Here is a 70,564-nt window from a genome sequence, read left to right on the forward strand (position 1 = left end):
CTTCCTTTAGAGAAATCCTTGAACAAACAGATAAACAACAAGTCAAAAATTAAAATTAGTCAAAGACCCAGAGGCAGTATTTCTTTCTAGGTTTCCTGCCTTGGGTGTGCAGTGGCTGAATGACTTAATGTGAGCCTGTCCCACCGTAATAGCAATATTAAAATGACCTGTGAATGACTTTCAAAGCATCAACACCTTTGGTGTGTTTTAGGCCAAATGGAACAGATTTCCACGGCCCCCAAAGCATGGCGGTCCCACGTGCCGTGCCTGAGAGGCCTGGCCCAGGGGGTGGAACAAACCCAGCATTTCTGGCATGGACCTTTCTTTAACCTGGGAGATGCAAATACAGTCAGTTCTAGACCCGGACTCTGGGTGCCAGCAAAGCTGTTCTGGGATCGTTACCCTCCTGTGAGAACACAGTCGCCAGGTACCGTGCATTGATCCAATCTGAGATTCTTCATGGTGAGTGACGACTCCCAGATATCTGGCCTTCTGCATGTATTTTGACTTTTTTTTTTTAATATTTATTTTTTGGCTGTGTCGGGTCTCATGGGCTCTCTAGTTGTGGCATGTAGGCTTAGCTGCCCCACAGCACTTGGGATCTTAATTCCCTCACCAGGGATCGAACCCACATCCCCTGCATTGCAAGGCGAATTCTTAACCACTGGATCACCAGGGAAGCCCTAGTTGGGACTTTTTAGCTTGTAAGACTCACAGCGCTTCTTTCAGATTTTTATTTTCTTCACTTAAGGATATATTTCTCAGCTCATTCAATGATTTGCTTGAGGATTAGCAATATGGACGTTTTCCAAAGCACGGAAGGTAGTACTTCTAGAAAAACTTTCTTTTTATCACATTATATGTACCTTTTACGAACATATTCAATGAACCACCAACCAGCTCTATCTTTCAAGAAACTTGTCTATGCTGAAAAGGCCACAACGAGAAACAGGAAAAGGATAAAATAAGAGGGCTCACCAGTAAAGGCAAACATGCAGTAGAAGTAGGACACCATCCATGCACACAAACAAGAGGTCAAAACCGGTAATCACGAGAGGAGGAGAAGACGCACGCGGGATATTCGAAATGCACTGGAAAGAAGAGATCAGCAACTTAAAACACTCATGCACGTATATGTAGACTGCTGTATCAAAATCTCTTGGTCACAACAAACCTAAAGTCTATTATCATAGGTATACACACACAAAAGAGAAAGCAATTCAAGTGCATCACGAAAGTCATCAAATCATAAGGGAACAAAAGAGAAAAGGAAGAAAAAAAGACGTCCCAGCCCACCTCCAAAAAAACAACAAAGAATACATTCAGTGGGGTTGCACAGTTTTGCTTGTAAAGACATCTGGCATATATGGTTTGGGATGTGGTTTGGGAACAGGAAGGGGCAGCACGTGGGGCAGGTGGCAGAGAGGGGAGCCCCAGGGCTGGGGGAGACCAGGGAGGTTGGACAGAGATTCCACCAGCAGCCACCTGTCCGGCCTCCCATCCAGAGGGGCTGCTCTACCCTTTGGGGGTGGTGGAGGAGGCCCCATGCATCATCCCAGGCCACTGATATCCTCATTTTGGTTCCTCAAGTGCTTCCTGGAAGGTCCCTCAAACTGGTTCTTATTCATGTTCTAAAGACAAGAGGGTGTCCATGATCAGCTGAGGACCCCAGACTGGGGCATCTCCCAGGTGACCGCAGCATGGCACTCTTGCCCTGGGAAGGAGCCCAGGCCTGCGGGGGAAGGGGAGGGGTGGAGGAGGGGAGGGTCCTGTTAGGTCAAGTGCTATGGAACGTGAGATTTTTGCACTTTGAGCCCAAGAACCTGCTAAGGAGCCCTCCCTGGCATGTCTATCAGGAAGAGACCAGGAAGTTGCCAAGCTTCCTAGTCCTCAACCTGCTCTTCCCCGCACGTCCCCTCTGCAGAGTCCAGTGTGCACGGTGCACTCAGCTCCCCACCCCAGGCTCAGAGACTCCTTACTTGGGGAAGTGGGGAGGATGGGGGTGATGAGATCCACGTGCAGACACCTTTGCCTACAAGTGCGTCCTGTAGGAACATCCCCCACCCACACATCTTAGGTCTCCTGGAAGGAGCAGGAAGCCCCCATGCCATCCCCTAGGGGGTCCTAAGGACAGTGTGGACTCAGTGGCCTGTCTGCGGTGGGGCATCTGCATTCTGTGCCTGGGACTGCATTTGCTGGCTGGGGTCCTCTGGGGCAGGGGTTCTGGCTCTCTGGGACCTCAAACGCTCCCCACTGTCTCACTAGTCTCAGAGGGTATGAGACCATGGGGCAGAGTGTCTACGCCGGGTCTGAGACGACCCCACCCCTCCCCAGCCCACAGGCCAGGCTCAGCCGCCAATACCTTCTGGAGCTTGAAGTTTAGGGAGCCACATCTTCGGCCCCACACCAGTGTGCAGATCAGCAGGCTGAGGAGGACGACCAGGGCAAGGATGGGGAGGATTACCAGGATCTGCCTCTTTTTTTTTTTTTTTTTTTAGGGCGAGAACCCGCCCGACTCGGGGGCTGTAAAAACTTCAGGAGTCGCGTCTCCACTGCAAACATCACTTTCCTAAAAGATGGTGAAAAAGCCCACCTCTGCCTGCAGGGCTTCTTCAGGATCTGCCTCTTGTGTTCAGGATTAACATCGAAACGGAATGTCCACATATCCAGGGCTGTGGGGAATGGGTGGGACCTCCCTCCTTTGGGGGCACCCTTGAGGGGGACATCGCCTGTGCTTGGGAAACCCATTGTGGGAAAATGGGAGGGGGATGGGTGCATGGGATGGGCAGGGCTCCAGGCACAGAAGGTGAGGGTGTCTGTGGAGGGAAGACCTGAGGGGGCTTTCTGGGGGCTCCCCTCCTGTAGCCCAGGATGAAGATAGAAACACCTACAGCCCTGAAGCAGCCCCTCCGCCCCAAGTATCAGATGAGCCCTGGATACAGGAGTTCATGAAGGCCTCACTGGGTTCCCCGCCCATGGCCCGGCTAGGCTGAGGGGTGCCTACTCAGCCCCTCCCACTGTTCCTGGTCTGGGGCAAAGCTGGAGCCCTGCTTCCTGTCCCCAGCGCTCAGGGTGACTCTGACTGTGTATGAACAGGCGAGGGCGGGGAGGGAGCGACGGTGACTGGGGGACTTTGCAGCACAGCAAGGGGTGGGGGTGGGGGGATAGGCGGTGTTTAGGGAGGGAGGCGCCAGCTCCCTGAGCACACGGGGACAGTGAGCAGGCACACGTGCCAGGGCTACCCTGAGAAGCTCAGAGATGGCACAGCCGTGGCATGGGTGGGGCAGGGTGGAAGTCCTCTTCAGGCCTCATCTCCATGGCTCTGGGCACCTCAGGTGGGCAGGAATCACTCCTCCCTAATTGCTCCGCACTCTTGACAGCAAAAAAGTGAAGCTCTTGGGGATCAATACCCCCCACCCTGCCCTGCTCACCTACGACGGTCAGTGTGGTGATTTCTGTATTTACCTGGCGTCCCTGCAGACTCCACTTGTACAGTCCTGCCTGGGTGTCCTGGGCTTTATCAGTTATTAGGTACGCCTCACCCTCCAAAACCCAGAGATCCCATTCATCCTGGCGAGGTCTCCTGAGGGCTTTACACTGCAGATGAGCTTACAGGGTGCCATGGGGTTCACTTTCAGGGAGATGTTGATGTGGGAGAAGGCATTGGAGATGCTGCAGCTCATCGTGGCTGGCTTGCCCCTCAACATAGAAACCACACCCTTGGTGCAGTTGGGGTTGTCCCAGACTGTGCAGGGGGAAAGTCACACGTGTGGGTCATGGCTGGACCTCAGGACATCCAGTGACTGCCCTTCCTGGGGTCACTGGCACTACCTGGAGCCTGGGCCCCTCCTGGCCTGATCTAGGTCTCTCCTCCCACACCCATCTTGCCCCTGCTGCATTCCCCGCCCCCTCCCCCTCCCCTCCCCTCCCTCCTGCAGGCAGAGTTGGGACCATGCAACTTACTTCCACTCTGAGCACTCCTCAAGGTGGCCAACAACAAGAGGACCCAGAACATCCTGGGAGCGAGGAGAGTGGATGCTGAGGTCAGCATGGCCAGCAGGACATGGATAGGTTTTAAGGGGTTCCTCGTCCTCCTTACTGGCTTTTGGGACACTCCCTGGGGGAAGGAAAGCTGATGAGTCAGAGTTCCCTTAGGCTCCTTGGGAAGCCAGTGAGAGGGGCTGCACCCTGGCCAGGGTGGGTGAGGGTCTCCAAGCTCCTCCCTGACCGAACTGTGTCATGACCCTTCTTGACACCTTTATAATGTCTGCAGTGGGACCACTGTTAGACAGATGAGAAAGACAGATGAGAAAGACAGATGAGACAGGAAACAGGTCCCTGGGAGAAAAGTCCATTTATATTTTGGGGGTTATCTTGAATTTTATATAAAACATGCAAAACTCCCTGAGCTGGGTGTCCAGTAGAGACAGGTTGTGACACACAGAATCTCGTGTGGCCGCTTGAACCTGACACCAGCCTAAGACCACCTTGGATGCTCCCTGCCCGTCTTCCACTCTTGCATTCTGAGGATTGGCATTTGGGGACACTTGGCCCACTCTCCAGATTTGCTTTTATCAACAAAAAGAGTCTTCCTGTGCTACCCGTGAGTTACAGTCCGGAAAGCTGAACTTTCACTTCCTCTGAAACAAATGCTCATCTCGGGCTTTGGCATCCAGTAAAACTGACATTTGCGCTTCCCAGACGGCACACTGGTAAAGAATCTGCCTGCCGATGCAGGAGACACAAAAGATGAGGGTTCAATCCCTGGGTCAAGGAGATCCTCTGGAGTAGGAAATGGCAACCAACTCCAATAGCCTTTCCTGGGGAATTCCATGCACAGACTCAGACATGACTGAGGGACTAACACTTTCACTTTTCATAATGACATGTGGCTACCATTAGGTACTACACAGAGGATGAGATGGTTAGATAGTATCACCAACTCCATGGACATGAGTTTGAACAAACTCAGGATATAGTGGAGGACAGAGGAGCCTGGCAGGTTACAATCCATGGAGTTACAAAGAATGGGATGCGACTTAACGACTGAACAACAACAAAAAGTTGCTTCACTGCCCGAAAAATCCTCTGTGTTCCATCCATTCATCCATCCTTCCCACCAACTCCTGTCAACCATTGATCTTTTGACTGTGTCCAGAGTTTTGCCTTTTCCAGAATGCCATGGAGTTGGTACCCTTTGGTTTTGAATTCAGTGACTCTGATTTCTTTTTTTTCACTTTGCGTGGTACTGGGCAGAAGGGCCAGGAGCAAAGGAAAGTGTGGATGTAATTGCTTCCAGGAGCTGAGGGCCATTGGTGACCAGCCCCAGTCCTGACTCCAGGAGACTCTGCGTCAAACAAGGAGAATGACATGGCGAGGGACAGTCTCAGCCCCCAGACCCCTGTGACTGGTGCTCCTGTCTCTGGCTTCCCTTGATTTTCTAAACTTGCTTCTATTCCTAATTTACGGTCAGAAGGACAGTCTTCTTTTCTCACATAAGTACATTTGTAGTTGAGGAAGAAAGACGTCACCTGAGAGACACGTGTTCTGTGCACACACATGTATGTGATTTTACATACGTGGAATCAGGTTAAACAGCCCACTACTGTCTCTCTCTTCTCGCCCTCTGTACTGTATGTACTAGGCTGAATGCTACTCTTTAGTCACTAAGCCGTGTCTGACTCTTTGCAACCCCATGTACTGGAGCCCACCAGGCTCTGCTGTCCATGGGAATTCCCTTGCAAGAATATTGGAGTGGGTTGCCATTTCCTTCTCTAGGGGATCTTCCCGACTCAGGGATCAAACTCACCTCTCCGTTGTTGGCAGGCACTTTCTTTACCACTGATCCATCAGGGAAGGGTGAAAGGTGGCCCCAAAACACATGTCCACCCAGAATCTGTGAAGGTGATCTTACTTGGAAATAGAGCCTTTGCTGCTGCTGCTGCTAAGTCGCTTCAGTCGTGTCTGACTCTGTGCGACTCCATAGATGGCAGCCCACCGGGCTCCCCCGTCCCTGGGATTCTTCAGGCAAGAACACTGGAGTGGGTTGCCATTTCCTGCTCCAATGTATGAAAGTGAAAAGTGAAAGTGAAGTCACTCAGTCGTGTGGGACTCTTCGCGACCCCATGGATTGCAGCCTACCAGGCTCCTCCGTCCATGGGATTTTCCAGGCAAGAGTAAAGGAGTGGGTTGCCACTGCCTTCTCCCAGAGCCTTTGCAGTCATAAATAAAGAGGAGGTCGTATTAGGGCAGCGTGGACCCAATCTAATGTGACTGGCTTCCTTGTAAGAAGAGAGAAATTTGTAAGAAAGAGACACAGGGAGAGGCCAGGAGCTGACAGAGGCACAGACTGGAGGGACATGGCCACAAGCCAAGGGACGCCAGAGCTGCCAGAAGCTGGAAGAGACAAGGAAGGATGTTTCCCTGCAGCTGTGCTGACAGCTTGATTTTGGACTTCCGGCCTCCAAACTGGAGGAGGGCAAACTTTGCTTCTTTTGATCCCTTGTTTGTGGTGCTTGGTCACGGCTGCCCCAGGACACTCACACTGGCCCCTCCCTCTTTCCCCAGACCCCAGCTTTCCCCTCACTGGAATAATCAGGCACAAACCCCAACACTGGAGGGAGTGTTCTGGGGTCACGTTCTGTCCACTTCTCTGTGTCTGGTTCTCACTTTGTAGTGTGCTGCTGGTGAGGTCTGCCTCCCCAGATCCTGAAAGCTTGACTTCAGTGGCTGCAAGGATTCCCTTTGTCTTAGCTTGTGAGCTGCCCTGTCCCCTGGGCTTCTAGCTCCGCCTCTTCCTGGTGACACCTGGTGCTGTGGAGGGCTGACCAGCTCATCCTGTTTCTGGCCCTTCAGATTTCCACATTGTCACTGCCTTTGCAAACCCTTTGCTCCTCTTCCTGGGAGTTTCTGTCTTCTCCTTACAGGTTTATAAAACTTTCACCCCTTAAAGAAACAAACTGCCTTCCAGGGTAAGTATGTTTCTATCATCATTTCTCCCCAGATCGTCTTTGGAATAAGGACTCCACGTGTTTATGTTGTCCTATCTGTCTTTTCCTTCAAAGCTTCAGGGTTTTGTTTTAAATTAGTTTTTGTTTGTTTGTGTAGAGTATCCTTTTTTTTTTTAATTTAATTTAATTTTTAAACTTTACATAATTGTATTAGTTTTGCCAAATATCAAAATGAATCCGCCACAGGTATACATGTATTTCCCATCCTGAACCCTCCTCCCTCCTCCCTCCCCTACCATCCCTCTGGGTCGTCCCAGTGCACTAGCCCCAAGCATCCAGTATCGTGCATCGAACCTGGACTGGCATCTCGTTTCTTACATGATATTTTACATGTTTCAATGTCATTCTCCCAAATCTTCCCACCCTCTCCCTCTCCCACAGAGTCCATAAGACTGTTCTATACATCAGTGTCTCTTTTGCTGTCTCGTACACTGGGTTATTGTTACCATCTTTCTAAATTCCATATATATGCGTTAGTATACTATATTTATGTTTTTCCTTCTGGCTTACTTCACTCTGTATAATAGGCTCCAGTTTCATCCACCTCATTAGAACTGATTCAAATGTATTCTTTTTAATGGCTGAGTAATACTCCATTGTGTATATGTACCACAGCTTTCTTATCCATTTATCTGCTGATGGACATCTAGGTTGCTTCCATGTCCTGGCTATCCTTTTTAAAAGGCTTCCCAGATGGTGGAATATCCGTCACGGTCAAATTTTGTCTATTTTTATTTTAAAATCTTGAATATTCCTCAAGGTCTGTTTGCAAGTGGCATGTCACAGGTCTAATGTTGCTCCTTTCCAGGAGGACAAGTGGTGCCTGAGGCACTGAAGAGTGAAGCACCCTGTCACCCTGGCCAAGGTGGCCCCACCCTGTGCGGCCATTCAGGCCCTGCCAGCCGCAGGGTACGGGCCACTATGCTGTCCATTATGCGTTTTCACCCCGGGAAGGCAGGTTCTCTCTATGGCTGTTTATCTTTCCTTGGACATTAGTTTCTCACAAGAACATTAACACAGTTTTAATCAATGACTTTTTTTTTTTTTTTAACAAGAATTTGGTGATTGAGTGAAGAGAGACAGCTGCCCTGATCTTGCCCCAAACTGCTCAGCATAATGCAAGAGAGGCTGAGATTTCACAGGTAGACACAACCCAGTAGCTGCCTTTCAGCAATTGCCAGGATGGGGCATAAATAGCTCAACACTATTGCTTGCTGCTGAGCACCTCATGTGATGAAAGGTTCTAGAAAGAGGTGTTGTAACTTCCTGTGCTGGGGCTTCCTGGACCTCAGATAAGATCTGCTCAACTCTTTTCCTGAGTATTTTTTATAAAATAACTTCTCTTAAATTGGAAGGTTCTCATACACAGAATGGTGCCCAGCGACCCATAGGGCCTGAAGGCACCCTTGCTGGTGGTCGACAGTGACTCCTGGCCTCCTAGCCAGAGCCCTTGGGGCTGCCTGGAGGGAGATCCTTGCCCAGGGATGTCCTCCCCTGAGCCTGCCTGAGCAGGCATGAGATTGATCTTGTGTGCTCATCTCTGACCACTGACTCATCCTGGAGGAAGCCTTGGGCAGGACCCCCAGCGTTTCCAGTCTACTGAAGATCTCCCCTCAGATCCCAGCCACTCTGCTGCTTCCACTGACCTCAGAACAGCCTTTGCCCCCCTGTTCCCCATTGAACGTGGGCCTGTGTGTCCTATCGATGGGGAGGCAGGCCAAGTCTCCCCAGGCTGAAAATATGTTCCCAGGGAGGCCTGCCCAGTGGCCCCAAGGCTGGAGCAGGCAGGTGTCCTCAGGGTCACATTGAAGGTTAACTACCCAGGGACCCAAAGGAAGAATGCCACCTAAGCCTGTGCTCTGAGAGCAGTGATCCCCCATGTGTGACAGGGGGAGCCTCCTGCTGGTGACCTGGCATCATCACCGAATGCCCAGTGCGACCAGGAGACTTAGTGGGAAGGGTAGGCTTGTTCTCTCTGGGAGGGAGACAGCCAGGGGTCCACAGTATCCAGAAGGAAACTCACCCCCTCAAAACCTTTCCTCATCACGTTTTCTGACCATTGTCCAGCTTTCATCCGTCCCATAAATTTAGGAGTCGTGTTTCAAGTTCCTAGTACACTTTCTCGGATGCTGAGTGAAAGTGAAAGTGAAAATCACTCAGTCCTGTTTGACTGTTTGTGACCCCATGGACTGTAGTCTGCCAAGGTCCTTTGTCCATGGGATTTTCCAGGCAAGAATACTGGAGTAGGTTGCCCTTCCCTTCTCCAGGGGATTTTCCTGACCCAGAGATTGAACCTGAGTCTCCTGCCTTGGAGGCAGATCCTCTGAGCCACCAAGACATTGATTGAAAGTAAATGAATGAGTGGGTTCATTCACAGTCCTGAACCAAGCACGGTCTCACTCCATGGAGAGCCAGGAGAAGCTAGCCTGGCGAAGCCACCCCGTCTTCAGAAGCTTCCAGAATCTTACTCCCACTCCCTGGGAGAACACTCTGTCGCTGCACACAGCACACAGACACACACACACACACACACATGCACAGTGCTGGGGGGAGGGCCCCTAGGGCCCCCACATGCTCTGCCTACAATAGGTGCTCAGTCTCTGCAGACCTGCTCAGAATTCCCTGCAGGGCCGATGCCACACGAAGGGTGCGGTCAGTCCCCTCCAGTGAGCTCTGGGCAGGGGCCCGGCGGAGCTGAATGAGTCAAAGGTCAACCTTGGTCTGCACCTGGACCAGGTGACATGGAGAGGGGGTGACCTCAGCAAAACGGTGTTTTTGTAACACACGCTGACCTGTCCGACTGGACTCTGGGAGGGAGCGTGTGTGTGACAAGTAAAAGGAAAGCAAAAGGGACGAAGCAGGCTGAAGTCCAGACATCGGGTGGGAGGGCGGATGGTGTCTTCCAGCAGCGAGCGTGTGGCCCCCTGGGAAAGGTGTGTGGTGTCCTTTGAGCCTACGTCAGGCTCACCAAACCACCCTCTGCTCTCAATATCTCATATTTTGTCTACCTGCCAGGGAAACACCGCAGAGAGCCTGTCTCACCAGCCTCCCCACCCTAACCTCTGTGCTTTTCACAACACTACATATCCCTATGTCTTAAAAATTAGTTCTGCCCTGGTAGCTCAGCTGGTAAAGAATTTGCCTGCAATGCAGGAGACCCCGGTTCCATTCCTGGGTTGGAAAGATCCCCTGAAGAAGGAATAGGCTACCCACTCCAGTATTGGTGGGCTCCTCTGGTGGCTCAGATGGTAAGGAATCTGCCTGCAATGTGGGAGACTTGGGTTTGATCCCTGGGTCTGGAAGATCCCCTGGAGGAGGGCATGGCAACCCACTTCAGCATTCTTGCCTAGAGAATCCCATGGATACAAGAGCCTGGTAGGTTACAGTCCATGGAGTCACAAAGAGTCAGACATGACAGAGCAACTAACACTTTCACTTTTCACATACCCCTATGTCCTAAAAATTATTTTACATTGACTCATTTTTTAAACATTAGTATCTGTTTTAGCTTCACCTTAAATACCCATTTGTAGTCACTAGATGTGCTATTTATACATATGTTCTCACAGATAATGAAAGGACCAGAAGACTATGAAAGCAGGAAGTGTCACAGACTTTCTACCACCACTTGGAGTCCTCCTGAGGGAGTATGGCCTGTGCACAGGTGAGCCCTGGCCATCTTCTGTCATGTTGTCCAAGGTTGCTGAAGGTGTGGGCTCCCAGACGGGCACTGGCTGGCACTCCCTGCCGCTCTTCTGCTGCCCCCAAAACTCCAGTCTTCCCTGAGCCTTCCCTGGGCCATGGCGGGGCTCTGCCCTCACACACACGAGCCTCTCAGTCCAACTTCATGCGCTCCCTGAGGTTCTCCTCACCAGGAAAGCCCCTGGAGGGTTCCAGAATCTGGACAAGGAAATGCCAGGGTCCTTTCCCACCAGGCTCTGCCCCCAAACTCCAACCACGGTGGGGCTGGCTCCTCATCGTCAGACGATACAGCCTAGGCGCTGGGAAGAACTCCAGGTTGGGGCAGATCCTCGAAACCATAGACCAGTCTGAAACAAACCAAATCTGTACATCGGAGACACAGACTTTTCCATCTATAGAGGGCAGAAGGGGTGTCTGCAAAGAGCTGGACCGGGGATGGAGGAGCCGGACTGGGATGGAGGAGCCGGACTGGGAAGGAGAAGCTGGACTGAGGATGGAGGAGCTGGACTGGGGTTGGGAGGAGCTCCCCGTGTCCTCAGGCACCTTTGCCGCCCTTATCAGTCTGGGGTTCCACTGCTGTCTTATTTTTAAATATAGGTATATTTTATGCAATATTTGCCACATATTTACATTTCAAAGTGATTCATTATCTGAAATTCAGATGGGTTTTTAAGTTTGGCATTTCCACTCCTCTGCCTGAGTCCCTCCTCTTGTCTCTGATGCTGCAAAGGACAGGAAAATGGGAGAGAGAGAGGCCAGGGCACAACAGGGGAAGAGAGGGGTGAGAAGGCAGAGGGTGGGGGGTGCTACAGGAAGACTGCATGCATGGGGCAAGAGCTGGAGGGGCCCTGAGGTTTCTGGAGTTGGGAAAAGTGAGGCCACAATTCATCGTTCTCTCAGATCACTGTCACAGCTGCTGGTATCTCCAAGTATTAAGCTGGGGCACAGAGCTGGGATTTGTGCTGTCACTGGGGACCTGATCACATTTGGGAGTCAGTGGAACACCTTGGAAAGTGCATGCCGTTGCCAGCACTTTGTCCTGCCACAGGACCTTGGGGAAACTGAGGCAGCAGGTATGTGGCTCGAGGCTTATCAGCTGACCAGGGCCACAGGGGTTCTCGGTCAGCAGGGATCTCCATACCTGCAGCACCTAGGAGAAGCTGGACCAGGTTTTTCACGCAAAGGCTCAGTGGTAACATGTATGTACCTGGATATTGACATGGGATGGTGAGCACCCTGCTGTCCAGGCAAGCCTTTGACCAACAGTGTGGAGGGAGGCGACCAACCTCCTTCAGGAGACACTGAAATGGAGCCCCAACCCTGGCTCAGAGGGAAGGGATGCCCCAGTCCAGGGAGGCTTTGCTGTGTCCTGTCTCTGCGGCTATGGCCAGGAGAGATCCCTACTGGGCAGTAATAAGTTCCTCCAGGCCTGGGGGCTGAGTCTGTAAACCGTTGCTCTCACAGGCCATCAGTACAGGCCAGCCCATCAGCTGGGCTACTTCTCACTCTCTTTCACAAGGCACTTCCTCTGAGAATCCTCCCCCTCCTTGCACCTGCTGGTTGCACCCTCCGGGGGGTGGAGAGGGGAGAGGGGAGGGGTGGCCTGTACCTCCTCACCACCTTCACTATTTAGTCCCGGGGATGAGGGCCTCCCAGGGGCTCTGGCTCCCCAGGCACTGGGAGGGGAAAGTGGCTTTCAAATGGCAGATCACTCACCAGTAGTGGGAGGTGAATTGAATTTAGAGATTGCTGCTGCAGCCTAACCAAAATGAAAGGAGAGCGTAGAAAGAGTCAGTGGAGTGCCCCTCTCCCCCGACCTTAGGGGAAGTCTCAGAGGTTTCGCTCTGTTTTAATGAGTGCTTGTGAGTGAATGAGCTGATTGTGCATGTGTGCCCCTTGTGAGTGCACACAAGTGTGTATGTGCATGAAAGTGAGCGTGTGGGCAAGTATGAGAGCCACAGTGTTGGCTTGGATGTGAAAGTGTTCCGTCCCAGATGTGGTCCGGGACAGCAGGGGCTCTGTGCGGATGTGTGGACGTCTAGGAGCTCGAGATGCCAACTCTCCGTCCTTCCACAGAGGGGCAGAGCCAAGCCTGGGGCTGCGCTGCAGAGACGCAGTTCCCCACCAGGACTGCGAAGTCTTTGTCTTTTTCACTCCCTCAGCGGAGGCGCAGAGCGCAGATCCTGAGAGCTCAGCGCTCCATCTCCATCAACCCAGCCCCTATTTGAGTGCACGGACTGGTCCGACACCAGGAGCCCTGGCCAGTGCCCATCAAGCTCTCACCTGCGCCCCAGTACCCCGGCTCCTCCACGCCCGCGGCTCCTGCTCTCCGCCTTCCAGTCCTCAGCTTCAGCCTGTCTGTGCACTGGTCTGCGTGGCCTGACTGAACCCCAATCATGATTCCAGGGTGGAGCCAGGCAAAGAGGAGGCAGCTGAAAGGAGGATTCAGAATCCATGCACGTGAGGTCTGACACCCAGGTCCAACATTCAGGAAGGAAACCTCAAGTTATGGGAAGTCACTCAAGTTTCAGGAACTGCCCTGAGTTCAGGGGAAAGGATGATTTTATTGACAGTGAATTCCTTATTATATTTTTATTAGACACAGGGCATTAGATGATCATTCTAAAGAAAACGGTAGGTGGCAGTTTTCTAGGAGAGCCAGTTCCTGAGTTCTCCCCTTTCAAGCTCCATCTGAACAGATCCTCCTTTGGGGAGCCGGGTGTGTTCACCCCGCTGCGTGGATCTGGGGACCTGCTAGTCCCCTGCTGTGTACATCACCCCCACACACAGACACTGGGCAGAGCCCTGCCCATTGAGAATCCTCAGAGCCTGATTCCAGCTTTCAGAAATGCAAGTTGGGTCCACCTAGATAGAAGTCATGCTGGGGACACAGGCAGGGATAAGGAGCGAGAGTGAGTAGGAGCAAGTGGTAAAGAGTTTAAACCATAAATTGTCCTTCATTAGCCCTTGAGCAGAAGGAGCCCCTCTTCCCGGCTCCCTCCCCACGGAGGGTCCTAGCAGGCTGGTTGTGGAGACACTCTGTGGCCAAAACAGGTGTCCCTGGGGCATACCTGAGTGCCCTCATTCCCAGAAGGTGGAGTCCAATAGGTGCTGACCTCAGAGAAGTGCTGGAAGCCAGGAGTTTCCTTGCAGGGATGTGTACGTCTCTCATGTAGAAAAGGTTTCGGTGCTTATAAAAATCACTAAGATAGAAGTCTCTCTTTGAGACTCTGAAAGTGGGGAATAAGGGCAATGTGTGAGTGTCACAAGGGCGGGGAAGGACAGAGGTATTTGAATCATTCTTTGTTTGACTCCAGGCTCCGTTTTTTTTCAAATTGCTGGAGGCAATTAGTTGCTGTTGACTTGAATCTGGAGTCCTTGATCCATGTCCAGCCTCGCTAGCTTCCGGGCTCTCGCCAGCAGTGCCCAGATTTCCTGCAGACCCGATGGAAGGCTGCAGTCGTCATCCCGCTGCCTAGCCTGCCTGCGTACACCCTCCCAGCTCCATCTTCCTTGTGTCAGAGGGCCAGGTGCAGCCTCAGCTGTAGGCAACTTGTATCCTGGGAGCTCACACCTGGGGCAGCGGAGTCATGAGTCAAGGGTGATCAGAGACAAAGGGGCACCTGCAGGGCTGGGCCTGGCTCTGCCCCCCTCACCCCCGAGGAGAGAGGCTTGGAGAGAGAAACCCAACAGGGATGCTGTGGCAGGGGTTGGGGGCAGGAGAAAGAGTTTGTTTCTGTTCAGTGTAGGACATCCGTCATCAGACCTGCACTTCCAATAAAGCCCCCTGGAAGGCAGGAGTGGGGTGGGGGCAGTGAATCTGAAGGTCCTTCCATGGGGGTGCAGAAGCCTCGAAGGTGTATGGAGAAGGGAGATCCCACAGTTATGGGTGGTTTGGAGGTGGGGTAAGGAAGCCCAGAGGTCCGCAGTGCCAACTGAGTGCCCTGTGGACTGTCCCCTTCCACTAGAACCTATAGTGACCTGCTGGCAGGGTGGAGAGTGGAATAAGGGGCAAAGAGGTATCTCTGGGCCATCAGGGGAGAGGCTGTGGACTCAGGCTGGGCAAGTACTCGTCAAGTGGGCAGAGAGTTGCTGGTGTGGGTGATGCCCAGATTTCATGTAAAGAAAGGAAAATGCAGAACCAAGTTCTGGGGGATCCCTGAATTTTGTGAGTGGCAGAGGAAGGGACCAGACTGGACAGGAAAGAACATTGCAGCTGCCCCACAGGTGGATCCTCTAGATCTTTAAGGAGATCAAGGGCAAGAAGGGCCATTCTCCAGCTGGACTCAGGGCCTGAACGTTGAGCAACAACTTGGTGTCTGGAGCTGAGTTGAACAGGAGCAAGTCCTGGCTGTGCCAAAGGAGTAACCTTTGCCTGGTGAATAAGTAAGCCTCAGAGTCAGTTGTCCTCACAGGAAGGTGCACGAAAGTCGGTGTGAAATTCATCCTCCCCACAAAGAGGCACGAAGGCCTGGGTCCCTGGCCCCATCTGAACGGCCTCACATATGATCCAGCCTGGGGACCAAATTGCCACATGTCGTGTTTGATGCTTGCCCACCATTCTCCTCTGTGCTGGAGGGAGGGTCTAGTTCCAAGGCCACCTTCCAAATCAGTCCTTGCTTCCCCTCACATCCAGCCTTGCCTAGGGTCTCTCAGTTCATGGGGGCTCCTGGGAACGGGCTGTTGCAGCAGGAGGAGAGGAGAGTCCCACACACTGACGGGCCCTGAACTTCGGCTGAGCACTTAGAGTCTTGTCCCTACAGAATGAGACCTCCTGGGACCTTGATGACAATGGGTATCCTGATAAAGCATTGGAAAATGAAACTAGTTTATGTTGAAAGTAAAGCACTGCAGATGGTGATTGTGGCAATGAAATTAAAAGACACTTACTCCTTGGAAGGAAAGTTATGACCAACTTAGACAGCATATTAAAGAGCAGAGACATTGCCAACAAAGGTCTATCTAGTCAAGGCTATGGTTTTTCCAGTGGTCATGTATGGATGTGAGAGTTGGACTGTGAAGAAAGCTGAGCACAGAATTGATGCTTCTGAACTGTGGTGTTGGAGAAGACTCTTGAGAGTCCCTTGGACTGCAAGGAGATCCAACCAGTCCATCCTTTAAGGAGATCAGTCCTGGGTGTTCAGGACTGATCCGAAGGACGGATGTTGAAGCTGAAACTCCAATACTCTGGCCAGCTGATGCAAAGAGCTGACTCATTTGAAAAGACCGTGATGCAGGAGGAGAAGGGGACGACAGAGGATGAGATGGTTGGATGGCATCACCGACTCGATGGACATGGGTTTGGGTGGACTCAGGGAGTTGGTGATGGACAGGGAGGCCTGGCATGCTGCAGTTCATGGGGTCGCAAAGAGTCGGACACGACTGAGTGACTGAACTGAACTGAACTGAAACCACTCAAATGTCCCAAGAAGATAAGAGCAATGAACTGTGCTGTATCTCACTGGGACTCCTGTTTACTTCCCAAAGGTAACATTTGTGGACACGTCCCCTTAGAGCTTGCTAGACATTTCTTGTGTCTGTACAAACACTCACGCTTGTCTAAGGCATGCATCTTTTACTGTGCAACCTGGGAACCTGTCTTTCAAGGGCACTAGGCTCCCTCAATGTCATCCCTTTACTTCTCTTGAAAGTTTCACCCTCAAATCATAGCATCTGCTGCATCACGGGAAGGGTGGAGTTTCGTTTTGTCTTGGTTCTAGGAATTTGTCGATTTCAGTTCTGATTTCCTATCTGACTACAAACAAATATTCAGCAGCACATTCTTCATATTCCAGTAGTGGTGGCATGTTAATCTTTCTGTTAGCAGCTTGTGACTTCTTTCTAACTTCTGTCCTCATTCTCTGGGCTCCCTCACTGGAACATTTTGCCATTTTGTGTCTCAGTTGCCACACGCACACACACACACAGTTTTTGTAAATGCCTCAGGTCCTTGAGACATCCCTGTATCTTCTGGGGTCCCTCCCATCAAGGTGGTCAGTGGAGTAACGTAGATCTTTTATGTACTTGCCAAATGTTTTCAGCTTGAGCTGATTTGTCAATGGTTGGGAGAGGTGGGTTGGAACTGCTCCGAAGACAGAGGATCATCCATTTCTCCCTGTGGTTCTAGCAGTCTTTTATCATATATGCTATTAGAAGCATATATGGAAGCTATGCTATTAGATGCAAAAATATTTAAAGTGTTATACACTGAGTCCCCTACATATGAACCTTACATGTGTGTTTTGGGAGCACATTCACAGGTCTAATTTGTGAGTCCAACAAAGCTAGCCTTGGTACCCGACTAACACAATGGCTATGTAGTCCTGTTGCTGCTGCTGCTGCTAAGTCGCTTCAGTCGTGTCTGACTCTGTGGACCCCATAGACGGCAGCCCACCAGGTTCCCGTCCCTGGGATTCTCCAGGCAAGAACACTGGAGTGGGGACTGCTATACTGTAATCGGTTTGTAATGCATGCGTGCCAAGTTGCTTCCTATGTGTCCGACTCTGTGCAACACTATAGACTGTAGCCCACCAGGCTCCTCTGTGCATGGGATTCTCCAGGCAAGAATACTGGAGTGGGTTGCCATGTCCTCGGCCAGCGGACCTTCCTGACCTAGGGATTGAACCCGTGCCTCCTGCATCTCCTGCTTTGTCAGGCAGCTTCCCTACCACTGAGCCACCTGGGAAGCCCTTGGTTAGGAGCGGGGAGTGTTTTACTTACTTCCTCACCCTAGTGCCTATATCCCCCTTCCAACCAAAATCTTGCATTTCCTTTTCTTCTTTTTTCTAAACTCCAAGAAATTCACATCCTTCCTCTTCCTTTTCAGTGATCTCCCTAGGGCTCCTTCGGTCCAGATGTCAGCATTCACCTCACAGTCTTTTCAGTCTCAGGTCCAGAATGTTTTCAGCCAAGCTGGCCGTGCCACGTGGCTTGTGGGATCTCAATTCCTCAAGTAGCGATTGGACCCAGGCCACGGCAGTGAAAGTGCAAAATCCATACCATTAGAGTACCAGGGAACGTCCGTGCTTTAGAAATTTTTAAGTTTTAAAATGTAAGACTAAAATTCTTCACCCATTAATATTTCTCTTTCTGATGGAGTCACATGGAAGCATGATGTTTGCTTTCTGAAATGGCTGCATTCCTCAAACATCTGGTTATTTTGTCCCCAGCTGCCCCAGCAATCAGTGCTCTTGGGAATTATTTGTCTTTACACTTCATTTTTTGAAAGAATCGCATTTTCAGTATTCATCCTTCCTCAACCAGCACCAAGATATGCCTTTCCCTTTATCTGAACGTTCTTTTATTTTCTTCAAAATAGTATAACATTTTACTTATGGAAGTGCTTATAACTGGGGTGCCTGTTGCTGCTTCAGGGATCATGAGGTAGGTCTGGCTCTGCCCCGCCCCTGCCGTGCATTGAGTAACTCAGTCCTGAAGGTCTAACTCCTGCAGTGGCCCCCCAGAGTCAGGGAGGAGGCGGGCTCCGCCAGTCCGGCTGAGCCACGTGGTCCCCACAGCTCCCTCCAGGGTCCCTGATGCTTCCGGGCTGCCCAGACCCTGGCTCGCAGGCCACCGCCGACTGGACACTCTCCTCTCCCCTCTGGGGACGAGCCCTGTCAGTGTACCTTAGGTCACCTTGCTGATGGGGCAACAGGAATGGAGATTCAGTGGCCACAGTAGCCAGGGGAGGCAGCTCTGCCTGGAAGGCAAAGGGCTCACTAAGGGATTTAAACATTAGAGCACTGTTTCCCCCTTATCCTGACAACCTGTTCATTGCCCAGCATTTACAAAAGCTGTTGTTGTTGGGTTGCTAAGTTGTGCCTGACTATGACCCTATAGGCAGCAGCATGCCAGGCTCCCTGTCCTTCACTGTCTCCCAGAGTTTGCTCAGATTTATGTCCACTGAGTCAGTGATGCTGTCCAACCACCTCATCCTCTGCTGCCTCCTTCTCCTTTCGACTTCAATCTTTCCCAGCATCAGGGTCATTTCCAGTGAGTCAGCTCTTCGCATCAGGTGGCCGATGTGTTGATTTCCTTTAGGATTGGCTGCTTTGATCTCCTTTCTGTCCAAGGGACTCTCAGGAGTCTTCTCCAGCACCACCGCTGAAAAGCATCAGTTCTTCTGCACTTAGGCTTTTTATGGTCCAACTCTCACATCTGTCCATGACTACTGAAAAAAACATAGCTTTGACTATATGGAACTTTGTCAGCCAAGTGATGTCTCTGTTTTTTAACATGCTGTTTAGGTTGGGCATAGCTTTCCTTCCTTCTGAAAGAAGCAAGTGTCTTTTAATTTCATGGCTACAGTAACCATCCACAGTGATTTTGGAGCTCAAGAAAAGAAAATCTGTCACTGCTTCCATTTTTTCCCTTTCTTTGCCCTGAAGTGATGGGATCAGATGCTATGATTTTAGTTTTATGAATATTGAGTTTTAAGCCAGCTTTTTCACTCTCCTCTTTCTCCCTCATCAGGAAGCTCTTTGGTTCCTCTTCACTTTCTGTCATTTAGAGTGGTATCATCTGCATCTATGAGGTTGTTGGTATTTCTTCCAACAGTCTTGATTCGAGCAGGTGCTTCATCCAACCCGGCAATTCGCATGATGTACTCTGCATAGAAGTGAAATAAGAGGTAAACAGAAAGTAAGTCTCCGGGGATGGTATCCTGAGAGGGAGAGTGACATTGAAACATGTAGAATAACATGCAAGAAACGAGTTGCCAGTCCAGGTTCGATGCGCGATACTGGATGCTTGGGGCTGGAGCACTGGGACGACCCAGAGGGATGGTGTGGGGAGGGAGGAGGGAGGAGGGTTCAGGATGGGGAACACATGTATGCCTGTGGCGGATTCATTTTGATATTTGGCAAAACTAATACAATTATGTAAAGTTTAAAAATAAAATAAAATTTAAAAAAAAAAAAAAAAAGACTAATAGAATGAGGATAGCTCAGTGAAGAAATTCAGTGGAGAAAAGAGGCTGAATAATTCAGCCAGAAGGTAAGAGAAAGAACGACATGGTGAGACCAAGTTTCGGTGAACAAGGCCCGCACTTTATTTTTCAAAGTAGTTTTTATACCTTAAGTTATGCATAGAGGATAATGGGGGAAGGGGTAGAGTCTTGCAGCAAACCAGGCTTTCTTCCTGCAAACTTATCATATGCAAAAGCTTAGGTGATTTGCATCATCTTCTGGCCCGGAGGCCTGTTAACATTTTAAGACCTTTTCTTCAGAAAACTTATTTTTCTCTAAAGGTGATTGGTCAGGAGCCACCCTCCAAAAGCATTAGATAAAGTTGCATTCCTACAGAGCAAAGGTGTGGTGGGCTATAACAAGAAAAAGAATTAACTCAAGGGTCCCAGGTTACAAACATTAAAGCTACTACTTATACCTATTATATTAATCAATACACTGCCAGGGACACAGCAGGTAAGGGATATGGAAACTTAGCAGCAAACATTGGCCCAACAAGTGAAAAACCCTTCACCAATACAATTTCTAATCAATCTTTTAACTACTCAAAAGAATCTGTGTTTAGACAGTTTAGAACATCTCCTGCCTCTCACAGTTGGGAGGCTCTGAACAATCACATGTGGCCGGAAAAACCTATTCAGGCAGGCTAGAGGATTTCCAAAGGAGTTTGTAGGTTAAACACTGTCACACCCTGGAATTATTAACTGGAGCTGTAAGCTAACTCTTTTTTCAGAGAGGTAGTGGGGGACAGCCCCCCCGTAAAGTCAGAGGTGTAGGTGAAAGCACAAAGCAGAAAGTAGGCAGACTCTGGTTTTGGGGGTATATGCTCGAGAATTTCCAGGGGGACTCCTGAAGCTCGATCCCGCCTTTGCGTATGCCGAGCCTCCTTCCTCATGACCTTTGTCATGGGCGGAGTTCCTCACGCTGGCTACCGGCAGTGATAGAATTCCAGTTGAGCTATTCCAGATCCTGAAAAGTGCTGCACTCAATATGCAATATGCACTCAATATGCAATATGCCGGCTCCCAGCATCATTGCAGTTTTGGAGGCTCCTGCTTGGAATCCCAGGGTGCAGCTGATACCATCATCCGAGGGTGTGCAACATTGCAGCTCTGGTTTTCCTTCACCTTTTACATTGTTGTTTGTTTCACCTTGTGAGTCATGAGATTTTCCAGACCCCAGGGAGTTGGGCAGAACTCCAGGGGCTCAAAAAAGTCCAAGCCCCATGCCCTTTCTTATCCAAAGTGCCTCTTGACTTGCTGGTAACAATTTGTGTGTTTGCCAGCAGGCACATAGTCCAGGCAAGATCAGAAGTCAGTGAGAGGCCTTCTCTCCAGCCTCTGAAACCTGAACAAGCCTTCCTCCGTTGTAATTTCCCTAACACCGCCCCCCACCCCTTTGCTGTCGAACCCAGCACAGAGACATAGCACCCACACACCCGCACCCCACTCACAGGCTTCTGCATGGCCTGGGGTTTCCATCTGCAGGGGAAAGCTGGATGGGTCACCCCTTTGCCCTTCTTGATGCTTCTCTGTGTCTCTGCTTCACCCAGACTGTGGACATAGGCTACAGACTGGCTGAGAATGTTACAGTTGTGTGTTTTCTTATTTCCACAGAAGTTCATGTTCATTTTAGAAGCCTTGGAAATCACAGATAAGCAGAAAATCCTTCCCAAAAGTGGCCTTAGCCAACATCTGGTTCCCAGTCCTCTAAGTTTGTGGTTCCTGCCTTTGGGGTCCAGCCCTCTGCATGTCAAGGTCCTGTGGTTATTAATCAGGTCTTCTATTGACTTGCAGTCACTAGACCTGGCCGAGGCACGAGGGATCCAGGAACCATGGTACTTGCTCCAAAGGCCCTGGGAACACACCTGACACCAGGGGCACATGCATGCACACTTAGACACTGCACACCCGCACTCACAGATGTGACACACCTGCACACTCACAGCAGGTCTGTGGGGCTGCTGATGCAGCAGAGCTGGCCTGGGGATGGCTTCCACATGTTCCCAACCCACCAGACAGGGCTCTGCCGGGAGAGAACAATGGACGCTGAGGATGCAGCATCCTGATTCCACAGATCAGAAAACAGAGGCCAGACAGATCAGAGTCGGGAGTTCTCAGCGTTTCCAAGGACAGGCTCTTAGTTTCGGTTTTGATGAGAGCCAGGCCAGCATTGGGCTGGGGCTCCTTTCTGGAGGCTGTGGTTTGGGGTGGGGACACACCCATCCATGCAGCCTGAAGTCACCAGCAGGGGATGCCATTGGCAAACAGTAAGTCAGCAGCAGAGTCCCAGGCCTGGGAGCGGATGTTGCAGCCCCAGGGCTGCTCCTCCGTGTCGTTGGGATCCCCAGGAACTTGAGGGGCCTGCCATAGGCCAGTGGGGCAGGTCAAGGGTTCCTGGAAGCCCTCAGTTTCCATAATCCTTCCACCACCCAAAGATTTATGGGTGTGATTCAGTCTTGTGTTTACATGCTGGTTTTGTCTAGTCATGGGTCTTTAAACAAAAGTGCAACGCACAGTGGAAACAGGGGCATAAAGTAGGAGGCGTGGCTATGCCTCCGTGGGGCAGTTTGTGTATCTGTCAATGTCCCCTCATGGCACACTTCCCTGATATCCCCTCAGAGAATCCTCTCACGGTTCCCCTCATGTGCCCCACATGGCTGTTCCCCTTGATATTCTCCTCATGGCATCTCCTCAGGTTGTTCCCTCCTGGCTTCCCCGGATGATGTTTCTTCCTCGCGGGGTCTCCTCCTTATTATCCCCTCGTGGCGTCCCTGATTCTGTTCCCCTCATGGTGTACCCAATGGTTTCCCCCATGTTGGCTCCTCATGATGTTCCCTTCATGGCTGCCCTCATGGTGTCCTCTCATGACATCCCCTGATGATGTTTTCCCATGGTGTCTCCTTGTGGCATCCTCTCATGATTATCCCTTCGTAGTGTCTCCTCTTTGGGTCCCCTCATGATTCCCTTCTTTCAGGATTTCAATCCTGAAAGATGATGCTGTGAAAGTGCTGCACTCAATATGCCAGCAAATTTGGAAAACTCAGAGGTGGCCACAGGACTGGAAAAGGTCAGTTTTCATTCCAATCCCAAAGAAAGGCAATGCCAAAGAATGCTCAAACTACCGCACAATTGCACTCATCTCACATGCTAGTAAACTAATGCTCAAAATTCTTCAAGCCAGGCTTCAGCAATATGTGAACCGTGAACTTCCAGATGTTCAAGCTGGTTTTAGAAAAGGCAGAGGAAGCAGAGATCAAATTGCCAACATCCGCTGGATCATGGAAAAAGCAAGAGAGTTCCAGAAAAACATCTATTTCTGCTTTATTGACTATGCCAAAGCCTTTAACTGTGTGGATCACAATAAACTGTGGCAAATTCTGAAAGAGATGGGAATACCAGACCACCTGACCTGCCTCTTGAGAAATCTGTATGCAGGTCAGGAAGCAGCAGTTAGAACTGGACATGGAACAACAGACTGGTTCCAAATAGGACAAGGAGTACGTCAAGGCTGTATATTGTCACCCTGCTTATTTAACTTCTATGCAGAGTACATCATGAGAAATGCTGGACTGGAAGAAGCACAAGCTGGAATCAAGATTGCCAGGAGAAATACCAATAACCTCAGATATGCAGATGCCACCACCCTTATGGCACAAAGTGAAGAGGAACTAAAAAGCCTCTTGATGAAAGTGCAAGTGGAGAGTGAAAAAGTTGGCTTAAAGCTCAACATTCAGAAAATGAAGATCATGGCATCCGGTCCCATCACTTCATGGGAAATAGATGGGGAAACAGTGGAAACAGTGTCACACTTTATTTTTGGGGCTCCAAAATCACTACAGTTGGTGACTGCAGCCATGAAATTAAAAGATGCTTACTCCTTGGAAGGAAAGTTATGACCAACCTAGACAGCATATTGAAAAGCAGAGACATTACTTTGCCAACAAAGGTCCATCTAGTCAAGGCTATGGTTTTTCCAGTGGTCATGTATGGATGTGAGATTTAGACTGTGAAGAAAGCTGAGCGCCGAAGAATTGATGCTTCTGAACTGTGGTGTTGGAGAAGACTCTTGAGAGTCCCTTGGACTGCAAGGAGATCCAACCAGTCCATTCTGAAGGAGATCAGCCCTGGGATTTCTTTGGAAGGAACGATGCTAAAGCTGAAACTCAATACTTTGGCCACCTCACGTGAAGAGTTGACTCATTGGAAAAGACTCTGATGCTGGGAGAGATTGGGGGCAGGAGGAGAAGGGGATGACAGAGGATGAGACGGCTGGATGGCATCACTGACTCGATGGACATGAGTCTGAGTGAACTCTGGGAGTTGGTGATGGACAGGGAGGCCTGGCGTGCTGCGATTCATGGGGTCGCAAAGAGTCGGACACGACTGAGCGACTGAACTGAACTGAATGATTCCCTTCAGGATGTCCCCTCATGGCATCACGCACCGTGTCCAGCAGCGGGGTCCATGGCGGTGACGAGAGCTGCCCACATATGTCCTGTGGTGTCTCCAGTGCAGGCCCATCTACAGCCTACGGGCAGGACCGTCACGGAGCCCAAGCTGAGTGAGTGTGACCTGTGTTGTGTCAAATGTTAAACCTCCCAGCTCATTCTCCATACACGTTTGGGTTTTCTCTGACTTCAAAACAAATAAACTGAAATAAATCTAAGAGATGGCTATTAACTGACAAATGTGTTATCATCAAGCGCCTCAGCCATTCACTCAGATGACAGACAGTGACGAGCCCGGTCTCCATGAGGGCAGGCCGCCAGTCACTGAGGCTGCATTGCTATGGTTTCCCCAGAATGTTTAACCCTCAGCATTTTCTATTAGCTTCCTGGAATGTGTGTTTTGAAGGAGATGCTATTTTTACAGCGTGGTGAGAGAAAAAAAGAAAGTCTACCAGAAGCATTCAGGTTGACATCTTTGGTGTTTGGTGTATTTAAGCGAAGATCTATGGCTAATGGATTCCATATCCGCAGGACCACCTCTCGGTTTCTCAGGTGGGGCCAGAGTGGGAGGTTTCATCCAGATCAGCATCAATCAGGCCTTTAGGATCAGAGACTTTCCTTAACCCATTCACCCCAGAATCATGAATCCTAAGTCCCCTCGGTGGCCTAGTAGGCAGGGGTGGGGAGCTGGGCCCAAGTCACAGGGCTCAGGCCCTCTCTGTGCCTCACGGGAACCAGGGGAACCCCAGCCTGGCTCACAGGGCAGCATCCGTTCTGCAGGTGGTGGCAGGGGGACCAGCGGAGACCTGAAAGCCAGGGTGGAAGGTGTGCCTTCCCCCGCCTGTGCACTGGGGAGGCAGCGGGCGCGAGTCAGCGGGAATCTGAGCAGAGGCGTGCTGCTGCCTTCCCTCCCTGGGAACCTTCCAGCAGGGGATCCTGTGGCCCCAACTCCAGAGGCACCCCGACTTCCACATGTCTCTAGGCAGCAGGGCGGGGAGCACCAACAGGGCCACGCCCAGGGCACACTGGGCTGCTGGCAGAGGTCACGGCCTGACTCTTGCTGGAAGCGACAAGACTGAGCTTTCTGCCAGTGGTGGGAGCAGGGAGCCATCGATGGCAAACAACTCTCAGTGACAGTGCTGACAAGCGCCCAGTCCCTTCCGCCCCCTCACTTGCCACCCCCCACCCAGCCTGCAGTGACCCTGCCTGCCTGAGGCACCCGTGAGACAAGGGGCGTGACCCCACAGCCACTCTCTTCCTACATGGGGAGATGGGCACACTCAGCATGAACTGGGAGGGCAGGTGGTCTGAAACCAGAACCCTTTGCAAGAATAGGTGGCTTTCAGCCATGATGGGGAGATGGACATTTTGCTATATCTGGTTTTAGCTGATAGCTGCCCACATAGACTTTATGAAAGAAAAAAAAATTGCTACATTCCAGGGAAAGGAATGGATTAAACCAGTTGGTCTGTGTGGCCATGGGATGTGGCTGGGAACCCCAAACACTGGAGGAGGGTCAGCCAGATGCAAAGGCATGTTTGAGGGTCACTCTGTGGCTTTCCTGAACGCTCAGATGGGAAAAATTCCATCTGACAGAGAACTTCCCTCCCACTTATAGGTATTTGTGTCCCTTTCTCCTGATGCTGCAGTGGGCCCCATGTCTCAGTCTCTGGGCCAACTCACCATTGTTCCTCTCCAGGCCCAAGGCCTCATTCATTGTTAATGGCTACCGGGGCTGTTGTGGAGAGGTCAGTCCTTCCCAGCCTGGGGTGTTGTAGGGAGGCCAGGACAATGGTGACCACGTGGGCCTCAGTCCGTAGTTTTGGGACCCTGGGTTGAGGGGCTGGAAGCGTGGCAGCTCTCCCAGGGCCGAGGCTCCCACAGTAGCCAGGTTCTCCCCAGGTGTTCTGGGCCCACTGGTGCTGGCATCCCCTCCTTGTTTGGAGGACTGTAGCTTGGAGGCTGAGTCGCCTCCTCTGCCTTCCTCTTGGCCCAGGGTGGATAGAAGAGGATGATAAATCTTCTCTTAAGCAGGACTGAGTCTGGGTCTTTGGATCTTAACGTGGTTACATCAGTCAGGCATCTGCAGGGCACAGCCCGGCGTGTTCTTCAGGCTGAGCACCACTGACCCTGAATTGGGTGTGTCCTCCTTGTAGAGCCCAGAGCTGACCCCACAGCAATGTGGTATGAGGCAGGGCTGGAAAGTTCCACTGTGGGGTAGAGGCCTGGGGTGGTCTCAGCTCTGATGGTTGAGAGACCCGCAGCAGACTCTCAGAGAAGCTTCAGGGTGTGGGGCTGAGGTGGGTCTTTGACCTGGGATCTGTGCTGCCCTGCAAGGATCTGGGCCCATCACACCTGCTGTATAGGAATAACCATCCACTCTCGGTGTCTAGAAGTTGTGTGTAGGGGGTTTGAGCTGGAACACAGGGTGGACACCATCTCCTGGATACATACTATCCAGTGGGCCCTGGCGGTTATACTATGTGGTTCTGACAATCAGGCCTCAGACGCTCCCAAGGCCTGGGGCATCGCGTATGATGTAAAACTTGGTGAAGATGTGTAACCGCAGTGATCCGGACCCCTGTCTCTCTCCAGTCTGCTTGCGTGTCAGGCAGCCTCAGTCTGGCCCAGAGCATCTCTGAGCCTGGCTCAGAGGAAATTGACCTGACGATACATTTAGTTGATTTGATAGGTCTACTGATAGGTGTGCCAGTGTCTCTAAGATCAATGAAGGTCTTGCTATCTATCTGGGAGAGGAATGGTGAGCTGAAGTTGAAAACGTATGTGCTTAGTCACTTCAGTCGTGTCTGACTCTTTGTGACCCCATGGACCGTAGCCCACCAGGTTCCTCTGTCCATGGGATTCTCCAGGCAAGAATACTGGACCGGGTTGCCATGCTCTCCTCCAGGGGATTTTCCTGACCCAGGGATCGAACTCACATCTCCTACGGCTCCTGCATTGCAGGAGGGTTCTTTACTGCTGAGGCACCGGGTAAGCCGGAGTGTGAATGGTACTCCCCCAAACTCATCCACCCGGACCTGTGAATGGAACCTTATTTGGAGTCAGGGTCTTTGCAGATGTAGTCAAGACGAAACCATCCTGTCTGGCCTTAATCCCGATACGACTGATGTGCTTACAAGGAGAGACGATTTTGGATACTGGGAGAAGGCCATGCGGTGACGGGGCAGAGAGTGTGGAGACATGGCCACAAGCCCAGGAAGCACGCATCGCCGGCACCACCAGGAGCTGGAAGAAGCCTGGGGCAGGTTCTCCCTCGGAGCCTCCAGGAATAACTGACCCTACGCTGGTTTTGAATTTCTGGCCTCCAGATTTGTGAAAAAATTAATTGCTGTTGTTTTAAACCACTACATTTGCAATTCATTCTGGCCTCCAGGTACAGATTTCTTCCCTACACGCCCCCTGCTCTGGGCGGGCTCTCTGGCTTCATGACAGGAAGCTGTGAGATGTGTGGTTCAAGGGGTGGACGAAAGGGACCCGTGTCCTTCGGTGCCTGGCAGCGTCAGCTGAGGTGTATAAGATGTGAGATTGTTGGCAGAGGCCGTGGTACTCGTCCATGCTGGTCAACACGCATTTCACTTCCGGGACTGCTCTCCACGATGCAGTCAGACACAATTATACCTGCACCAACTCCACCCTCACCCCCACCCCCTGCTGCCCATCTTTCTTTCTGTGTGAGACTTTTCAAAACTAGAATTTTCTGAAATTCCTGTGTTTGTAGGGAGCCAAGGCACTTGTTTCACACCCCAGCAGGCCAAGCACATCCTGCTCCATCATAAACGTCTTGTTCCAGCCAGGCTTGTGCTTTCATAAGAATGATATTTCTCTGTGCTCTTTTATGGTCATCTGAAGAGGCCACCAAAGAGGAGACAGTGAAATTATGCAGCCAAAAAAAAAAAAAAAGAATGGTCTGCAGTGTCAGTTAATTTTAAAATATTGTTACTTCCTGGATATTTTGGATGCTTTATAAAATGTGTGATTTCTTTTCTCGTTCCAAATAAGCATTTGCTTCTGTCCCAGGACTTGTACTGGTGATTTTGTGTTAATTTCCTTAGAGAGCCCCTCTTGGTGTGGATGAGCTCCAGGTTGGAGTGAGCCTTCCTGCCACACTCTAGGGCGAGCCAGGGAGGAGCTGGGGGCCAGCCACATGGCCTTCAGGTCGAGTCCCCGTCAGAGACCCCTCCAGATCATCCAGGATAACTCACAAATTGTCCCTGCCCCCCTCAGAAGCTCAAGGCTGATTTTCTCACAGGAGTGTCTAGTTAGGATAACACTGGTAGCCCCGTGATCCTGCCCCTCTGTCCCACTTGGACACCAGGGAGAGGAGAAAGGAGGGCAAGAATGGGCAGGGGCAGGACCAGGAGAAAGACAAGGGGGTCCCCAGGTGGGGATGGGGGTCAGCTTCCAGATGCCCCGGTCTTCCGGTTTACTTTTTGCTGGGACTTGATTTATGTCCAGAAACTTGGAGTATCAAGTCAGTCACCCTTTCATTGGGGGAAAGGCCAGGGGCATGTGACCAGGTTGTGGCTGCCCGAGTGGCTCACGATTCTCTTTCCTGTGGGTGCAAGGGCTGGAACTGCTCAGCTGGGCTACCATCCAGTATGTTGGTGCACCAGGGCCCTGGTGAGCAGCCCTCAGGGCAGAGGGACACCCATGCCTGGACCCTGACCCCGAGGGCTCAGAGGTGCTTGAAGAGGAGACAGACTCTGGGCAACCAGGAACAGGAAGACGTTTCTCTGTCCTGGCAGCCTTGGGCTAGAGGGCCAAGCTTCCAGTGTTGGCCCAAAGCCACATGTGCGTGTGCCGGGTGTGTGCGTGTCGTTCACGCGTGGACCAAGTGTGGCCAGACAGCCCTAAGAGATTTCCTCCCTGGAGACCCTGTCGTCTGACTGGATTCTCCTGTGCTGATAGTTCAGGGTCCTGGGTGGGGTTTGGGGTGGGGGCAGATTAGGTTTCCTGGGTGACTGCCCCTGGCAGGGGCTGTCCACCTACCTACAGACACTTCTTGCGTGAGGGGGTATCTATTTCAGGGGCAGAATCTTGCCAAAGGCCCAGAGGATCCTAGCAAAACTGTTGGCAGGAATCAAAAAACTCATCAGGCTTTTCAAACACACCCCATTCCAACCTCGTCCTGCCTTTGTTCATCACCAGCACTCCCTGGGCGCCCGCGTGTGCCAGCGCCAGTGCCAAGGGCAGAGGGTGAGATGAATGAGAGGCCCGGGGACTGGAGACGACTCCAGGGAAGCACGAGCAGACCTGCGGCAGGACACACAGCACCTGCTGCGAGAGGGGTGCCGAACCTCAGGGGCCACAGGAGTAAAGGACTGAGGAGGTGAGAGAGAGTCAGGTGGCATATCTGGGAACAGGGTTCCAAGCAGAGGCATCAGCACACGCATGGTCCCCAGGGCCAGAGAATGCCTGGGGTTTCTGAGTGCCTGCAAGAGGGCCAGTGTGGCTGAGGACGAGCAAGGGGGGTCTGGGGGGAAGGGTCTCTAGGGCACTGCAAGGACTCAGAGCTAAACTTCCTTTAGAGAAATCCTTGAACGTACAGATAAGCAACAAGTTGGAAATTAAAATTAGTCAAAGACCCAGACACAGTATTTCTTTCTAGGTTTCCTGCCTTGGGTGTGCAGGGGCTGAATGACTTAATGTGAGCCCATCCTACCATAATAGCAATATTAAAATGACCTTTGAATGACTTTCAAAGCATCAACACCTTTGGTCTCTTTTAGGCAAAATGGAACAGATTTCCACGGCCCCCAAAGCATGGCAGTCCCGCGTGCTGTGCCCACTGTGTCTGAGGGGCCTGGCCCAGGGGGTGGAACAAACCCAGCATTTCTGGCACGAACCTTTCCTTAACCTGGAAGATGCAAATACGGTCAGTTCTAGACCTGGAGTCTGGGTGCCAGCGAAGCTGTTCTGGGATCGTTACACTCCTGTGAGGACACAGTCGCCAGGCACCGTGCATTGATCCAATCTGAGATTCTTCATGGTGAGTGAGGACTCCCAGATATCTGGCCTTCTGCATGTATTTGGACTACTTTTTTTTTTCAGTATTTATTTTTTAGCTGTGTCGGGTCTCATGGGCTCTCTAGTTGTGGCATGTAGACTTAGCTGCCACACAGCACTTGGGATCTTAATTCCCTCACCAGGGATCGAACCCGTGTCCCCTGCATTGCAAGGCGAATTCTTAACCACTCGACCACCAGAGAAGCCCTCGTTGGGCTTTTCAGCTTGTAAGACTCACAGCGCTTCTTTCAGATTTTTATTTTCTTCACTTAAGGATGTATTTCTCAGCTCATTAGATGATTCACTACTAGGTTTAGTGTAGTCATCTTGAGGATTAGCAATGTAGACGTTTTGCAAAGCACGGAAGGTAGCACTCCTAGAAAAACCTTTTTTCACATTATATGTACCTTTTACGAACATATTCAATGAACCACCAACCAGCTCTATCTTTAAAGGAACTTGTTTACAATGAAAAGAAAAGGCCACAACGAGAAACAGGAAAAGGATGAAATAAGAGGGCTCACCAGTAAAGGCAAACATGCAGTAGAAGTAGGACACCATCCACGCACACAAATAGGAGGTCAAAACCAGGAATCAGCAGAGGAGGAGAGGATGCACGCAGGACGTTCGAAATGCACTGGAAAGAAGAGATCAGCAACTGAAAACACTCATGCACGTATATGTAGACTACTGTATCGAAATCTCATGGTCACCACAAACCGGAAGTCTATTATCATAGGTATACACACACAAAAGAGAAAGCAATTCAAGTGCATCACTAAAGTCATCAAATCATAAGGGAACAAAAGAGAAAAGGAAGAAAAAAAGACGTCCCAGCCCACCTCCAAAAAAACAACAAAGAATACACTCAGGGAGTTGCACAGCTTTGCTTGTAGACACATCTGGCATATATGGTTGGGGATGCCATTTGGGAATAGGAAGGGGCAGCACGTGGGGCAGGTGGCAGAGCGGGGAGCCCCAGGGCTGGGGAAGACCAGGGAGGTTGGACAGAGATTCCAGCAGCAGCCACCTGTCTGGCCTCCCGTCCAGAGGGGCTGCTCTACCCTTTGGGGTTGGTGGAGGAGGCTTCATGCATCATCCCAGGCCACTGATATCCTCATTTTGGTTCCTCAAGTGCTTCCTAGATGGTCCCTCAAACTGGTTCTTATACATGTTCTAAAGACAAGAGGGTGTCCATGATCAGCTGAGGACCCCAGACTGGGGCATCTCCCAGGTGACCGAAGCGTGGCACTCCTGCCCTGGGGAGGAGCCCAGGCCTGGGTGGGGTGGAGGAGGGGAGGGTCCCGTTAGGTCAAGTGCTATGGAACGTGAGATTTTTGCTCTTTGGGCCCCAGAACCTGCTAAGGAGCCTTCCCTGGCATGTCTATCAGGAAGAGGCCAGGAAGTGGCCAAGCTTCCTAGTCCTCAGCTGCTCTTCCCCGCACGTCCCCTCTGCAGAGTCCAGTGTGCACGGTGCACTCAGCTCCCCACCCCAGGCTCAGAGCCTTCTTACTTGGGGAAGTGGGGAGGATGGGGGGGATGAGAGCCTCACACAGACAGCTTTGCCTACAAGTGCATCCTGTGGGAACATCCCCCACCCACACATCTAGGTCTCCTGGAAGAAGCAGGAAGCCCCCATGCCTTCCCCTAGGGGGTCCTAGGGGTGGTGTGGACTCCGTGGCCTGTCTGTGGTGGGGCATCTGTGTTCTGGGACTAGGACTGCATTTGCTGCCTGGGGTCCTCTTCGGCAGGGGTTCTGGCTCTCTGGGACCTCAAACGCTCCCCACTCTCTCACTAGTCTCAGTGGGTACGAGACCATGGGGTAGAGTGTCTATGCCTGGTCCGAGATGACCCCAACCTTCCCCAGCCAACAGACCAGGCTCAGCGGCCATTAACTTCTGGAGCTTGAAGTTCAGGGAGACACACCTTCGTCACCACGCCAGTGTGCAGATCAGCAGGCTGAGGACACCCAGGGCAAGGATGGGGAAGATTACCAGCATCTTGCTCAGTGTGCTCAGGATTAAGATCGGAACAGGGTGTGCTCATCTGCAGACCTGAGATAAATGGGAAGGGCCAGGCCCTCCCTCCTTTGTTCACCTGTGCAGGAGCCCCCACCACCTTGGGGGCACCCTCGAGGGGGACATCACCTGTGGTTGGGAAGCTCATGGGTGGGAGAATGGCAGGGGATGGGTGCATGGGATGGGCAGGGCTCCAGGCACAGAGGGTGAGGGTGTCTGCGGAGGGAAGACCCGAGGGGGCTTTCTGCGGGCTCCCCTCCTGGTATCCCAGGATGAAGATAGGAACACCTGCCCGTAGAAGCTTTGAGGAGCAGGTATTGCGGCCCTGCCAAAGAGACACAGGGCTGGTTTGCGGGGGCCTTCCCAGGGCCTATCCTGACACAGCCCCTCCACCCCAGGTGTCAGATGAGCCCTGGATACAGGAGATCATGAAGGCCTCACTGGGTTCCCCACCCAGGGCCCGCTAGGCTGAGGGGTGCCTTCTCAGCTTCTCCCCCTGTTCCTGGTCCGGGGCAAAGCTGGACCCCTGCTTCCTGTCCCCAGCGCTCAGGGTGACTCTGACTGCGTATGCACAGGTGAAGAGGGGAAGGAAGCAACGGTTACTTGGGGAGTTTGCAGCAAAGCAAGGGGTGGGGGGCGGGATAGGCGGTGTTTAGGAAGGGAGGTGCCAGCTCCCTGAGCACAGGGGGACAGTGAGCAGGCACACATGCCGGGGCTGCCCTGAGAAGCTCAGAGAGGGCACAGCCACGGCGTGGGTGGGGCAGGGTGGAAGTCCTCTTCAGGCCTTATGTCCTGTGGTTCTGGGCACCTCAGGTGGGCAGGAATCACTCCTCCCTAGTTGCTCCGCACTCCTGCCCGCCAAAAAGAGAAGCTCTTGGGGGTCAATCCCCTCCCCCGACTCGGCCCTGCTCACCTATGACGGTCAGTGTGGTGGTTCTGACATTTCTCTGGCGCCCCATCAGAGTCCACTTGTACTGTCCTGCCTGGGTGTCCTGGGCTTCTTCAGTTACTAGGTACGCCTCGCCCTCCCAAACCCAGAGCTCCCATCCATCCTGGCAGACGTTTCCTGGGGGCTTTGCACTGCAGATGAGCTTCCAGGGTGCCTTGGGGTCCGCTCTCAGGGAGATGTTGATGTGGGAGAAGGCATTGGAGATGCTGCAGCTCATCATGGCTGGCTTGCCCCTTGACACAGAAACCACACCCTTGGTGCAGTTGGGGTTGTCCGAGACTGTGTGGGGGGAAAGTCACAAGTGTGGGTCATGGCTGGACCTCAGGCCATCCAGTGACTGCCCTTCCTGGGGTCACTGGCACTACCTGGAGCCTGGGCCCCTCCTGGCCTGATCTAGGTCTCTCCTCCCACACCCATCTTGCCCCCGCTGCATTCCTCGCCCCGTCCCGCCGCCGCCCCCGCGGGCAGGCAGAGTTGGGACCATGCCACTTACTTCCACTCTGAGCACTCATGAAGGCTGCCAACAACAAGAGGACCCAGAACATCCTGGGAGCGAGGAGAGTGGATGCTGATGTCAGCATGGCCAGCAGGATGTGGATGAGTTTTAAGGGGTCCCTCGTCCTCCTTACTGGTTTTTGGGACACTCCCTGGAGGAAGGAAAGCTGATGAGTCAGAGTTCCCTTAGGCTCCTTGGGAAGCCAGTGAGAGCGGCTGCACACTGGCCAGGATGGGCGAGGGTCCCCAAGCTCCTCCCTGACCCAACTGTGTCATGACCCTTCTCGACACCTTTATAATGTCTGCAGTGGGACCACTGTTAGACAGATGAGAAAGACAGATGAGACAGGAAACAAGTCCCTGGGACACAAGTCCATTTATATTGCTGGGGTTATCTTGAATTTTATATAAAACATGCAAAACTCCCTGAGCATGTGTCCTGTAGAGACGGGTCGTGACACACAGAATCTCGTGTGGCCGCTTGAACCTGACACCAGCCTAAGACCACCTTGGATGCTCCTTGCCCCTCTTCAGCTCTTGCATTCTGAGGATTGGCATTTGGGGACATTTGGTCCACTCTCCAGATTTGCTTTTATCAACAAAAAGAGTCTTCCTGTGGAACTCATGAGCTACCGTCCGGAAAGCTGAACTTTCACTTCCTCTGAAACAAATGCTCATCTCAGGCTTTGGCATCCAGTAAAACTGACATCTGGGCTTTGCAGGCGGCACAGTGGTAAAGAATCTGCCTGCCGATGCAGGAGACACAAAAGATGAGGGTTCAATCCTGGGTCAGGGAGATCCTCTGGAGTAGGAAATGACACCAAGTCCAGTAGCCTTTCCTGGGGAATTCCATGGACAGACTCAGACATGACTGAGCGACTAACACTTTCACTTTTCATAATGACATGTGGCTACCATTAGGTACTACACGGAGGATGAGATGGTTAGATAGTATCACCAACTCAATGGACATGAGTTTGAACAAACTCAGGATATAGTGGAGGACAGAGGAGCCTGGCAGGTTACAATCCATGGAGTTACAAAGAATGGGATGTGACTTAGCGACTGAACAACAACAAAAAGTAGCTTCACTGCCCGAAAAATCCTCTGTGTTCCATCCATTCATCCTTCCTTCCCACCAACTCCTGTCAACCATTGATCTTTTGACTGTGTCCAGAGTTTTGCCTTTTCCAGAATGCCATGGACTTGGTACCCTTTGGTTTTGAATTCAGTGACTCTGATTTCTTTTTTTCACTTTGCGTGGTACTGGGCAGAAGGGCCAGGAGCAAAGGAAAGTGTGGATGTAATCGCTTCCAGGAGCTGAGGGCCATTGGTGACCAGCCTCAGTCCTGACTCCAGGAGACTCTGCGTCAAACAAGGAGAATGACATGGCGAGGGACAGTCTCAGCCCCCAGACCCCTGTGACGGTGCTGCTGTCTCTGGCTTCCCTTGATTTTCTAAACTTGCTTCTATTCCTAATTTACCGTCAGAAGGACAGCCTTCTTTTCTCACATAAGTACAACATTTGTAGTTGAGGAAGAAAGACGTCACCTGAGAGACACGTGTTCTGTGCACACACATGTATGTGATTTTACATACGTGGAATCAGGTTAGACAGCCCACTACTGTCTCTCTCTTCTTGCCCTCTGTACTGTATGTACAAGGGTGAATGCTGCTCTTTAGTCACTAAGCCATGTCTGACTCTTTGCAACCCCATGTTCTGGAGCCCACTAGGCTCTGCTGTCCATGGGAATTCCCTTGCAAGAATATTGGAGTGGGTTACCATTTCCTTCTCTAGGGGATCTTCCTGATTTAAGGATCAAACTTGCCTCTCCTGCATTGGCAGGCACTTTCTTTACCACTGATCCATCAGGGAAGGGTGAAAGGTGGCCCCAAAACACATGTCCACCCAGAATCTGTGAAGGTGATCTTACTTGGAAATAGAGCCTTTGCTGCTGCTGCTGCTAAGTCGCTTCAGTCGTGTCTGACTCTGTGCGACTCCATAGATGGCAGCCCACCGGGCTCCCCCGTCCCTGGGATTCTTCAGGCAAGAACACTGGAGTGGGTTGCCATTTCCTGCTCCAATGTATGAAAGTGAAAAGTGAAAGTGAAGTCACTCAGTCGTGTGGGACTCTTCGCGACCCCATGGATTGCAGCCTACCAGGCTCCTCCGTCCATGGGATTTTCCAGGCAAGAGTAAAGGAGTGGGTTGCCACTGCCTTCTCCCAGAGCCTTTGCAGTCATAAATAAAGAGGAGGTCGTATTAGGGCAGCGTGGACCCAATCTAATGTGACTGGCTTCCTTGTAAGAAGAGAGAAATTTGTAAGAAAGAGACACAGGGAGAGGCCAGGAGCTGACAGAGGCACAGACTGGAGGGACGTGGCCACAAGCCAAGGGACGCCAGAGCTGCCAGAAGCTGGAAGAGACAAGGAAGGATGTTTCCCTGCAGCTGTGCTGACAGCTTGATTTTGGACTTCCGGCCTCCAAATTGGAGGAGGGCAAACTTTGCTTCTTTTGATCCCTTGTTTGTGGTGCTTGGTCACGGCTGCCCCAGGACACTCACACTGGCCCCTCTCTCTTTCCCCAGACCCCAGCTTTCCCATCACTGGAATAATCAGGCACAAACCCCAGACACTGGAGGGAGTGTTCTGGGGTCATGTTCTGTCCATTTCTCTGTGTCTGGTTCTCACTTTGTAGTGTGCTGCTGGTGAGGTCTGCCTCCCCCGATCCTGAAAGCTTGACTTCAGTGGCTGCAAGGATTCCCTTTGTCTTAGCTTGTGAGCTGCCCTGTCCCCTGGGCTTCTAGCTCCGCCTCTTCCTGGTGACACCTGGTGCTGTGGAGGGTTGACCAGCTCACCCTGTTTCTGGCCCTTCAGATTTCCACATTGTCACTGCCTTTGCAAACCCTTTGCTCCTCTTCCTGGGAGTGTCTGTCTTCTCCTTACAGCTTTATAAGACTTTAACCCCTTAAAGAAACAAACTGCCTTCCAGGAGAGGTACGTTTCCATCATCATTTCTCCCCAGATCGTCTTTGGAATAAGGACTCCACGTGTTTACGTCGTCCTGTCTGTCTTTTCCTTCAAAGCTTCAGGATTTTGTTTTAAATTAGTTTTTGTTTGTTTGTGTAGAGAATCCTTTTTAAAAGGCTTCCCAGATGGTGGAATATCCATCACGGTCAAATTTTGTCTATTTTTATGCTCAAATCTTGAATATTCCTCAAGGTTTGTTTGCAAGTAGCATGTCACAGGTCTAATGTTGCTCCTTTCCAGGAGGACAAGTGGTGCCTGAGGCACTGAAGAGTGAAGCACCCTGTCGCCCTGGCCAAGGCACCCCCACCACGTGCGGCCATTCAGGCCCTGCCAGCCGCAGGGTACAGGCCACTATGCTGTCCATCATGCGTTTTCACCCCGGGAAGGCAGGTTCTCTCTATGGCTGTTTATCTTTCCTTGGACATTTATTTCTCACAAGAACATTAACACAGTTTTAATCAATGACTTTTTTTTTTTTTTTTTTTTAACAAGAGTTTGGTGATTAAGTGAAGAGAGACAGCTGCCCTGATCCTGCCCCAACCTGCTCAGCATAATACAAAAGAGGCTGAGATTTCACAGGTGGACACAACCCAGTAGCTGCCTTTCAGCAATTGCCAGGATGGGGCATAGAGAGCTCATCACTATTACGTGCTGCTGAGCACCCCATGTGATGGAATGTTCTTGAAAGAGGTGTTGCAACTTCCTGTGCTGGGGCTTTTCCTGGAACCTCGGATCTGTTCAATTCTTTTCCTGAGTATTTTTTACAAAATAACTTTTCTTAAATTGGAAGGTTCTCATACACAGAATGGTGCCCAGCGACCCATAAGGCATCCTTGCTGGTGGTCGACAGTGAATCCTGGCCTCCTAGCCAGAGCCCTCGGGGCTGCCTGAAGGGAGACCCTCGCCCAGGGATGTCCTCCCCTGAGGCTGCCTGAGCAGGCAGGAGATTGATCTTGTGTGCTCATCTCTGGCCACTGACTCATCCTGGAGGAAGCCTTGGGCAGGACCCCCAGCGTTTCCAGTCTCCTTAAGATCTCCCCTCGGATCCCAGCCACTCTGCTGCTTCCACTGACCTCAGAACAGCCTTTGCCCCCCTGTTCCCCATTGAACGTGGGCCTGTGTGTCCTATCGATGGGGAGGCAGGCCAAGTCTCCCCAGGCTGAAAATACATTCCCAGGCCCCATGCCCACTGGCCCCAAGGCTGGAGCAGGCAGGTGTCCTCAGGGTCACATGGAGGGCTAACCCCCCAGGGACCCAAAGGAAGAATGCCACCTAAGCCTGTGCTCTGAGAGCAGTGATCCCTCACGTGTGAGAGGGGGAGCCTCCTGCTGGTGACCTGGCATCATCACCGAATGCCCAGTGCGACCAGGAGACTTAGTGGGAAGGGCAGCTGTGGTATCTCTGGGAGGGAGACAGCCAGGGGTCTACAGTATCCAGAGGGAAACTCACTCCTCAAAACCTTTCCTCATCACGTTTTCCTGACCATTGTCCAGCTTTCATCCTTCCCATAAATTTAGGAGTTGTGTTTCAAGTTCCTAGTACACTTTCTGGGATGCTGAGTGAAAGTGAAAATCACTCAGTCCTGTTTGACTGTTTGTGACCCCATGGACTGTAGTCCGCCAGGGTCCTCTGTCCATGGGATTTTCCAGGTAAGAATACTGGAGTAGGTTGCCTTTCCCTTCTCCAGGGGATTTTCCCAACCCAGAGATCAAACCTGAGTCTCCCGCCTTGGAGGCAGATTCTCTGAGCCACCAGGACATTGATTGAAAGTAAATGAATGAGTGGGTTCATTCACAGTCCTGAACCACGCAGGGTCTCACTCCATGTGGAGCCAGGACAAGCTAGGCTGGCAAAGCCACCCCCTCTTCAGAAGCTTCCAGGATCCTACTCCCACTCCCTGGGAGAGCACCCTGTCACTACACAGCATACACAGACACATAGACACAGACACACAGACACACACACACACACACACACACACACAGAAACACACACACACACACCGACAGACACACACACCGACAGACACACACACAGACACACACACACACAGACACACACACAGACACACACACAGATGCACACACAAACACACACACAGATGCACACACAGACACCCAGACACACACACAGACACACACACACACACACACACACACACACACACACACACAGTGCTGGGGGGAGGGCCCCTAGGGCCCCCACATGCTCTGCCTACAATAGGTGCTCAGTCCCTAGACCTGCTCAGAATTCCCTGCAGGGCCGATGCCACACGAAGGGTGCGGTCAGTCCCCCCCAGTGAGCTCTGGGCAGGGGCCCGGCGGAGCTGAATGAGTCAAAGGTCAACCTTGGTCTGCACCTGGACCAGGTGACATGGAGAGGGGTGACCTCAGCAAAACGGTGTTTTTGTAACACACGCTGACCTACCCAACTGGACTCTGGGAGGGAGCGTGTGTTGACAAGTAAAAGGAAAGCAAAAGGGACGAAGCAGGCTGAAGTCCAGAGGTCGGGTAGGAGGGCGGATGGTGTCTTCCAGCGGCGAGGGCGTGGCCCCCTGGGAAAGGTGTGTGGGGTCCCTTGAGCCTACGTCAGGCTCACCAAACCACCCTCTGCTCTCAATATCTCATAGTTTGTCTACCTTCCAGGGAAACACCCCAGAGAGCCTGTCTCACCAGCCTCCCCACCCTAACCTCTGTACTTTTCACAACACTACATATCCCTATGTGTTGGGGGCCAGAGTGAGGTACTCTGCCCGTGACAAAGGTCATGAGGAAGGAGGCTCGACATACGCAAAGGCGGGATCGAGCCTCAGGAGTCCCCCTGGAAATCCTCAAGCATCTACCCCCATAACCAGAGCCTGCCTACTTTACTACTTTGTGCTCTCACCTACATCTCTGACTTTACGGGGGGCTGTCCCCCACCACCTCTTTCGGAGAAGGAGTTAACTTAGAGCTCCAGTTAATAATAATTCCTGGGCGTGATAAGAGTGTTTTAACCTACAAACTCCTCTGAAGGTTCTCTAGCCTGCCTGACAGGCTTGTCCAGCCACATGTGATTGCTCACAGCCTCCCAACCGTGAGAGGCACGAGATGCTTTAAACCTTCTAAAAACAGGTTCCTTAGAAAAGTTAGAAAACTATTAGTATAAGTATAATGGGCTGATTAGAAATTGTATTGGGAAGGGTTTTTCATTTGTTGAGCCAATGTTTGTTGCTAAGTCTCCACATCCCCTGCCCTTACACACATTAATGAATATATAGAAGAAATAAGTATTAACCTTTGATATTAATCACGTTAGACCTTAGGCTAAGTAAATTTTTTCCTTAACTAAAACCCACTACACCCTCACCCTATAGGAATGTAACTTTATTTGGGTGGCGTCTGTTTTAAGAATAATCACCCCTGGAGAAATAAGTGTCCTGGTTGACTGACCATTGTCACAAGGAGAGGGTCGTAAATTGTCAGCAGGCCCCCTGGCCAGAAGATGATGTAACACCCCTAAGACCTCTGTATGCATTTGTGTGAAGCATCTGACTTTGATAAAAGTCACGACTGCTATCCCCACGTGACTTTTGTATAACATCTCAGTGTATAAAAACAGACTCTGGAAAATAAAGAATTGGGATCAGTTTCTCGAAATACTGGTCTCCCCATGTCGCTCTCTCTCTCTCTGGTTGAGTCTCCATCTGGAGCGCGGAACCCGCCATGCTTACTAATTATGCCTGGGCTTCTAAGATCCGACTGGGGAGGCCTCAGTGTCTCCTCTCCTTCGGGAGAACGGAAGGATGCCTGCGGCCTACGTAAGTGGTACAAACTTCCTGTCTTGAAGTTTTATTGGTCTCTGGCGTAAACCAAGCTACTCAGCCTCTTTTCTCCACTGAATTTTCCTACTGAGCTATCCTCATCCTATTACTCTGTATATCTTTGATAAAATATTTAAATAAATAGGTCGCCGACGCCGTCCCCACTTCGAATACCCTGGATCAGCCGGGGCAGGACCCCGGCACCTATGTCCTAAAAATTAGTTCTTCCCAGGTAGCTCAGCTGGTAAAGAATTCGCCTGCAATGCAGGAGACCCCGGTTCAATTCCTGGGTTGGGAAGACCCCCTGAAGAAGGAATAGGCTACCCACTCCAGTATTGGTGGGCTCCTCTGGTGGTTCAGACAGTAAAGAATCTGCCTGCAATGAGGGAGACGTGGGTTTGACCCCTGGGTCGGGATGATCCCTTGGAGGAGGGCATGGCAACCCACTTCAGCAGCTTGCCTAGAGAATCCCATGGATGCAAGAGCCTGGTGGGTTACAGTTCATGGGGTCACAAAGAGTCAGACACGACAGAGCGACTAACACTTTCACTTTTCATATAACCCTATGTCCTAAAAATTATTTTACACTGACTCAATTTTTAAACATTAGTATATGTTTTAGCTTCACCTTAAATACCCATTTGTAGTCACTAGATGTGCTATTTATAGGTATGTTCTCACAAAAATGAAAGGACCAGAAGACTATGAAAGCAGGAAGTGTCACAGATTTTCTACCACCACTTGGAGTCCTCCGCAGGGAGTATGGCCTGTGCACAGGTGAGCCCTGGCCATCTTCTGTCATGTTGTCCAAGGTTGCTGAAGGTGTGGGCTCCCAGACGGGCACTGGCTGGCACTCCCTGCCACTCTTCCGCTGCCCCTAAAACTCCAGTCTTCCCTGAGCCTTCCCTAGGCCGTGGCGGGGCTCTGCCCTCACACACACGAGCCTCTCAGTCCAACTTCATGCGCTCCCTGAGGTTCTCCTCACCAGGAAAGCCCCTGGAGGGGTCCAGACTCTGGACAAGGAAATGCCAGGGTCCCTTCCCACCAGTCTCTGCCCCCAAACTCCAACCACCGTGGGCCTGACTCCTCATAATCAGATGATACAGCCTAGGTGCTGGGAAGAACTCCAGGTTGGGGTAGATCCTTGAAACCATAGAGCAGTCTCAACTAAACCAAATCTGTACAATGGAGACACAGACTTTTCCACCTTATAGAATACGGAAGGGGTGTCTGCAAAGAGCTGGACTGGGGATGGATGAGCTGGACTGGGAAGGAGGGGCTGGTCTAAGGATGGACGAGCTGGAATGGGGATGGGGGGAGCTGGTCTGGGATGGAGAAGTTGGACTGGGGATGGAGGAGCTGGACTGGGGATGGGAGGAGCTGGACTGGGGATGGAGGAGCTGGACTGGGGGTGGGAGGAGCTCCCCGTGTCCTCAGGCACCTTTGCCGCCCTTATCAGTCTGGGGTTCCACTGCTGTCTTATTTTTAAATATAGGTATATTTTATGCAATATTTGCCACATATTTACATTTCAAAGTGATTCGTTATCTGAAATTCAGATGGGTTTTTAAGTCTGGCATTTCCACTCCTCTGCCTGAGTCCCTCCTCTTACCTCTGATGCTGCAAAGGACAGGAAAATGGGAGAGAGAGAGGCCAGGGCACAACAGGGGAAGAGAGGGGTGAGAAGGCAGAGGGTGGGGGGTGCTACAGGAAGACTGCATGATGGGGCAAGAGCTGGAGGGGCCCTGAGGTTTCTGGAGTTGGGAAAAGTGAGGCAACAATTCACCATTCTCTCAGATCACTGTCACAGCTGCTGATATCTACATATATTAAGCTGGGGCACACAGCTGGGATTTGTGCTGTCACTGGGGACCTGATCACATTTGGGAGTCAGTGGAACACCTTGGAAAGTGCGTGCCGTTGCCAGCACTTTGTCCTGCCACAGGACCTTGGGGAAACTGAGGCAGCAGGTATGTGGCTTTGAGGCTTATGAGCTGACCAGGGGCACAGGGGTTCTCGGTCAGCAGGGATCTCCATTCCTGCAGCACCTAGGAGAAGCTGGACCAGGTTTCCCACACAAAGGCTCAGTGGTAATGTGTATGTACCTGGATATTTACATGGGAGGGTGAGCACCCTGCTGTCCAGGCAGGCCTTTCACCAGCAGTGTGGAGGGAGGCAACCAACCACCTTCAGGAGACACTGAAATGGAGCCCCAACCCTGGCTCAGAGGGAAGGGATGCCCCAGTCCAGGAAGGCTTTGCTGTGTCCTGTCCTTGCTGCTATGGCTAGGAGGGATCCTACTGGGCAGTAATAAGTTCCTGCAAGCCTGGGGACTGAGTCTGTAAACCACTGTTGCTCTCACGGGCCATCAGTACCTGCCAGCCCATCAGCTGGGCTACTTCTCACTCTCTTTCACAAGGCACTTCCTCTGAAAATCCTCCCTGTCCTTGCACCTGCTGGTTGCACCCTCCGCGGGGGGGTGGGGGCCTGTACCTCCCCACCACCTTCACTATTTAGTCCCAGGGGATGAGGGCCTCCCAGGGGCTCTGGCTCCCCAGGCACTGGGAGTGGAAACTGGCTTTCAAATGGCAGATCATTCACCAGTAGTGGGAGGTGAATTGAATTTAGAGACTGCTGCTGCAGCCTAACCAAAATGAAAGGAGAGCATAGAACGAGTCAGTGGAGTGCCCCTCTCCAGGTTTCCTCTGTTTTAATGAGTGTTTGTGAGAGAATGGGCTGAGTGTGCGTGTGTGCCCCTTGTGAGTGCACACAAGTGCGTATGTGCATGAAAGTGAGTATGTGTGCACAAGTATGAGAGTCGCAGTGTTGGCCTGTACGTGAAAGTGTTTCACGCCAGATGTGGTCGGGACAGCAGGTGTCCCGGTGTTCCCAGGTGTGGTCCGGGACGCAGGTTTTGTGCGGATGGGTGGACAAGCGGGAGCTCAAGACGCCAACTCTCTGCCCCTCCTGACAAGGGCAGAGTCAAGCCTGGAGCTGCCCCTCAGAGACGCAGTTCCCCACCAGGTCAGGAAGCCTTTGTCTTTTTCCCTCCTTCAGCGGAGAGGCAGAGCGTAGAGCCTGGGAGCTCAGCGCTCCATCTCCATCAACCCAGCCCCTATTTGAGTGCAATCCTACACCAGGAGCCACGGCCACCACCCCTCCAGCTCTCACCTCGACCGGGTAACCTGCTCCTCCACGCCTGAAGCTGCAGGCTGTCTGTGCGCAGGTCTGAGTGGCTGCATTCAACCCGAATGATGATTCCAGGGCGGAGCCAGGAAAAGAGGAGGTGGGAAGGATTCAGAATCCATGCACCTCAGGTCTGATAGCAGGGTCCTGTATTCAGGAAGGAAACCTCAAGTTATGGGAAGTCACTCGAGTTTCCCATAAAAGCAGAGACATTACTTTGCCAAGATAGGTCTGACTAGTCAAGGCTATGGTTTTTCCAGTAGTCATGTATGGATGGGAGAGTTGGACTATAAAGAAAGCTGAGTGCAGAAGAATTGATACTTTTGAACTGTGGTGTTGGAGAAGACTCTTGAAAGTCCCTTGGACATCAAGGAGACCCAACCAGTCCATCCTAAAGGAGACCAGTCCTGGGTGTTCATTGGAGGGACTGATGTTGAAGCTGAAACTCCAATACTTTGGCCACCTGACATGGAGAGCTGACTCATTTGGAAAGACCCTGATGCTGGGAAAGATTGAGGGCAGGAGGAGAAGGGGACAACAGAGGACGAGATGCTTGGATGGCATCACTGACACAGTGGACATGGGTTTGGGTGGACTCAGGAACTTGGTGATGGACAGGGAGGCCTAGCGTACTGCGGTTCATGGGGTCGCAAAGAGTCGGACATGACTGAGCAAGTGAACTGAACTTGAATTTCAGGAACTGCCCTGAGTTCAGGGGAAAAGATGATTTTCTTGACAGTGAATTCCTTATTATATTTTTATTAGACGCAGGGCATTAGATAATCATTCTAAAGAAAATGGTAGGTGGCAGTTTTCCAGGAGAGCCAGTTCCTTTCTCCCCTTTCAAGCTCTGTCTGAACAGATCTTCCTTTGGGGAGCCGGGTGTGTTCACCCCGCTGCGTTTATCTGGGGACCTGCCTGTCCCCTGCTGTGTATTACCCCCACACAGACACTGGGCCAAGCCCTGCCCATGGAGAATCCTCAGAGCCTGTTTCCATCTTTCAGAAATGCAAGTTGGGTCCACCTAGATAGAAGTCATGCTGGGGACACAGGCAGGGATAAGGAATGAGAGTGAGTAGGAGCAAGTGGTAAAGAGTTTAAACTATAAATTGTCCTTCATTAGCCCTTGAGCAGAAGGAGCCCCTCTTCCTGGCTCCCTCCCCAGGGAGGGTCCTGGCAGGCTGAGTATAGAGACACTCTGTGGCCAAAACAGGTGTCCCTGGGGCATACCTGAGTGCCTTCATTCCCAGAGGGTGGAGTCCAATAGGTGCTGACCTCAGAGAAGTGCTGGAACCCGGGAGTGTCTTTGCAGGGGTATGCATGTTTCTCTTGTACAAATGCTTTTGGTTCTTATAAAAATCACTAAGGTAGAAGTCTCTCTTTGAGACTCTGAAAGTGGGGAATAAGGGCAATGTGTGAGAGTCACAAGGGCGGGGAAGGACAGAGGTGTTTCAACTCTTTGTTCTTTGTTCGACTCCAGGCTCTGTTTTATTCAAATTGCTGGAGGCAAGCGGCTGCTGTTGACTTGAACTGAGTCCTTGGTCCATGTCCAGCCTCGCTAGTTTCCGGGTTCTCGGCAGCAGCGCCCAGATTTCCTGCAGACCCGGAAGAAGGCTGCTGTCTTCATCCCGCTGCCTAGCCTGCCTGCATACACCCTCCCAGCTCCAACTTCCCTGTGGCAGAGGGCCAGGTGTGCAGCCTCAGCTGTGGGCAGCATGTGTCCTGGGAGCTCACACCTGGGGCAGCGGAGTCATGAGCCGAGGGTGACCAGAGACAAAGGGGCACGTGCAGGGCTGGGCCTGGCTCTGTCCCCGCACCCCCGAGGAGAGAGCCTGGGAGAGAGAGACCCAGCAGGGATGCTGTGGCAGGGGTTGGGGGCAGGAGAAAGAGTTTGTTTCTGTTCAGTGTAGGACGTCCCTCATCAGACCTGCACTTTCAATAAAGCCCCCTGGAAGGCAGGAGTGGGGTGGGGGCAGTGCGTCTGAAGGTCCTTCCATGGGGGAGCAGAAGCCTCAAAGGTGTATGGAGGATGGAGACCCCACAGTTATCGGTAGTTTGGAGGTGGGGTGAGGAAGCCCAGAGGTCCGCAGTGCCAACTGAGTGCCATGTGGACTGTCCCCTTCCACTAGAACCTAAAGTGACCTGCTAGCAGAGTGTAGAGCAGAGTAAGGGGCAAAGAGGTATCTGTGGCCACTAGGGGAGAGGTCCCATAGGCTGTGGACCCAGGCTGGGCAAATCCTCGGCAGGTGGGCAGAGACAGTGCTGGTGTGGGTGGGAGCCTTGTGGACCAGCCCTCACCCATCCTATGCTGACATGTGTAGACTTGTATTCTCTCATTCTGGTTGAGCAGCTTCCCCGAGGCATGTGGCCATGTTCATGAACACATGTCTGCTGGCATCTCAGACACTCGGCACCCCCACTGAAGGGCAGGTCTCGGAGTGCAGACCCTCCAAGGGCTCATGGGCCTAAGAGTGTGTTTAAACAGGGCTTTGTGTTTGTGAGCTTTGAGGCTGGGTTCACAGCCCCAGAATCATGGCTTCTTGTTTCCTCGATATTTTGAAAGCCCTGGTCCAGTGTCGCCTTATTTCCAGAGCAGCTGAGGAAGAATCCGCTTGTGCTCATTCCTATGTACATCGTCCTTGTGGGGAAGATTTAAACTTTTCCTCTTGTCTCTGGTGAGGCTGGGCTCAGTTGCTGAGTCCTGTCTGGTGTTTTGCGACCCCGTGGACTGCAGCCCACCAGGCTCTTCTGTCCATGGGATTCTCCAGGCAGGAATACTAGAGTCGGTTGCCATTTCCTCGGCCAGCAGATGGTCCTGACCCAGGCATTGAGACCGTGCCTCCTGCATCTCCTGCTTTGTCAGGCAGCTTCTCTACCACTGAGCCACCTGGGAAGCCCTTGGTTAGGGGAGGGGAGTGTTTTACTTACTTCCTCACCCTAGTGCCTATATCCCCCTTCCAACCAAAATCTTGCATTTCCTTTTCTTCTTTTTTCTAAACTTCAAGAAATGCACATCTTTCCTCTTTCTTTTCAGTGATCTCCCTAGGGCTCCTGCAGTCCAGATGTCAGCATTCATCTCACAGTCTTTTCATTCTCAGGTCCAGAATGTTTTCAGCCAAGCTGGCCGTGCCACGTGGCTTGTGGGATCTCAATTTCTCAACTAGGGATTGGACCCAGGGCACGGCAGTGAAAGTTTAAAATCCATACCTTTAGAGTACCAGGGAATGTCCGTGCTTTAGAAACTTTTAAGTTTTAAAATGTAAGACTAAAATTCTTGACCCGTTAGTATTTCTCTTTCTGATGGAGTCACCCGGAAGCATGATGTTTGCTTTCTGAAATGGCTGCATTCCTCCAACATCGGGTTATTTTCTCCCCAGCTGCCCCAGCCTTCAGTGCTCTTGGGAATTATTTGTCTTTACACTTCATTTTTTGAAAGAATCACATTTTCAGTATTCATCCTTCCTCAACCAACACCCAGATATGCCTTTCCCTTTATCTGAACGTTCTTTTATTTTCTTCAACATAGTATAACATTTTACTTATGGAAGTGCTTATAACTGGGGTGCTTGTTGCTGCTTCAGGAATCATGAGGTAGGTCTGGTTCTGGCCCCGCCCTCGCCGTGCATTGAGTAACTCGGTCCTGAGGGTCTAACTCCTGCAGTGGCCCCTCAGAGTCAGGGAGGAGGAGGGCTCCGCCAATCTGGCTGAACCATGTGGTCCCCACAGCTCCCTCCAGGGTCCCTGATGCCTCCGGGCTGCCCAGACCCTGGCGCGCAGGCCACCGCCAACTGTACGCTCTCCTCTCCCCTCTGGGGACGAGCCCTGTCAGTGTACCTTAGGTCACCTTGCTGATGGGGCAACAGGAATGGAGATTCAGTGGCCACAGTAGCCAGGGGGAGGCAGCTCTGCCTGGAAGGGGAAGGGCTCACTAGGGGATTTAAACATTAGAGCACTGTTTCCCCCTTATCATGACAACCTGTTCATTGCCTAGCATTTACAAAAGCTGTTGTTGTTTGGTTGCTAAGTTGTGTCTGACTCTGTGACCCCCATGGACAGCAGCATGCCAGGCACCCCGTCCTTCACTCTCTCCCAGAGTTCGCTCAGATTTGTGTCCATTGAGTCAGTGATGCTGTCCAACCACCGCATCCTCTGCTGCCTCCTCCTTTTGACTTCAATCTTTCCCAGCATCAGGGTCTTTTCCAGTGAGTCAGCTCTTCTCATCAAGTGGCCGACAGAATAGAGCTTCAGCTCAGCATTAGTCCTTCCAGTGAATATTCAGGGTTGATTTCCTTTAGGATTGGCTGCTTTGATCTCCTTGCTATCCAAGGGATTCTCAAGAGTCTTCTCCAGCACCACCATTCAAAAGCATCAATTCTTCAGCACTCAGCTTTTTATGGTCCAACTCTCACATCTGTCCATGACTACTGAAAAAACCATAGCTTTGACTATATGGAACTTTGTCAGCAAGTGATGTCTCTGCTTTTGAACATGCTGTGTAGGTTGGGCATAGCTTTCCTTCCTTCTGAAAGAAGCAAGTGTCTTTTAATTTCATGGCTGCAGTCACCACCCACAGTGAATTTGGAGCCCAAGAACAGAAAATCTGTCACTGCTTCCATTTTTTCCCTTTCTTTGCCCTGAAGTGATGGGATCAGATGCTATGGTCTTAGTTTTATGAATGTTGAGTTTTAAGCCAGCTTTTTCACTCTCCTCTTTCACCCTCATCAGGAGGCTCTTTGGTTCCTCTTCACTTTCTGCCATTTAGAGTGGTATCGTCTGCATCTATGAGGTTGTTGGTATTTCTTCCAACAGTCTTGATTCGAGCAGGTGCTTCATCCAACCCGGCAATTCGCATGATGTACTGTGCATAGAAGTGAAATAAGAGGTAAACAGAAAGTAAGTCTCCGGGGATGGTATCCCGAGAGGGAGTCCTCTGGTGTGCTCACAAGCACTGTGGTTTATGTACAGGATGGGCAGTGCCATGAGGGGGTTGGTGACCCCATCCCTTGGTGGCCCTGACTGAGGCACTGCCTGCTCGCTTTCCTCAGTTAAGCACCCATCCTGCTGCTGTCCCCCTGCCTCCACACTGGCTTACCAGCCTGCGCTTCTCCCTGGTCCCCAAAGAGTAAGTTCCCCCTTGTTCTAATGCCTCTGAGCGCAGAGTGGGTGTCCTTCCCCCGGTGGGGCCCAGTCGGGTGTTTACCTTGGAAGGCAAGTCCTGTGCAAGTGTGACGAGCTCCCTGGCATCACCCAGAGTTGTGGCAGGAAAGTCATTGGTGGGGTGCAGGCAAAGGAGCTGGGGATACCGGACGTGAGTCCCTGAGCCGACTCAGACCTTCCTGGGTCTGGCCTGGCTAATCTGGGCCCTGGGGGAGCACCCTCGGAAACTGCCAGAGTGCCAGATGACTTGGGGTATTCAAACCTGCTCCCCACACCATCCTCACCTGTAAGGTGAGAGGCATCCTTAGCAAGGGAATTTGGGGTGTAGGAGAAGTCCATTTTTGTGTTGGTTGGTTGATTTTGTGTTGTTATTTATAGATTTGTTTAAAGTACTCTGTTCTAACAGTGTGAATTCTTTCCCAAATCAACTCTAGTTTATTCAACAAACATTTGTGGAGGGCTGAGTGGGAACCAGTGCCGGGGGGTGAGGCTTATGCCCCAATCCCGGGAAGTCCCTGGACCAGCAAGCCCAGGAGGGACATGCAGTTACAAAATCATACATAAAAGTTAGAGCCCTTCAAAGAGGCTTCCCTTCATCCCACTGAGCGTGAGACTGGCCCATACACCCTGGCTTCTGGCTCTCTCTTGCCCTAGTCACCCCGCGTGACCCCCAGAGAAGGTGGTGGAGGAACCTTCACACACAGAGTCTGCTCTCTCCTTTCAACTTTCTGCCTCCATTCCCAGAATTACCCGAGAATCACGACGCTTCTCTGGGAAGACTCTAACCCCAGAACAAAGAGAGGGCAGGCCAGGGCCCGGGATGCGGCTCCTTCTGATCCCGGGAGATGCCCTCCCTCCACGGGAATTTCCGAGAGGCATCTCAGAAAGAGCGCTGAGGACAGAGGGAGACTCCTCAGCTGTTCCTGGGGGAGGCAGGAGCTGGGAAAACCTTCTTCAGGGGCTGCTGGAAATGGTCGTAGAGGGGGAGGGTCCCTGGGGTCTGTCGTGTGGCAGAGAGGGGCCCTGCTCCTGGAAGTGCCGCTGAGCCTGGAGGAGCCAGTGCTCCTGGGATCACCTGAGGGTCTGCAGGGAAGCAGAGAATCTGGTTGGGGTGCTCCTGTGACCACAGCTGCATCAGTTACAGGTTCCATACACAGCTCCTGTGTGTGGACGTGTCTTGTGTGGACTGAGGGGCTGTGGTGAAGCCTGGGCACATCTGACAGTACTGTCGGGGCATCAGCAGAACCAGGCAGGTTAAACCCCCAACTGTGCAGACAGCATCGTCCCAATTTCCCTTTGAATGCGTACCTGCCTGCATGCTAAGTCGTTTCAATGGCGTCTGACTCTTTGGGACCCACTGGCGTGCAGCTGCCAGGCTCCTCTGTAATGGGATTTCCCAGGCATGAATTCTGAAGTGGGTTGCCATGCGATCCTCCAGGAGATCTTCCCGATCCAGGGATCGAGCCTGCATGTGCTTATAGCTCCTGAATTGGCAGGCAGGTTCTAGTGCCACCTGGGAAGCCCCTTCCTTTTGAATCCATAGAAACATATACTTCCAGAAAAGCTAGACGAACATAAAATGTCATCAGGAAGTAAGTCTGAGTCTGGGAACTACAGGTTTTTACAGTTTCTTCAACCTTTTTTTCCTCCAGTATTTCTATAACAATCCTGTGCTCAAGTAATCAGAGAATAATATGTTCTTTAAGAATAAACAGCAGTTTTTATTAGGTTAGAGAGAGCAGGGTTGATGAGAGGAGAAGGGACAGTAGAATGACCCCTCCTTGGCTATCTTAGGCTTCCCCAAGGCCCCGGGGCAGTGGGTGGAAGGGCTGGGGCCAGGCTGAAATGCCCACGGGCTCTAAGTGCAAAACCCTGGGTCCTTTGAAGGCCATCATCTCCCCTTTCTGACCCATCCCTGGCCTTTCCCAGGGGAGGTGCTGTGGGACCCTGGCACCACCATGCTGCCTTTCCTGGGTGGAAGGTTATCTTAAGACCATCTGGAGAAGAGAGGGAGCTCCCAGGGGCTCCTGGATGGTCACCAAGGCCGAGGGGCCATCCTGAGTGACTCAGCTGAGGGCTGCAGCCTGGTGGGCTTGACCCTGCACACAAAAGAGGAGCACAGAGTGTCTTGTTCACTGTCCAGTTCTGCAAAGGTTGATTCGCTGCAGCCGCGGACTCACAGTGCACTTCTGTGCTCAGACAGGAATTAGAGATGTTAACGGACTCTGTGTATGTGGACAAGCAGCCCCTTAGATGGTTAGATGCGTGACTCAGGAAGAATTTCAATGACCCCAGCTGCTTGCATTTTCCCACAAAAGAAAAGCACTGTCACCCTTAACTTGTGATATATCTGTTCTTTGTGGCAAGCAGTAGAGTCACCTTCGCCCAGACGTATCCTTCATCATCTGTGCATCATGCCAAGGTATTTCATTTGTGTCCAAAATGCGACCCTATGGCCCATAGCTATTGGATTCTCCAGGCAAGAATTTTGGGGTGGGTTGCCATGCCCTCCTCAGGGGATCTTGCTAACCCAGAGATCGAACCCAGGTCTCTTACGGTTCCTGCACTGGTAGGCGGGTTCTTTACCACTAGAGCACCAGGAAAGCCCACCTGTACTCCTGGCCAGAAGCCCCACGACCTGGCCTCCTCCATCTCTTGGGACGGATTCTCTAACTCCATCATAGCTCTCTCACTGTGTGGTGTTCTTTTAGTCAACTGCATCCCCCCAGAACACTCCCCCAATGCCACCCTGTTCAGAGACTCACTCAGCCCTGAGTAGGGGTCAGAAGGTTCAAGGGTCTTCCCACCCTCCTGGCCTGAGAAGATTGGCCCTCAGCACCAGGACACTCCAGAAGCACAGATGCCCCTCCTGTCCTCCCCCTCCTCACCCCAACCCTGGGGCAGTGCTTTCTTCCTCTGCATCCTCATCTGAACTCTGACCTCCTCTCCTGGTAGAGGCTTCCAGGCCCAGGGCTAGAATATACAGGCCAGAGGCCACCAGGTCTGAGAGTGACTGAGGGTCAAAGTTTAAAATTGGGTGTTTTCCCACAAGGCGCCCCAAGGAGGGCTGTGAGCAGCAGGCTGAGGGCAGGTGCCCTGGGGACAGGTCCAGAAGCCTGGGCCTTAGCTGGTCAGCACACACCTGAGGGTTCAGGTCCCCACCTTCCGGAATGTGCCAGAGTCAGCCTGAGGGGGAGGTACACAGGCTGAGAGCAGAGCCCAGCCAGCTGCTCAGGCTTCATGGGAACCCCAGGGGACTGTCCATACTGAGGCTGGGCCCCCTGGGGTGGGGGTGAGGGAGGGAGAGAGGGTGCAGTTCCCTTCTTCGAGGGGTCGGTAAACAAGGGTGCTTTGTTCTGACGAAGTCCCTGCTCTTCCACGGGGTGAAGGTCAGCCATTCTAAACACAGTGGGTTCTCAGTGAAGGCTGCTCAACAGCCATGGGTGTCCCTGGGGCAGAGGAACAAGTGTTTACAGAGCCGGCTCCCCAGCCCCTCCCCACTTTGGAGGTGGCTGCTGCTGTTTTATTTGCTGAGTTGGGTCCAACTCTTTTAAGACGCCATGGACGGTAGACCATCAGGCTCCTCCGTCCCTGAGATTTCCCAGGCAAGAATCCTGGAGTGTGTTGCCATTCCCTTCTCCAGGGGTCTTCCCCACCCAGGGACCAAACTTGCCTCTCTTGCTGGGTAGACAGATTCTTCGTCTCTGAGTCACCTGGGAAGCTTTTGGAGGCAGACTGCTAAATTCAGGAGATGAGTATGGTTTTCGGAGAGCACTGAGTCCCACCTGCTTCATAAAATATGCACACTAGTCACAAATCCCGGTTTGTTGCCATTTGGCACAAAATCTCGGGACTTGACTGGTGGCATGAGAATGGAGGCCCCACACTCCTTCACTCTATCGTTTTCGCACATGGAGTATTGGCCACCCAGTTTCCATTTTGCTGTTGGATTTTCACTGGCTCAGCTGATAAGGGGTTCGAAAAAAGGATTCAGAGGCTAAAAGAATGGGGATTGTTTGCTACTAAAGGAGCAGATGGGATTCCCTGGTGGCTCAGACGGTAAAGAATCTGCCTGCACTTTAGGAGACTCCGGAAGAACCCCTGGAAGAGGGAATGGCAACCCACTCGAGTATTCTTGCCTGGAGAAATCCGTGGGCAGAGAAGCCTGGCGGGCAACAGTCCATGGGGTCACTAAGAGTTGGACATGACTGAGCGACTCACACACACAGGAGCATGTGAACCTGGAACCAATGACGTGGACTTGGGCCTGGAAGACTCATCCCTCCTGCACGTCTCTGGCTTGCACTCCGCTAGGGGGAGGGGAGGTGGGTGGGGAAGGCACTTGTCGGGAGCGGGAGGTCATCCTATCTCAGAAACCAGACTAGGGATTGACAGAGGCCTTGACAGAACGGCCAGTCCGCGGAGCAGCCCAGCCTCCTGCCTCCTTGTCCCTGTGAGGGCTATCCTGCCAAAAAGCTGAGACATCTGGGACGCAGGCAAGATCTTAGTTTTTTGTATGTCATGCTTTAAGCCAGCTTTTTCATTCTATTTTTCACTTTCATCAAGAGGCTCTTTAGTTTCCGTTCGCTTTATGCCATAAGGGTGGTGTCATCTGCATATCTGAGATTATTGATATTTCTCCTGGCAATCTTGATTTCTGCTTGTGCTTCAACCAGCCCAGCATTTTGCACTATGTACTCTGCGTATAAGTTAAATAAGCAGGGTGACAATATACAGCCCTGACTCCTTTCCCAATTTGGAACCAGTCCATTGTTTCATGTCTGGCTCTAACTGGACAGGCCTTCTAGGCAGCTGCTCTCGGGGGTGGTCGGGGGAGGCGGAATACCATTCTGAACTGGGCCCCAAGTTGGCAGGTCTGAGTCAGCATGCCTGGGGGGCCTCGTCTGAGGGTCTGCTCAGGGTGAGGGAGACTCACATGTGGGTGATCCCCCATGCACATATATACCTGACCAGGTCTCCTCTCAGCTGCCCGAGCCCTCTGCTGGAAGAGGGGCCTCCTGGTGACGGTCTGCGGTGGGGGATCCGTGGAAACAGGGGCCTCCAGCCCTACCCTGTGTTCCTGCCTGGAGAATCCCAGGGACGGGGGAGCCTGGAGGGCTGCTGTCTATGGGGTCGCACAGAGTCGGACACAACTGAAGCGACTTAGCAGCAGCAACAGCAGCTGCCCTACTGTGGGAGCCTGTGCAGGGGGCCTGTGGCACACGGTCATTCAGGGGTCCAGGCAGCCAGAGGCCCCTCCAGCTGGTGACACTGTCGTCATCAGAATCACACTTGGGCCTGAAGGAGTCTTTTGGGCCTAGAAAAGAAAACAACAGTCTCGAAGGCCCTTGCTGAATCATCTAACTTCAGAGAAAACAAACAGAACTTTAGGTCCCGCCCTGATGCTCCAGGCCGGTTGCATCTATCTGGGACTTATCACCCCCTGTCCAGAAACCTTCCACCCCCTACACCTGCCCAGAAGACTTCTCACCCCCTGCCCAACTACAAATGCCATCTCAACTAAAGAATACCCAAAACATCATGCCTGATTAACGTTTCCCTTATTGCTTCCACAAACCTCCCTATAAATATGGAGCCTCCCTGGTCCCTCTGGCTCTCAGCCTGGTCCTTAGGCCGACTGTCGCCCCTCCTTGCCTGAATGAAGGTAACCTACTTCTGTTGAGCTCGTCTTTCCTCTCTCTGCCTCGGCCTGAACTATACCTTACGTTCTTGGTGCCGAAACCTGGAAGGGGCGAGGCACTCGTCTCACTCCCTCTCACTCTCCCTCACTCTCATGTTTTCCCTTTTCCAGGAATCCGGGAGCGCGAACATCCTCCGAGCTCACTTTTCTGCCAGGGCTCAAGTTCCCCTCCGGGACACTAGTGCCTTCGTGAGGGGTTCAAGCCTTGGCCTAAGGCTTTATTGGTGCTTTCCGTACCCCCAGGCCTCGGCTCTACCCCCTTTCCCTCTCTCTCTCTTTCTGACAACCTCCAGAATAGAGAACTCCTGCCATTCGACTGCTCTACATGCAACACTCCACTCAAGCCGGCCCCTAGATTAAGGTAAGATCCGGACGGTGTTCTAGGGGCGTCCTATAACTCAGTCCTCTCCGGGTCCCGGGGACCCCCAGCCCAGGGGCACTCTGTAGGTGACGGTGGGGGATGCTCCACCTCAACACAGAGCTCTCTTCTCATAACTCCTATTGCGACTACGGGTGAGGACTCGAGCTCTCAATAGGAGCCTCTGCTTGCCTTTCAATTATGGGGTCTGGCCAATCCGACCCAAAAGATTCCCCTCTGACCTGTGTTCTCAAAAATCTCAAACCACTGTCACTCACTGAACTCAAAGCTAACGGTTTAAAACAACTCTGTACACAGATTTGGCCTCAATACCAATTAGACAATCAAGACCGCTGGCCTGAAGTCAGCACATTTGACTTGAACATTCTTCAAAATCTCATCAACTTCCTTAAACAGAATGGCAAGTGGTGGGAGGTCCCATATGCCCAAGGCTTTTGGGCCCTTTGGAGCAGGCCCTCCCTATGCAAGGCCCGCTCCACCCACGAGGTCCTTCTATGCACCTTGCCTCCCAAGCAAACGGGCTCTTCCTAAACTAACCACAGACCCGAGACCTTCCGCACCTGCCCCAGGAGTTCAACCTGCAGACGAGCCCCCTCTCTACCCGCCACCAGCCAACCCTCTCCTTTCCCTTCATCCAACTCTCCTACTGGCCTAGAAACCTCTCCTGACGCCCCCTCGACCCCACTACCCCATCTCCCCGACTCCCCCTCCCCACTTCCTTCCCCCACTGCCACACGGTCATGTACCCAACACGATCCCCTGAGAGAGGTGGCAGGACCAGAGGGCCCCACCCGAGTCCACGTGCCATTTTCATTGTCAGATATGAGCCAGATAGAAGAAACGTTAGGATCACTTTCTGAAAATCCTACCAGATCCAGGAAAGAATTCCTGAGACTCTCACAGGCCTATAACCTCACATGAAGTGACGTCTATTATATCCTAAATGCCACTCTCACCCCTGATGAAAAAGCCCATATCTGGCAAGCTGCAAAAGTCCATGCTGATCATTTACATAACCAAGACCGGGAGAGCCCAGGTGCTGATGAGGCGGTGCCTCCGTTAGATCCCCACTGGACTTACCAGCCCGGTGACCCAGGTATCAGGAGAATCATATGATTACCTGCATTCTAGAAGAGATGCAGGAAAATACTCATATCCATGTCAATTATGATAAAGTCAGGAAAATCACCCAATGGGCAGATGAAAATCCAGCCTTATTCTCGGCCCGCCTCACAGAGGCAGTCCAGAAGTACACCAACCTAGATATCACCACCCCTGCTGGCTTACTCTACCTTCACATTCAATTCATCAGCCAGTCCGCCCCTGACATCAGACGCAAGTTTCGACAACTAGAAAAGGGCCCTGAGACCCCTCAAAGAGACCTTCTAGAAGTAGGCTTCAAGGTGTTCAATAATAGAGAGGAGGAGGCTAAGAGAAAAGGAACGTGAGAGAAAAGCTAAATATGCCTTTTTGGCGGCAGCAATTTAGGAAAGAGTTCAACCTGGCCCAAGTCATCCCAGAACGGGATTTAAGACCCCCCACCCCCAGTACCTGCTTCTGATGCAACCAGTTCAGGACACTGGGCAAAGGCATGCCCAAACCCGTGGCCCCCCAAAAGCATGCCCAACCTGTGGCCAATGGAGACACTGGAAGATGGAGTGTCCCCAGGGATGCCCTGACGCCTCTGGAGAAATCCCCACTTTTCCCCAGAACCCCAGCCCAACCCTACGAAAGTTGTTCCAATGATGTGACCCAGGTTCCAGCCACCCAGTCCCTGTCCCAAACATGAGCTCGGAACTTAGGGTAGATGGGGTAGGGCTGGAAAAACGACCTCTTTTATAGCAGACACTGGAGCTACTTTCTCTCTCTTAACTTCCTACTGTGGCCCAACTCAAGACTCAGAACTCACAATCAAGGGGGGTCTCTGGAGTTCCCCTAAGGCCAAAAATCAGCCCTCCATTACTCTGTCAGTTTGGAAAATCGACCCTTATACACTCATTCCTCATAATGCCTCAGTGCCCGATGGCACTCCTAGGGAGAGGTTTGTTATCCAAATTGGGGGTCTTTATGGCCATACCCCTCTCGATACAGTCTTTATATTCTGCATGCAGATGGCACCTGGACGGTCCCTATCCCTCACCCTGACCTTCCCTTGGATCTACCCACCTCAGACCCCCAAGTCTGGGACACTGATCACCCATCCATAGCCAAACATCATCCCCCAGTCCACATTACCCTAAAAGACCCCTTGACTATAATCACCCAACAACAGTACTCTCTCACCCCGGAGGCCCACAAGGGACTTAAGCCTATCGTAGACCGTCTTCTTCAAGCCTCTATCCTAATTCCTACCCATTCACCACACAACACCCCTATTCTGGCAGTAAGGAAGGGACCAGGATCAGGTCCAGGATCCTGAACCAGGATCTGTGAAAGTCATTGAGGCCATCACATCGACATTCCCAGTAGTCCCTAACCCTTACACCCTTCTCTCCGCCATACCCCCGACTGCAACCCACTTCACGGTATTAGATCTCAAAGATCGCCTTTTTCACCATCCCGCTCCACCCCCTCTCCCAACCTTCACCTGGCAAGATCCCGAGACTCACGTTTCCCAACAACTAACATGGACAGTTCTCCCCCAGGGGTTCAGAGACAGTCCCCACTTTTTTGGACAGGTTTTACAAAAGGACCTACAGACACTCGACCTAGCCCTGAGTCATCTCCTGCAATACGTAGATGACCTCCTCCTTTGTAGCCCAACCCGAAAACTCTGCCGCCAACATACTGCCAAACTCCTTGGGGCCCTGGGATCCTGGGGTTTTCGGGTATCCCAATCTAAGGCACATATTGCCCAGACAATCATCACCTACATGGGGCTCTCCATATCCCACCAACAAAGAACGATTCCCCCAGATAGAATCCAGGCCTTGATTAACTGTCCACTTCCAAAAACGAAAAGGGAGCTCCTGTCTATCCTCAGCCTCCTCAACTTTTTCCGTATCTGGATCCCTAACTTCTCCCTCCTTGCAAAGCCTGTCTGTGAGGCAACTAAAGGATGTCCGGATGAGCCCCTTTTTAACCCCTCCTCGCTGGCCAATCCTCTTCGCCAGCTCACCCACAGCCTCCTCTGAGTGCCAACTCTCCACCTGCCAGATCACACCAGACCATTCTTTCTCTTTGCACACTCCAACCAAGCACAGGCCCTGGGATTTCTGTGTCAGCGGGCCGGAGACACCTGGGCTCCCATAGCCTATCTATCAAAACAGCTTGACATGGTGACCAAGGGCTGGCCTCCCTGTATACAGGCCACGGCTGTTATCGCAGCCCTCGTACCCGAAGCAAATAAACCCTCTAGGCATGCCCCTTTAGCAGTCTGTTCTCCACACACCTTCGGAGACTTACTATCACATCGGGCTTTCCTCTCCCTTCCCCCTTCCAGGGTACAGGTCCTACATACTTTTCTCCTCGACCCTCAGCTCTCATTCTCCCCCTGCTCTCCCCTTAACCCCGCCAGCTTATTACCCACGTGTTCTACAACAGACTCCCTCCTACATAGCTGCAGCCTAACAGTAGATCTTACCCAAAACCCCTTCCAACATTTAACAGATCAGCCCATCCTAGACCCAGACACCCCACACTGGTTCGTTGATGGCAGCTCTCAAAAATCCCACCCTTTGCAGCAGAATACGTCATCATCCAGGGGACCTTTGTCACAATCACGGAACCCAGACAACTGAAGCTTCACCTCTGCCACCTCACACCACCTCCCAACAGGCAGAACTGATAGCTCTCACCAGAGCTTTGAGTGTGTGTGTGAAGTCCTCAGTCCTGTCCTACTCTTTGCAACCCCGTGGACTGTAGCCCACCAGGCTCCGCTGTCCATGGGATTCTCCAAGCAGGAATACTGGGGTGGGTTGCCATTTCCTTCTCCAGGGGATCTTCCCAACCCAGGGATCGAACCTGGGTCTCCTGCATTGCACGCAGACACTTTATCCTCTGAGCCACCAGGAAAGCCTTTAACTGGGAAGCCACCAGAGCTTTAACTCTGGCTAAAAATCTAAGGGTTAACATCCACACAGACTCCAAATATGCCTATAACATACTTCACTCAAACATCCTAATATGGAGGGAAAGAGGTTTCCTAACCCAAAAGGGACCCCCCATTATTAATTCAGACCTGATCCACAAACTTCTAGAGGCAGCACTCTTACCAAACAAAGCCGCCATCCTCCACTGTAGGGGCATCAAAAGAGAAGTGTCGTATCAGCTACAACAATGCTGCAGACCAGAAGGAAAGGAGACAGCCCTGTCCCATCCTTCCCTCCAGTCCCCTGTCATCTTAGCTCTGACTCCACCGGACCCTCCCACCACCACAGAAATCCTCTCTTATCTACACTCACTTTTTCCTCCCTCATCCAAGACACTCCGACAGTTCCTCCGTAACCACTTCCCCATATCCAACGCTGACCAACAATATTTAGATAACCTTACCTGCTCCTGTCAAACATGTCAACGTACTAACCCCAATTCCAACCTTAAACCGACATCCTTTCCAACCCATCAAATGCAAGGCAGCCTCCCAACACAGGACTGGCAGATAGACTTTACTCATATGCCCCCGGTCCGGAGAGTCAGATACCTCCTGGTCCTTTTGGACACCTTTTCAGGGTGGGTAGAAGCATTCCCCACCAGAAACACAAGAGCCCACACCGGGGCCCAAATCCTCCTCACAAAAATTATCCCAGGTGTGGCCTGCCTTCATCCCTACAGTCTGATAATGGCCCGGAATTTACATCCGAGGTCACCCAACAACTGGTCCAATTCTTACAGATACCCTGGAAATTTCACATTCCATACAGTCCCCAGTCCTCAGGAAAGGTAGAAAGGATGAATAGAAAAACCAAAGAAACCCTTACCAAACTAACCCTCGAAGTACATCTGGATTGGATTAAACTTGTGCCGATTGTTTTCCTCTGAATACGGGCTTTGTCCAGAAAGCCCCTGGGGCTGAGCCCCTTTGAGGTGATGTGTGGAGGCCCATGTTCCCTCCTGGATGCCACCCTGAACCTCCTCCCATACCAAGCTTCTTACACGCCCCTCTGCTGGCAGAACTCCGCAATGCCCTCTGGAAATACGTCAACCACAACTTTCCTGCCCCTGACCCCCAAGCCTCCTTGCCTCCTTTACAAACTGGGGACATGGTCTATCTGTCTGATAATCCCCAGGGTGACCTAACCCCAAAGTGGCAGGGACCATTCAAAATCATCCTCCTCACCCCAACTGCAGATAAACTCGAGGTCACCTCCTGAGTACACCCGTCTCGCCTAAAACGGGTCACCTTCGATCCTGCGCTGCCCTCCTTAAATGACACCTATCGGGTCTCCCTCACAGGACCCACCTCCTTAAAATTCACCTGGCGACAACCTCTGTCCACCATCCAAGAAGACACTGAATGACCTGGACTCTCAGCCTGCAACTGTTCCTGACCCAACTACTACAAGAGCTCTGGACCAGCGCCCCGACAGGAACCTCCTCCAAAGACTTGACTACACTGGTGTCTCAACTGTGGCTCCAGGGATCCTCCTACAACCTGACTCCAGACGAAATTGATTTCTTTACTCTCATTCTCTACATCATTCTACATCCTAAAAAATAGTGTTCCTCCTCAGACTCAAACCACCACCAACTTGGGGCCTTTTCCCCCTCGCCCTCACTGGCCTCTCCCTGTCTCTCTAACTATAACAGCACTCTTAAGCTTAATCCTTGCTGTAGGCCTAGTAACTGTCTCCCCTCAGGACTGGCCTCCTACCCTTCGTCTTTCCGTGGGTATCGCCTACGTTGCTAGCTGTGTTCTACTCCTAGGGTGCTATTTCCTCTGCACTGCCTAACTAACAGCCCATGACTCCTCTGTTCCTCATCCTTGCTGCACTACCCAGCCTTCTGGCTACTCCCTGCCCCTGCTCTGACATTTATTCCTATGTACATTCCTCATGTTATAATACAGCTCCAAAACCATGCACCATGAACCTTGGGGGCGGGAAGTCCAAATTCCTACTCACTGTTCAGGTACAACAGAGAGGGAAATTCGTGAGTACCTGCCATAAGCCAAATGGAAGAAACATATGTTTCTATCCCATTACCCACTGGGGGTACTCAGACGGGGGCGGGATACTAGATCAAAATCGGGAAAAGAAACAAGAACAAGTCATCAAGAACATAATTTCCCAGTTACAGGCGACCCCTGAGCCTTATAAACGCCTAGACCTCCTTTCCCAGTTACGGCCTGTCCTAAAACGTCCCTCTGGCAACCAGCACCTTACCCGCCTTCTCAACTCTTCCTTCCAATTCTTCCAGTACACACAACACACACCCCAGTCTTAGATATGCATGTCACTGTCTCCCTCACCGTCATAACAATTCCTTTACCTTCAACCCGGCTTTTACAGGGCAACTACACCTCCCCTTTCCAACAAAAAACTACACAACTCATTGGGCCAGTCTCTGACAATGTCCTACTCTCAGCCTCTTCAAATCTAACCTGTATCAACTACTCTAGTCCCAACTACACTGGTCTTACAAACTCCACTCCCTCCTTCTGTTCCACCTGGATTCTCTGGAACAGCACAAATAATTGCACCAATCCGGGAATCTTCATTCTCTGCGGACCTGTGCATATTTGTGTCTCCCGTCAGATCCCCCTGGACCTGAATCTTGGTCTTCCTGACCCCGGGCCTAACATTCCTCAAAGAAGAAGAGGTAGAACAAAGAGTCTCCCCGCAAGGGGAACTTTCCCACAAAAAAGACGAGCCGTCATAGCCCCCCTCCTGATTGGGACTGGCAGAGCAGCAGCCCTAGGCACCGGGATTGGAGGCAGCTCAACCTCTGCCCAATTCTACTACAAGCTGTCCCAAGAACTTAATGAAGACATGGAGCAGGGAGTGGAGTCCTTCGTTTCAATCCAAAGACAAATTAACTCATTAGCTTCTGTGGCCCTTCAAAATAGGCGAGCCCTGGACCTTCTCACCGCAGAAAAGGGAGGGACCTGCCTTTTCCTAGGAGAAGAGTGGTGCTATTTTGTTAATGAAACGGGCGTAGTCCAGGGCAGAGTCAAAGAACTTAGAGACAGAATTGAACGCCGCAGAAAAGAGTTACAAAACCTTTACAGTCCCCAAAAGCAGTTCCCTTGGTTGCTCCCTCCTGGGACCACTGGTACTTATCATTCTATTCCTCTTATTTGGACCCTGTTTCTTCAATCTCTTTCAAAGGTTTCTCCAAGAACGGATTCGGGCCATCTCTCGAGATCAGGTCAAGACCATTCTTCTTCTCGAGAGCCTCACCCCAAGCTCAGAAAAAGGAGACCCTGGGCCCTAGGACGATCTTCCATTCCAGACCCAACTCGTTGCCCCAATCCAGCAAGAAGTAGCCAGAGAGATACGGCACCCTTTTTCCCATTTTTTTACAATGACTTCAGGTCTGGAATGAAGGAGTCTTTTGGGCCTAGAAAAGAAAACAGGAGTCTCAAAGGCCCTTGCTGAATCATCTAACTTCAGAGAAAACAAAACAGAACTTTAGGTCCCGCCCTGATGCTCCAGGCTGGTTGCATCTATCTGGGACTTACCACCCCCTGTCCAGAAACCTTACACCCCCTACACCTGCCCAGAAGACTTCTCACCCCTGCCCAACTACAAATGCCATCTCAACCAAAAACTACCCAAAACATCCCGGCTGATGAACGTTTCCCTTATCACCTGCACAAACCTCCCTATAAATATGGAGCCTCCCTGATCCCTCTCCAAGCTCAGCCTGGTCGTTAGGCCGACTTCGCCCCTCCTTGCCTGAATAAAGGTAACCTACTTCTGTTGAGGTCGTCTTTCCTTTTTCTGCCTTGGCCTGAACTATACCTTACAGGGCCTGCCCTGGCTGCACGTGTCGCTGTCATGTTGCAGGGCAGTTCACGGAGGATAGGGAGCGCCTGGGTCACTTTTGCCCCGTGTCTCTTCCAACCCAGATCTACACCTTTTTCTCAAAACAGACTTCCACACACTTGCATGTATCATTTTCTTTTTTGTCTTATGTTCAGTCTTTACTTAGATAGCATTGAGACTCTGCAGAGCAACTTGACCTTGGAGCTCAGTGTGGCTGGAGCTCCTCATGCCATAGGAGGTTGCCCCAAAGCACCCGGTGCTGTCCTGCTGGGCTCACCGTGCACTTCTGTTAGCCCACCTCGCCCATGACGGTGGTCACTGCCCTCGGGCTCAACTTGACCCACAGCCGGGCGCTCTCACAAACACGGGCTCACGTATGCTCACATGGTGCATGCCATGGAGCCATGGGGCTGGGAGCGATCTCTGCTGCTGGAGTCAGACAATGAATAAAGCTCCAAGACAGGTTTAGAGTTAAAATTGTCAGGAGAATTGTAGAATATAATTTTAGAATTAAGCAGTGCTGAAGAGGAGAGGGCAGTCCACCGCTCATAAACACACAGGAGACCACATCAGATCTCAGGACCGTGCCTGCTGTGATCAACCTGTCTCCTGCCTGTGCATCCCTGGAGCACCTGGTCACACGTGGCTTTGTTCTTCAGGTCTGGACAGCGGCGATGCTGTGTGCTGCTCACCAGCTGCTGCTGCTCCTGGACCGCACGAGGGGAGGTGTCCAGGAGCCATGCCACATGCTGGCCCACTCCTCACAAACCTCCTGGCCACAGATTTGTTTCAGGTGGGTCCAACCCTGCTCCACAGGCAGGCACTGTGGCCAGCCCTCCCAGGGGCAAAACCTTCCCCTGTGGCTGGAGCCCAGAGGGAGAGGGGCCCCCGGGCTTCAAGGGCTGATCAGTGGCCAGAGCTCTCTCTATCACCCTGCAGGACACACAGTCAGGGCAGATCACAGCACAGCACTGGGGAATCAAGGCCAGAGACGCCCAGAGGACTCACATTTTTCTTTCATTAGAGCTAAAGCCTTCTGACTTTCTGATTCGTGTTTCCTTTGAGGGACTTCAGGTTAACCCGTCCTCATGGTGGAAAAGAGGGATTTGGGTTTATCTTAAGTTCTGAGTCCCAGTGGTTGGAGGGATGGAAGATACTGGAGCCTCAGGACACATAAAAGAGAACCAGAGTTGGAGGAACGGGCCCCCACCTGCTGGCCAGAGAAAAGGGGTTGTCAGGGCTGAGGTCTCTCCGTGAGGTCTCCTGCGATTCCTCGGGCTGGCTGCTGCCACCGTCCTGCCCTGGCCATCAACTCACAACCTTTCTTCATCTCTCTCTCCTCCTCCAACTCACCCACCCGACATCTGATGCACTTTCCCTGCCAGGTTTTATTTTGACACATTCCTTTGACCAGTTTCCTTAGGGAGCCTGGAAAGCACACCTTTCCCCCGTGGGGCGAGGGAATGATGAACCTGTAAGTCGCTGAGCCACCCTGCAGAGGGCGCCAACAGCACAGATGTGGAAGGGTTTCCAGAGACAGGGAGGCTTGAGGATGAGAGTCTAAAAAATGCACCCTGATCCACCAGGATACATTGGGATCACGGTACATTGGAGTGTCAAGATCACAGGGAAGAAATGTGGAGCTTGGCAACCTACTGCAAAAGCAGCAAGTTCCTCCTCCTCCTTCTAACACAAGTGACCAGAATCAGGGTAGCAGCTAGCTTGGCCCCTTTTTGCCATTTCCACCCTGTCTCTCCTGTTTCCTCCAGCAGTGGCTTGGAAGCCAAGCCTGGGGGGAGGGAGTGCAGCAATGGCTTTAATTAGTGAGTAATTCTATTACCTCCTGCACCACATTCCTGGCCCTCTTGGTTTGGGTTTCCTAACACCTGGGCAATGTGCTTCCTTGTCTCGTTTGCCTGCAGCTTAGATTGGAGACGACGTATATGGTTTAATAGCTTCTTTTTTAGCACTTTTCCTAATTATATACTAAGTCCCTTCAGTCGTGTCCGACTCTGTGTGACCCCATAGATGGCAGCCCACCAGGCTCCGATGTCCCTGGGATTCTCCAGGCAAGAACACTGGAGTGGGTTGCCATTTCCTTCTCCAATGCATGAAAGAGAAAAGTGAAAGTGAAGTCGCTCAGTCGTGTCCGACTCTTAGCGACCCCATGGACTGCAGCCTACCAGGCTCCTCTGTCCATGGATTTTCCAGGCAAGAGTACTGGAGTGGGGTGCCATTGCCTTCTCCTTCCTAATTATAAGACTGTTGCAAAAGGGGAAACATCTTCTACGACCCACAAATCCTGTTTTCCCCAAGCCATTGATATAAATGATTTTTAAACTTCGATTCCTGAGAGAATGGCATTTAAATTGACAGAGAATTCCTGCATCGTCTGGGTCTGAGTATGTGAGTACGTTTTAGCCCAAATGTCCTGAGAGTCCAACATCCACAGTCTTGCTTTCCAAAAAGGAGCAGAATGTGCAGCTTTAACCAAGGGCCGTTCGTGGGGTGGCTGGCACAAGGCACGTTTCCTCCTCCCCAGGCAGGCCCCATCCCTCCACAGGGAAGCGTGTCACTCTGCCCCATTACTCAGCCTGTTCGAAAGGCTTGGATGGGAAGAGATTGTGTTTTAGGGTGTGACCTCCACTCACCAGGCCGATTACACAGCCCACTCCTGAGTCACCACTATGGTGACCTCCTTTCTACTGCGGCAAAGACGAGCCGGGGTACTGAAGACTGTGCTTCTAGAAGCTGGAGTGTTTCGATGACTTACTCCTACAATTTCTCTTTCTGCAGAATCAGGAAAGAATGAAAAGGAGTGGCCACCAAATCCCAAGAAGCAAAGTCCACCAAAAGAGCACACACCAGCCACTGCCTCTGCTGAGGGGTTTGAGAAAGCACCTTTAAGAATCTCCAGCATCATGATTATGGCACATACACCTTCTTAGCCCCTTCATGGATCCCAGCCCTGTCGTGGTGAAGGGGCTTGTGTAACTCAGTGAAGCTGTGAGTCATGCCACATGGGGTCACCCAAGAGAGATGGGATATAGTGAAGGGTTCTGACAAAAATGATCCACGGAGGAGGAAATGGAAACTCCTTCCATTATTTTTGCCATGAGAACCCCATGAACAGTATGCAAAGGCAAAAAGATATGATACCCGATGAGCGCCCCACCCCACACCGCCCCCAGATCAAAAGGTGTCCAATATGATACTGGGCAAGAGCAGGACGAGCAGAGGGCAATTACTACCAGCTCCAGAAAGAATGAAGAGACTGGGCCAAAGCAGAAACGATGCTCAGTCGTGGACGTTTCTGGTGGCGACCGGAAAGCTAGAGCAGAAAGTGTCATTTTCAGGGCAAGATGCCCAGGGTGTGAACCAGTCAACACAAGACCCTGAATAGGCTGCACACGTTTCTCCACAGGAGAGTGACCTTTGGCTGAGGATTCGGGGCCTTGGACTCTAACATGGCACCTTCTGTTTCTCCAGTTCTCAGGGGGCCTTACCCAGGCTGGAGTCCAGCTGAGGGGCCACACCCAGCTGTGGGGCCCTGAGCCCCACCAGTCTGGCATGAACTCGGCTGTTTTGAAGTTTCTCGGCACTGGCCTCACAGTGTCTTGGGGTTGGATGCCCTGTGGTAAGTACACACATGTCCTATGCGGCCTGGCACGGGATGAACCCCAGACAAGCATGACTGCTCTTGGAGTCTTAGTACAAAGATGAGCTCCAGGACCCAATTTGGAAATCACCCCCAGCAGCAGTATCACTTTTCCCGGCATCGCAGGGAATGTTGGTGGGCACCTATGCTGCCAGGTCAGTCTGTTGAGATTGCAGAGAATCTAAATTGTCACAGAAAGAGGTAAAACAGTCCTCAAGGATGGTGCCGCATCACATCTGGCTGGGTGACCTCGGAGCCACCCCCCCTCACCATTTTGCTGAAAGTTTTACTTTTGTTTTTGATTCGAAGGATTCATTAATAAAAGAAACCACTTCTCACAAAATAAACAATTTCAATATTTACTAGAAGATTATTTGGCTTAATTTTAATATACAGGCATTAAAAGAAGAGAAATAGAAACAATAGAGAAAACTAACACCACATACATCACCACAGGGCGCCGACCAACATCCAGACTTAAACAGAGCTGGAAGGTCCCTCCATAAAAGCCTTATGGAGTCCCAGTTGGGAAAAGGTCCGCATCTCGCAGGTGAGACATCAAATTGCAGTTTTGGAGGCTCCCGCTTGGAATCCCAGGGTGCAGCTGATACCATCATCCGTGGGTGGGCAACAATGCAGCTCTGGTTTTCCTTCACCTTTTACAGTGTTATTTGTTTCACCTTGTGAGTCAGGAGATTTTCCAGACCCCAGGGAGTTGGCCAGAACTCCAGGGGCTCAAGAAAATCCAAGCCCCGTTCCCTTTCTTATCCAAAGTGCCCCTTGACTTACTGGTAACAATTTGTGTGTTTGCAAGCAGGCACATAGCCCAGGCAAGATCAGAAGTCAGTCAGAGGCCTTCTCTCCAGCCTCTGAAACCTGAACAAGCCTTCCTCCATTGTCATTTCCCTAACACCGCCCCCGCCCCTTTGCTGTCGAACCCAGCACAGTGACACAGCATCCACACACCCGCACTCACTCACAGGCTTCTGCATGGCCTGGGGTTTCCATCTTCAGGGGAAGGCTGGGTGGGTTGCCCCTTTGCCCTTCTTGATGCTTCTCCGTGTCTCTGCTTCACCCAGACTGTGGACATAGGCTACAGACTGGCTGAGAATGTTACAGTTGTGTGTTTTCTTATTTCCACAGAAGTTCATGTTCATTTTAGAAGCCTTGGAAAACACAGATAAGCAGAAAATCCTTCCCAAAAGTGGCCTTGGCCAACATCTGGTTCTCAGTCCTCTAAGTGTGTGGTTCCTGCCTTTGGGGTCCAGCCCTCTGCATCTCAAGGTCCTGTGGTTATTAATCAGGTCTTCTATTGACTTGCAGTCACCAGACCTGGCCGAGGCACGAGGGATCCAGGAACCATGGTACCTGCTCCAAGGGCCCTGGGAACACACCTAACACCAGGGGCACGTGCATGCACACTTAGACACTGCACACCTGCACTCACAGACGTGACACACCTGCACACTCACAGCAGGTCTGTGGGGCTGCTGATGCAGCAGAGCTGGCCTGGGAATGGCTTCCACATGTTCCCAACCCACCAGACAGGGCTCTGCCGGGAAAGAACAATGGACTCTGAGGATGCAGCATCCTGATTCCACAGATCAGAAAATACAGGCCTGATAGATCAGAGTCAGGAGTTCTCAGACGTTTTCAAGGACAGGCTCTTAGTTTTGGTTCTGAAGAGAGCCAGGCCGGCATTGGGCTGGGGCTCCTTTCTGGAGGCTGCAGTTTGGGGTGGGGACACACCCATCCATGCAGCCTGAAGTCACCAGCAGGGGATGCCATTGGCAAACACTAAGTCAGCAGCAGAGTCCCAGGCCTGGGAGCAGATGCTGCCGCCCCAGGGCTGCTCCTCCATTTTGTTGGGATCCCCAGGAACTTGAGGGGCCTGCCACAGGCCAGTGGGGCAGGCCAAGGGTTCCTGGAAGCCCTCAGCTTCCATAATCCTCCCACCACCCAAAGATTTATGGGTGTGATTCAGTCTTGTGTTTACATGCTGGTTTTGTCTAGTCGTGGGTCTTTAAACAAAAGTGCAACGCACAGCAGGAACAGGGGCATAAAGTAGGAGGCGTGGCTATGCCTCCGTGGGGCCGTTTGTGTATCTGTCAATGTCCCCTCATGGCACACTCCCCTGATATCCCCTCAGAGAATCCTCTCACGGTTCCCCTCAATTTCCCCACATGGCTGTTCCCCTTGATATTCTCCTCATGGCATCTCCTCAGGTTGTTCCCTCCTGGCTTCCCCGGATGATGTTTCTTTCCTCGCGGGGTCTCCTCCTTACTATCCCCTCGTGGCGTCCCTGATCCTGTTCCCCTCATAGTGTACCCAACGGTTCCCCCATGGCGGCTCCTCATGATGTTCCCTTCACAGCTGCCCTCATGGTGTCCTCTCATGACATCCCCTCATGATGTTTCCCTCATGGTGTCTCCTCGTGGCATCCTCTCATGATTATCCCTTCATAGTGACACCTCTTTGGGTCCCCTCGTGATTCCCTTCAGGATGTGCCCTCATGGCATCCCGCACCGTGTCCACAGCGGGGTCCGTGGCGGCGACGAGAGCTGCCCACATACGTCCTGTGGTTTCTCGAGTGCAGGCCCGTCTACAGCCTGTGGGCAGGACAGTCACGGAGCGCAGCTGAGTGAGTGTGACCTGTGCCTGTGTCGAATGTCTGAACCTCCCAGCTCATTCTCCGTATGAGTTGGGGTTTTCTCTGACTTCAAAACAAATAAACTGAAATAAACCTTAGAAATGGATTTTAACTGAAAACACGTGTTATTCATCAAGCGCCTCAGCCATTCACTCAGATGACAGCCAGTGACGAGCCCGGTCTCCATGAGGGCAGGCCGCCAGTCACTGAGGCCGCATTGCTATGGTTTGCCCAGAGTGTTTAATCCTCAGCCTTTTCTATTAGCTTCCTGGAATGTGTGTTTTGAAGGAGATGCTCTTTTTACAGGTGGTGAGAGGAAAAAAGAAAGTCTCCCAGAAGCACCCCAGGTTTACGTCTTTGGTGTTTGGTGTATTTAAGCGAAGGTCTGTGGCTAATGGATTCCAAATTCATGGGGCCCCTTCTCCGTTTCTCAGGTGGGGCCAAAGTGGGAGGTTTCACCAGATCAGCATCCCTCAGGCCTTTAGGATCAGAGATTTCCTTAACCCATGCACCCCAGAAGCATGAATCCTAAGTCTCCTCGGTGGCCTGGTAGGCAGGGGTGGGGAGCTGGGCCCAGGACACAGGGCTCAGGCCCTCTCTCTGCCTCACGGGAACCAGGGGAACCCCAGCCTGGCTCACAGGGCAGCATCCGTTCTGCAGGTGGTGGCAGGGGGACGCATGGCCACCTGAAAGCCAGGGTGGAAGGTGTGCCTCCCCCCGCCTGCGCACTGGGGAGGCAGCAGGCGCGATTCACTGGGAATCTGAGCAGAGGCGTGCTGCTGCCTTCCCTCCCTGGGAACCTTCCAGCAGGGGAGTCTGTGGCCCCAACTCCAGAGGCACCCCGACTTCCACATGTCTCTAGGCAGCGGGGCGGGGAGCACCAACAGGGCCACGCCCAGGGGCACACTGGGCTGCTGGCAGAGGTCACGGCCTGACTCTTGCTGAAGTGACAAGACTGAGCTTTCTGCCAGTGGTGGGAGCAGGGAGCCATCGATGGCAAACAACTCTCAGTGACAGTGCTGACAGGCGCCCAGTCCCTTCTGCCCCCTCACTTGCCACCCCCCACCCAGCCTGCAGTGACCCTGCCTGCCTGAGGCACCCATGAGACAAGGGGTGTGACCCCACAGCCTCTCTTCCTACATGGGGAGATGGGCACGCTCAGCATGAACTGGGAGGGCGGGTGGACTGAAACCAGAACCCTTTGCAAGAATATGTGGCGTTCAGCCATGATGGGGAGATGGACATTTTGATATATCTGGTTTCAGCTGCTAACTGCCCACATAGACTTTATGAAAGAAAAAAAAATTGCTACATTCCAGGGAAATGAATGTGTTAAACCCAGTTGGTCTGTGTGGCCATGAGATGTGGCTGGGAACCCCAAACACTGGAGGAGGGTCCGCCAGATGCAAAGGCATGTTCAAGGGTCACTCTGTGGCTTCCCTGGAGGCTCAGATGGG

At 51.9% G+C, this 70,564-nt stretch overlaps 2 protein-coding genes and 1 long non-coding RNA gene across 3 annotated transcripts; 1 reads left to right on the forward strand and 2 right to left on the reverse strand.

The window, feature by feature from the left end:
• Positions 1-31,040: 31,040 nt before the first annotated feature.
• Positions 31,041-43,781, reverse strand: LOC147351284 (secreted and transmembrane protein 1-like). Its single transcript, XM_086356762.1, has 3 exons — positions 43,620-43,781; positions 33,616-33,769; positions 31,041-33,401 (listed from the first exon to the last, which is right to left on the reverse strand). Exons 2-3 carry the CDS (start codon positions 33,701-33,703, stop codon positions 33,055-33,057), a joined length of 435 nt encoding a protein of 144 aa, XP_086212888.1. The 5' UTR covers positions 33,704-33,769; positions 43,620-43,781; the 3' UTR covers positions 31,041-33,054.
• A 17,072-nt stretch (positions 43,782-60,853) lies between these two features.
• On the forward strand, positions 60,854-62,737 carry LOC147351285 (syncytin-1-like). Its single transcript, XM_086356761.1, has one exon. The coding sequence runs from the start codon at positions 61,258-61,260 to the stop codon at positions 62,407-62,409; it is 1,152 nt and encodes a 383-aa protein (XP_086212887.1). The 5' UTR covers positions 60,854-61,257; the 3' UTR covers positions 62,410-62,737.
• A 4,065-nt stretch (positions 62,738-66,802) lies between these two features.
• Positions 66,803-67,660, reverse strand: LOC147351286 (uncharacterized). Its single transcript, XR_015147374.1, has 2 exons — positions 67,438-67,660; positions 66,803-67,113 (listed from the first exon to the last, which is right to left on the reverse strand). It is a non-coding gene; the product is annotated as an uncharacterized LOC147351286 (long non-coding RNA).
• Positions 67,661-70,564: the final 2,904 nt, after the last annotated feature.

This window comes from Bos grunniens, chromosome 19 (assembly GCF_055505025.1).
Source record: "Bos grunniens cultivar Pamir isolate PY7600 chromosome 19, Bosgru_T2T1.0, whole genome shotgun sequence".
Taxonomy (NCBI): domain Eukaryota; kingdom Metazoa; phylum Chordata; class Mammalia; order Artiodactyla; family Bovidae; genus Bos; species Bos grunniens.

Excerpts from the sequence above, each read along its gene's own strand:
- LOC147351284 (XM_086356762.1), bottom strand. The coding sequence starts at position 33,703 with ATGCTGACATCAGCATCCACTCTCCTCGCTCCCAGGATGTTCTGGGTC. Across the intron at positions 33,402-33,615 it reads CATGAGTGCTCAGAGTGGAA|TCTCGGACAACCCCAACTGC; the intron begins GTAAGTGGCATG and ends CCCCCCACACAG.
- LOC147351285 (XM_086356761.1), top strand. The coding sequence starts at position 61,258 with ATGCATGTCACTGTCTCCCTCACCGTCATAACAATTCCTTTACCTTCA.